This window comes from Spinacia oleracea, chromosome 3 (genome assembly GCF_020520425.1).
Source record: "Spinacia oleracea cultivar Varoflay chromosome 3, BTI_SOV_V1, whole genome shotgun sequence".
In the NCBI taxonomy this organism is placed as follows: Eukaryota; Viridiplantae; Streptophyta; class Magnoliopsida; order Caryophyllales; family Amaranthaceae; genus Spinacia; species Spinacia oleracea.
In genome coordinates, this window is record NC_079489.1 from 61091288 (window position 1) to 61163376 (window position 72089).

The following is a 72089-nucleotide window of genomic DNA, read 5'->3' on the forward strand; positions in this document are numbered from 1 at the left end:
TGTTTATGCTATTGTACGGGATGTCTAGCATACTTTAAGCCAAGTAGTTGTGCCGCGGAGCATTATTTATTCTACCGCCGTGTAGAATATGTTTGTGAAGTTTATGTGAATTGAACTAAGGACTATCCGTGCCTTGTGCACACCCCGCTTGTTAACTGGCAATGTCGGTTATCTCAATAGCATATTAAGAAGGAACAATGGGAGTAATATCACTTGAGTCCTATGTTTGATCACAAGTCCTAAAGGATTAAAATGAAGTGTCATTGTTTGGTTGCTTATATGTTATGTCTTGTTGTTGTGTCTTGAATTCACCTTGTGCATAAAATATTAGTTAACGTAAAGTGCAACCCGAATGAGCTTCAAAACTCTTGGAACGTATATACCTTGAGTATGAACAATGGGGGGAGTCTTGCCGGAAAACTTGTACTCCTTGAATGATACAAGACGTTGTTTCATTCTTTCTTTTATGTTTTTGTGCATTGGAATTCCATCGGTATGGCCCGACTGTCGGTAGGAGCCCGACCTTTACTTATTTTGGTGTATGGTCGGCTTCCATCACCTTTTCCTTTCCTTTTATAGATATTTTCTTTTACCCGTTCGAAGCTAATTCTTATTAATCTGTGAGTCGAGAGTCGTGTCAAGCGTCGAGTCTTGTCTCCATGATTACTTGTTTAAAATGGATTTTGCATGTGGATCATTATATTGTTGAGTGAAGCATGTTAGACTAGGATTTCATTCTAGCTTGTTCGTACTCAACTTTCACTGACTTCGTGCTTCATGTTTCTTTCGATCACGACCTTTGCCTTAATGACCCTATGATGATCCATCATTGCATTTGCGTTGTTGGGGAGTAGATTTTAATAAACAGGTTTGTAGAGATAACTTGCGGGAGAAGTTATTATGGAATTGAGTTTGAGAGATTATTTCCTCTTCCGTATTTATAAACTCTACATTTATTTTCTAGTTATGACTACAATATTTATTTAAACATTAGTTAATGGATTTCTAAACTATTTAATATTTGGTTTTTGGGCCTTAATGGTTCCAAGTTGTTAAACGACCATTAACTATTTATTATGTTTGAAAGTTAGTTAAATTCCGCTGCGTAATTCTGGTAAATAGCCTTAGCCGTTATCACGTTGGCGGTAATATCTTGGTAATTCCTTTGTTTTAAGTTGGAAAATATTTTATAAAAAGTAAGGAATTATTAGTGTGTTACAATTAAAGTTGAGCTTCAATGAATATAAGTTAACTTTAATGAATAAAAGTTGTACTTTAAAGTTGTCGAACTTCTTATTAAAAACCCAAAAGAGCAGTTTGCATATGACCAACTACGACTTTGGTCATTACCCTCGTATTGTTTAGAATTGTTTTCAAAAGAAGAAAAAAATCCACTTAAACTCTCATAAGTGACCCGAGTTGTGGTTAACTTCCCTCTATACCGTACATGGTTGTGCAAACTATGATACTACTTCTTACTTAAAATCTTTAACTATATATTCTTAATCGTTACATTTCATTTAATTCCTAGAGCTGTGACCATGGTTATTTCATTTAAAATTATTTACTTTTAATCAAAAACAACTTAAACACTAACCTATGACTCGTTTGATTTGAAATATCTTTTTAATTTTTTAATTTTTCAATTTGATTATTATAATTGAAGAAAACAAAAAGATTGAAAGTTTGGCAATTCCCTAATTACCTTTGGTCATTACCATAACACAAAATCTAGCCAACTAAGCCATTGGTTATTACCACATATTGAAAATGAATAAAAACTTGAAAATGAACACACGGTGAGCTAAATGAACAAATATGAAAATGTATCAAACTTGAAAATGAATAAACGATGAGCTTCAATGAATAAAAGTTGATCTTTGAATATTTAAAATTGAAGCTTAAATGAGTAAACGTAGAGTTTAAATGAATAATAGTTGATCTTAAATGAATAAAAGTCGTGCTTAAACTAATACAATTTGAGAAACAAATAAAAGTAATCTTAAATGAATACAAGTTGTGCTTAAAAGAATACAAGTTGAGCTTAACTGAATTAAAGTTGAGCTTCAATGAATATAATTAACTTTTTTTTTTTTGGCAAGCAAGTAAGAGATTTTTATTAATTACTCCAAGCAACCATACAAACTGTCAAGGAGGCAGCAGCCAACCTTTGAACCAAGAGCTAAGAACACCTAGCTAAAACAACCCCAACAAAAGATTACAAAGAGTGAAACCAATCTCTATCCCTAGTACTAACTTTAGCACTAATGATATTCTGAATTCTGCACTTCACATCAGCCTTGATTCTCAAAACCACCTGAGCAACTGAGGGGACCTGTTGAAGCCACACACTTGCATTTCTTGCCTTCCAGATATGGTAGATCAAACTGGCAACCACAGCATAAGCCACTTTCCTTTTGAAATCACCCTTGGAACATCTTTGGACTTTTCTGAGAAAAGACATGAGGCCAAGAGAGCAGCCATGTATCCTAACCCAGGAAGAAACCATCTCCCTGCAGTTGGTACTAAAAAAACACTCAAAGAATAGGTGATCCCTGGTCTCTAGAGCATTTCCACAAATTGGACACAAATTATCAGCACCAATACCAAACTGAAACAGTCTTGTCTTAGTTTTCAGTTTGTCATGCATAGCTAGCCATAGAATGAATCTATGCTTAGGAATGGAAAGTCTGTTCCAAATGTAGGTGGACCAATTGACTTTAACACCCCCCTCAATGAGCTTGGTATACATGCCCTTAATTGAGTAACCAGGAGCAGAGAGCCACTGAGTAGAGAGTCTTAAGTTGCACCAGTGTTTAACCTGACAGATGTATTTCACCACCCAACTTGCTGTAGTGGAGGGGGTGAAATTAGACCACTCTTTCCTTTTAACATACACAGCATGCACCCATCTAACCCATAAATTATCTTGTTTTTTAGCCACAGCCCAAGCAAGTTTTCCCACAGCAGCTTGATTCCACAACAGAAGATTCCTAAACCCTAAACCACCATGAGATTTAGGCCAACAGAGTTTATCCCATGCCACTGCCCCAGGTCTACTATCATCATATGAGCCATACCAAAGGTAGGATCTGCAAATGGCATTTATCTTTTTCAGCACTGCTTTAGGGAAGATAAACATTTGTGCCCAATAAACACAAATGCTCATAAGAACTGAGTTAATCAACTGAATTCTGCCAGCAAAAGAGATGTGTCTAGAACTCCAGATTTTGATTCTTACAGTCATTTTCTCCACAAGGGCCTCACAATCACAGCTTTTAAGCTTCCCAGTGCTAATAGGAACACCTAGGTATTTGAAAGGGAGAGTGCCAAACTTAAAACCAGACATCTGACTAATCTCTTCTTTGTTTTCCTGACTGATCCCACAGCAGTAAATAGAGGATTTGGAAGCATTAACCTGTAAGCCAGTAGTGCTAGAGAAGTGTTTAAACCCTTCAAGCATAACAGAAACAACTTTTGGATCACCTCTGCAGAACATCAGCAACTAATCAACAAAGCATAAGTGGTTCAAAGCCAGTAATTTGCATCTAGAGTGGAACCTGAAATGTGGATGTTCACCCACAGTTTTCATTGTTCTAGAAAAATACTCCATACAAAGGGTGAAGAGAAGAGGGGAGAGAGGGTCACCCTATCTCAAACCCCTAGTTGGTTGAATCATCTCTGTTGGAACACCATTAATCAGAATTGAGTATTGTGTGGTGGTGAGACAGGTCATGACTAGGTTGATGAAGTGAACAGGAAAGCCCAAATTGATTATGACTTCTTCCAAGAAACTCCACTCCACAGTGTCATAGGCTTTCTGCAGATCAAGTTTCATCAAACAACAAGGAACATGCTGACTGTTTCTATACATTTTTACAATGTCTTGGCACACTAGAACATTGTGCAGAATTGACCTACCAGCCACAAAAGCACCCTGATTCTGGGAGATGATATCTGGTAGTACAGAATTCAACCTTTCACACATCAGCTTGGAGATACATTTATAAATAGTAGAGCAGCAAGCAATTGGTCTGAAATCCCCCACTGAAGCAGGAACTTTGATTTTAGGAACAAGAGTGATGGAGGTGACATTCACTTCCCTTAGGATTTTGCCAGATGAGAAAAAAATCAGTGATGGCCCTGTGAACATCAACTTTGATGGTGCCCCAAGCTTCCTTGAAAAAATGACTGTTAAAACCATCCATTCCAGGTGCTTTAGAACTAGGAATGTCATCTAGAACTCTCTTAACATCCTCAATAGTGAATGAACAATTCAATTTTCTCCTGTGCTCATCAGTCAACCTAGGTCCCCTATCCATGATGGAATTTAGAACAGGTGTCCTATTCTCAGTGTTGGAACAGAAAAGGGATTTATAGAACTGAACAAAAGCATCTTGTACCCCACTAGCAGTTTGAATCCACTTACCAGAGCTGTCATGGATGGAGTGGATTCTATTATGTTTTCTCCTCTGTCTGATACTTTGGTGAAAAGCTTTGGTGTTCTCATCACCATTCTGAAGCCAGTGAACTTTAGCAGTTTGTTTTAGGTAGGAAAGGTAATTATCTTTAGCTTTCCTATATTCAGCAGCAATAGTTTTCTCATCTGCAGCAAGAGAATGGTTCCCAGGGTTAGCATGAAGAACATTTTGGGCCTCAATCAATAACTTATGGCATCTGTGGTGTTCAGTTTCCACATCACTATATCCCTCCCTATTAAGGCCCTTAAGATCAGCCTTAATCCATTTTAGTTTCTGTAACACTCTATACATGGGGCAACCATAGACATACTTTCCCCAATTTGTGTCCACTATGGCATTGAATCTAGGGGAGGAGGTCCACATATTGAAAAATCTAAAAGGTCTTTTCTGTGGAGAGTTTTCATAACAGTTGAGAACCATAGGACAATGGTCAAAATCACCTTCAGGTAGGAAGGTTGCTTCAGCTAGTTCAAATCTGTCTCCCCATTTAGTGTTAGCCAACACTCTATCAATTCTGGAAAACACTCTATCTGCACCATCTTGTTTATTGTTCCAAGTATAGAATCTTCCCATTGTTTTGACTTCATGCAGCTGACAGTAGTGCATACAGCTTCTCATAGGCTATATTTCAGACATTCTAACTGAAGAGCCAATTCTATCATCAAGATCCATGAGGGCATTGAAATCCCCCATAATGATCCATGCCTCACTGCACTTATCAGCAAGAACTTTAAGAGAATCCCATAGAGGCTCTCTGGTGGCTTTGTCATGCAGACCATAGACAAAAGTACAGTGGAAACCAGTACTAGTTCCTCTAGGTGTAACAAAACAATGGATAAATTGAGTGTGCACCAACACAATATCAACCACAAAAGCATCAGGATCCCAAGCAATAACTATCCTTCCATTTTGATGGCAACTGAGATTGGTAGAGAAACACCAGGTAGGACACACATTGAGATACATATCTCCCATTCTAGGGGCTACCACCCTAGTTTCAAGAAGACTGAACAATTTGATGTGATGAGCAGCAATGAATCTCCTCACCTCCCCTTGTTTATCTCTTCTGTTCAGTCCTCTAACATTCCAGCAAAGTAAACTATCCATTGGGAGAAGGGGAAGTCACCCCCTGCCCTAACAGACCTCCCACCTGTTCCACACCTTGCAGCTCATCATCATTGTCATCATCATTAAGTAGCATGAAGGAGTTTCCAGTGTGTACTGGTTTCAACTGACTGCACCTATGTCTACTAAAGCCAGTAGCAAGACTAAACCCTTCTGCATCTACCTCAGGAGCATTGGTTGTCTCCTTGCCTGTAGGGACAGTAATGGGAACCAAAGGAGCTGCTTGCTGCACTTTAGGAACCCACTGCTTCTTCCCTTTATTGATTTGTTTATGGCATTTCTCCTGTGTGTGTCCCATACCCTTGCAAATAGAGCATGAGATGGGGAGCCAATCATACTCCACCTGCTGGTCTACTACCTTGCCTTTTTCATCTAGAAATTGAATCACATCTGGAAATTGTTGATCCACTTTCACTTCCACCAACACCTTAGCAAACATCAGTTTGTCCCTATTTTGGGTTGCCTGGTCAACTTTGATCATAGTACCAATCACACCAGCAATTTTAATCAAGCTTTTATCACCCCAATATTTAACATCCAACCCATGTAGTTTAATCCAGATAGGAACCAATTTCACAGGGTCCTTGTTAAAATTGTTGTCAGGTGTCCATGGTTTCACAATCACAGGTTTGGAATCGAAAAACTGAGCACTACCCTTTAGCACCTTCTGGCAGTTCTCCATTGTAGTAAAACGAATCAAGAAAACCCCCTTCCCAACCATTGCTACCTTGTCTATCCCCAATTTTCCCCAAATTCGATTCACAAACCCAGACATCACATTTTGGGGGGAATTAGCACCTAAGATGTAGCAGATAATCGAAGATTGCCAAAAAGCAACTTCATCCACAATATCCTCATCATCAATCTTGATCAAATCAGGTTTCAGATTGTCATTCACATTAGTTCTAGGTAATTGTGTTTCAGAATTGATCAAAGTTGCTCTGTTTTCTGAGAAACCCCCATTCCCGCCATTTTGCGATTGAAAATGAGAGGAGAGGGTCTTACCAGCACTGAGACCATTAATCCACGCATTGAACTCGGTTCGCACTTGAGATTGATGCTGCAAGTCTCTCATAGCTGTTGTTGGTGACAGAATTTGGCCTTCCATCAAAGCTTCAATATCTGGGTTTTGCATCGAGTTTTCGGAGATGGTGTCAAGGTCCTCTAATGGAGTACTAGGGGATCCTTTGGCCGTCGCACGAGTAATCGGCTTCACCACCGTAACATTCGCTGAGTTTTTCTCTCCATTGTTGGGCTTGCTTGCCTGCTTTCGAGGTCTTCCCATGGTGTCGAAGAGGTCGCCTCTTCGAAACCTCTCAGCCGCAAGTTTTTTTGTAAAAAGCACATTTGTATTAACTTTAAATGAATAAAAGTTGTACTTTAAATTTGTCGAACTTCTTACTAAAAACACGCAAAAGAGAAGTTTGCATATGACCAACTACGACTTTGGTCATTGCCCTCATGGACTTTTCTGGGTCTATTGTTCAAAATTGTAGTTATAAGATCAATTTTTTTTGTTCAAATTCAAAGTTTGTGTTGTTGAATGTATTTCTTTGTTCAAATTCAAAATAGGAGTGGTTGAATGAATTTATTTAAGCTTGTCTTTGCAAATTCAATCTGGATTTATTCCAATCTGTTAAAGTTCTTGGCCATTTTCAAGGTTTTTATTGATTCTACTCGTGGTGGTCGCTGCTCGTGGTGGCTGCTGGTTGTGGTTGCATATGGAACCTTATTAATTTTTTTTTAATTTTGTTATTAGTTTTAGTTTCCTTTGGGATTCAAATGATATCATGTATGTTTTTGTAAATCAAAGTTGAAATATCATATATGGACATTACCAACACAACTCAATCTGTTTTACATTTTGAGTTTGAGCTCGAACTTAAATCGAGCTAGTTAAAATACATGACCCATAAATTACTTTTATATATATATATATATATATATATATATATATATATACATATATATATATATATATATACATATATATATATATATATATATACATATATATATATATATATATATACATATATATATATATATATATACATATATATATATATATATATATATATATATATATATATATTTTAATTCAATATTTTTCAAAATAAATATTAAAAACTATTGCTAAATTTTTAATAAGTAACAAAAAATTAATTTCAATTAGAAGATATTGAATAATACTAATCTAGTTTTAAAATTATAACATCAACGAGTGATTATGGAAAATTTCCGATAACAAAAATAAAATTAGAAGCCAACTTAAATTAAAATGTTAGATTTTTTTAAAAGTAACATTTGTACGTTGCTGAAACTTCACGTAATAGGTTGAGCTTAAATGAATAAACATTGAGCTTTAATGAATATAAGTTGAGCTTAAATGAATCAGGTTGAGCTTAAATGAACATAAATTGAGCTTAAATGAACAAAAGTTGAGCTTAAATGAATATACTTTAAGCCTAAACAAACAAAAGTTGAACTTCAATTAATATACGTTGAGCCTAATGAAAATAAATTGATCTTAAATGAATATAAATTTAACTGAAATGAGTATAAGTTGAAATTTAATGAATAAAGTATGAGCTTAAATGAATACTCCGTATAAGTTAAGCTTAAATGAACATAAGTTAAGGTTGAAGGAATATAAGTTGAGCTTAATTGGACAAAAAATGAGCTTAAATGAATAAAAGTTGAGCTTAAATAAATATGCATTAAGCTTAAATCTCTTTTTTATTTTTTAATTTGATTATTATAATAGAAGAAAACAAAAACATCGAAAGTTTGGTAATTCACAAATTACCCTTGGTCATTACCAGAACACAAAAATAAAGTTTGCATCTAGCCAACTAAGCTATTGGTCATTACCACGCATTGAAAATGAATAAACGGTGAGCTAAATGAATAAAAATGAAAATGTGTAAAACTTGAAAATGAATAAACGGTGAGTTTCAATGAATAAAAGTTAGGCCTATATAAAGTAATACATCAAAATTTCAATGAATACAAGTTGTGTTTAAATTAATAAAAGTTGAGCTTAATTGAATTAAAGCTAGGCTTAATTGAATATAAGTTAATTTTAAATGAATAAAAGTTGTACTTAAAAGTTGTCGAACTTCTTACTAGAACGCAAAAGAGCAGTATGCATATGACCAACTACGAATTTGGTCATTACTAGAACTCTCATATCGTTTAAAGTTGTTTTAAAAAGAAGAAAAAATCCAACTTAAACTCTCATATGTGTCCCGAGTTGTGGTTATCTTCCCCCTATGTCGTACATGGTTGTGCAAACTATGATACCACTTCTTACTTAAAATCTTTAATTTTATATTCTTTATCGTTACATTTCATTTAATTCCTAGATTTGTGACCAGGTTATTTCTTTTAAAAATATTCATTTTTAATCAAAAACAACTTGAACACTAACATATGATTCGTGTGATTTTAAATCTCTTTTTCATTTTTTAACTTGATTATTATAATGAACAATTTTTTTTATTAATAACATGTTAAACAATATGTGGTAATGATCACTAGCATAGTTGGCTAGATGCAAACTTTATTTTTGTGTTCTAGTAATGACCAAAGGCAATTTGGTAATTATCAAACCTTCGATCTTTTATTCATTTAAGTTTTACTTATATATATTTTAAACTCAACTTTTATTTATTTAAGCTCACCGTTTATTCATTTTCAAGTTTTACACATTTTAATTTTAATTTAATCATTAAGTTCACTTTTTTCTTTTCTTTTTCCTCTTTTCTCACCTATTTAATACGACTTTTAATTATTTTTCTCAATTTTTAATCATTTTTTATTCTAGAGATTAAATTGTTAATTATAGTACTTTTAGGCATTTTAATTCTTAATTTACTAAATATTGATTTCTTTTATTTTCTACGTACTATATATTAAATATGTTAAACAATACACGGTAATGACCAATGGCGTAGTTGGCTAGATGCAAACTTTTTTTTTTTGTATTTATATTCTAGTAATGACCAAATGGCGTAGTGGGCTAGATGCAAACTTTATTTTTGTGTTCTAGTAATGGCCAATGGCATAGTTGGCTAGATGCAAACTTTATTTTTGTGTTCTAGTAATGACCAATGGCGTAATTGACTAGATGCAAACTGTATTTTTTTGTTCTGGGAATGACCAAAGGTAATTCGAAAATTACCAAGCCTTCAATCTTTTCACTTACTTCAATTATAATAATCAAATTAAAAAATAAATACCTACTATGCTCCCCACGTGGTATTCCATATGAGTTAGTGTTTAAGTTTTGTTTGAATAAAAATAAAAATCTTAATGTTGATCCTGGGAGCTTTTCGATGTTAGCAAAAGCAGTTGCACCAAAAGGGTGTATATAGAGATGACTAGAAGGATCTATTACTATCATTGTAATAGCTGTTGTTTTCTTCCTATTAGAGATTCAAAGTTAACAACTTTTTTTTTAAAAAACCTCACCGCACTGATGTATTTCTCAGTGTTTTCCTTACCAAGATTAGTTGAAAAGATTCATATTTGTGAACCATAGCTCTAATACCATGATGATTATGCTGATTTCATTCAAGGTTTAAGAACAAAATAAACAGCTAATCACAATTCTTTTCAACTAGATTTTGCTCTCAATTTCTGAATGAGTTTTGAGGTGTAGTACATTGCTTATATAGTGGTGCCCCTTAAGGGTTGCATATCCACCATTTTGCAGTAGGAAAAGACAGCTAATCTTTAGTGCAACTTCGTAGAAATTTCCTAGGAAAAAGACAAAATAACATAGTACTACACAAATGAATAAATCTGGGATCATGTGACTGCTTTGTCACTGATTCTTTGCTGCAGTTTGCTTGCCTATTGGGCTGCATTTCCAAGGATGGGCTTTATGCCTTCTATACACCTTGGTTGCGCCATTCTGATATTTCAACAAATAATATACTCCTAAATTATACATTTAAATCATAAGAAACTACACATATAATAGTATACTCTTAAACAGAAAATGAAATACACAAATCATTCATGTTTAAGTTTTATCATTTTTAGTTGTTTGGTATAGCCTAGAAAAGAAATCCCTTGTATCAAAATCCCTTTCTTATCGTTCGTTTGGTATAACTAAGAATATGAATCCCTTAGCATGGAAACGGAAACGGATACGGGAAAACTGGAATTCTCAAACGATAGGATATGGTCATATGGGGAAACAGTTTTTTAATAATAAAAAAAAGGAATTTAATTAGAAAATATGGTAAGACAATGAAGTAATTAATTAGATAATTTAATAGTTTCCAAAAGCTAGTAGTTTCATTTGAGAATCACGTTTTCAAAATCACAATAGGATAACCATAACATCATCACTCTAACCATAACAACATCAATCTAATCATAACATTATCAATCTACTACAAGATCAATCTGACAACACAATAATTATATTAGATACAAAGTGATAGACTATAAAACTAATCTTGGGACTTCAACCATCAGCTAAAGCTTTTGGTTGAGTTGGTCCTTTGACATGGTATCAGAGCTAGCGTGACACAAAGGTTACGAGTTCAAATCTCTTCCAACCCTCCTTTCAAAGTGGACTACTTAGCGTTGGATATGAGGAGGCTATGTTGCATCCACACTTCAAAACCCAAAGAGTTCTCATATAAGGGGCCGTAATAGAGTATAAAACTAAACTTTGGCTTCAACCATCAGCTTAAACTTTTGGTTGAGTTGGTCTTTTGACACTTAGTAGTTTCAAAGGCTAGTAGTCTCAAAAGGATAATAGTAGTAGTTTCATTTGAGAAAAGCACATCGACTTAGATCTGATTGTTCCTGGTAATTGCAGTTTAGCAGAAATTGGATTCAAGTTCTGGGTCGTCAAGAGAAACACCGACAAACTATAGATAAGCTGAATAAATCGAACCAAATGACCATATTTACAAAGCAGAAATTATTATCTAGTATAAATAGCTAAATTTCGGTTGGGCATTTTGTCGAACACTTGGTGTGCAAGCTCAAAACACCTAAAACTCCAAACACAAAGCCTTTACTAATTAAACCATTGACACAAATCTCTAATATCGGCCACTGGTCATTCAATACAATATCAAAGAATCAAACATTTAAATGATGTAAAAAAAAAAAATCAAAAAGTTAAAAACCCAAAAAATCAAAAAGTTGAAAACCCAATTTCGTACTGATACACTCATATTTTATATAGTTTTTACCCCCGTCCCGTATGCACTTTCCATCTCATTTGAGCTCTTCAGAGCCTATTTTAGTGCTAATGTGTGTTGTGTAGTGTTTGTTAGTTGCAGTGCTGTTTTTGATGATAATTGATCTTTGGAGGCCTGTTTCTTATCACTCTTGGATGACTACACGGATCCCGGAGCATTGCGGGATGATCTAGCTAGCTTCAAAGGGGCCACGAGCGTCAAACTTGGCCCAAGGGAGTTGGGCATGGGCCTCAAGTTCAAACTCAAGGCAAATGCGTCAAACTGAGCTCAAAACCTGTGGCCCCGGTTTTCGGAAACCGGCAGGTTTTGAGAATTGAAGGAAACTTCTCTTAGGTGCGAAACCGGCAGGTTTGGAGAAACCTGTGGCCCCGGTTTTCGCTACCTGATACTTTTGGAATGCCTGACTGGGCCGAAAACCGGCCGGTTTCTGGAAACCGGGGTGCCCGGTTTTCGGTCCCATTGCGTCTTCTTTTGCTTAGTTACTCCGTAGGATTAAGGGGAGGCTTATATATATATTTAATGTTTTTAGTACGTGTTTTCTCTCCGAACTTCGTATTATTATTTTGCTTAGCTTAAAACTTTGATTTTTATTCTCCAAACACTCAGCTTTTAATTAATTAAAGATTCAAACTTTCAGTTCATCGTTCGTTCTTCGTTTTAGGTATTACTTTATTTCTTATTTTATTATTCAATTTGAATCATGTTTTTATTTAATATGTTTATTTGGTTTAACTTAAATATGTATGAGTAGTTGATTTTTTAGGGTTTTTGGAATCCATGAACGAATGTGAAGGGATGATTAATTGTTGTTGATTGTTGGTTTAGCTGTTAATTCCTATTGATTGCCCTTATTTACTTTGCAATTATATTTGCGCAGGTTTGATTGTATTAGTTTCGCAATATCAAATTAAGATTCGAGAAATGCAATTTGATGTTTAGGCTTGTGTCAATAGGTAGAATTGGGATTAATACGTAGCGAAAGCCCGTTAATTCTAAGCCTATGATTAGTATCGATTCGAGAGAGCATGCTAGTCTAATTAACTGTTTTATTGATTATTGTTGATTGTTGTCATCCTGGAATATTGCTCATTTGTGAACCTATGCCCTAGACCTTTTGATATCTGATTATACCCTATTTTAATGTCCTAGTTTCATTATACAAATCAACCTATATTCTTGTTTCCCAATAGTCTAGAATTGCCGATTAATAGTAGAAAGAACATTGTTTCCATGTGGATACGATCCTTGCTTCCCTTGCTATATTTTTAGTTGGTGAACGTTAGGTTTATCTTTGATAGGAGTGGGATTTAGCCTGTCAAATTTTGGCGCCGTTGCCGGGGAAACGGTTTTATTTTCCGTTATTAATTGTTTTTCTAGATTATTGTTTGTTACTTCTCAAGGGACTCCCGTTCCTTGAGATCGGATCTCACGACTGTTTTCTAGTTTTTGCTTGTTTATGCCCAGGACTGTCCATACCAGCGATCTGACTTCGTTCGATCCTGAACCTGAACGGACCTTTCGTAGACGGCGTAGATTCGTTAAACAGTTGAGAGACTATTCTGACTCTGAATCCGACTATCTGATTAGCAATCTATTCCATACAGATTCAGAGATGGGTGACCAAGCACCACCACCGCCACCCCCCACTTGTGCCAAGGCTTACAGACTATTCTAAACCAAGTCTGTCTATGCTTCCCAAAGCAATCATGCCTTCCATTGCGGTCGAGAATTTCAAGATCGAACCCCAGCTGATAAACATGATCGAGAGACACCAATTCGGTGGGGAAAAGGGTGAAGATCCTAATCTCCATATTCAGTCTTTCATTCAGTATTGTGCCACCATCAAGCAGAAGAATTTAACACCGGAGCAGACTATGGAGATACTCTTTCCATTTTCATTGAGTGGGAAGGAAAAGCTATGGATTAATAGTCTCAACCGCGCAGCTATGAAAATCACCGATTGGAATTCTTTGGCCCTTGCATTCTATGTTAAATATTTCCCACCTGAGAAGACAACTCGTCTAAGGGGCCAGATATTAGGTATCTCTCAACAAGCAGATGAGAGTTTGTTCGAGGTTTGGGAAAGATTCAAAGACTTGCAAAGAGAATGCCCACACCATGGTTTGGATGACTGGTTCCTGGTTCAACAGTTCTATAATGGTCTGGGTAATGAGTCTAGGTGTCTTTTGGATTCAGCTGCCAGTGGGAGATTTATGCAACTGGAGGTGCCTAGAGCTTTAGAGGTGATTGAGGAGATGGCCATCCATAGTGCCCAATATGGGAATCCTAGAGGTTTTACCAATCGTGGTGTTAAGCATGAGATGAACTCTATTGAACAGCTTACTGCTCAGCTAACTGCCCTACATCACAAGCTGGATAATATGCAAAACGCATCTTCCCAAGCCACCCAACAAGCTAGTGTCGCCGCAATGAGTGCTCAGTTGGCCAATGTCTGTAATAGTTGTGGGATGCAAGGTCATTATGCACCGGAATGTAGGAGCTCTATTGAACAATGCAATGCATTCCAGGCCTACAAGCAGAACAATCCGTACTCCAACTCATACAATGAGGGGTATAAAAACAACCCCCTATTATCATATAGGAGTACCAATGTTCAGAACCCCCACCAGATTCAACACCCTCCACCACCACAACAACCTTACCAACCACCACCACAGCAACCCTACCAACCGCGGAGTAACTACAACCCACAGCCTAGTGGACCACCTGGTTTTCCACCACAACCTCAACCCACACAACCTGATCCCATGCTCGTAGAGATGAGGAATATGATGTTGGAATTGCATAGATCTCTGAGCGAAAAGGATGCCAAAATCGATGCCCTCACTGCTCATAACAAGGTCATGGATAAACAGTTGGCACAAATGGCTACTGCTCTTGTAGAGAGACCCAAAGGTCAACTCCCTTCACAGCCTGTGACCAGAGAGTCTGTAAATGCTGTCACTTTGCGGAGTGGATATGAGTATGATGGGCCACCTATGACTATAGAGGAAGGGGTTGAAGTATCTGTTAGTGGTGCTGTGCCAAGAGAAAGTGAGAAGGTGGTCAAGGATAAGGAAGCTGACACAAGGGTTGAAAAGAAAGTTGAGATACAAGTTCCACCTATCAAACTTCCCTCCCCTCATCGTCAGCTAAAGAATAAGCTAGACAAGCAGTTTGGTAAGTTCTTAGAAGTGGTAAAGAATCTGCAGGTAACGGTCCCTTTCACTGAATTAATTACTCAAGTACATGCATATGCTAAATACATGAAAGACATCTTGACTAGGAAGAGAGCATTTAGTGAGGTGGAGACTGTTGCATTTACTGAAGAGTGCAGTGCCTTACTACAAAATAAGTCTCCACCCAAGTTGAAGGACCCCGGGAGTTTCTCTATCCCGTGTAATATTGGCAACCTTTTTATTGACAAAGCCTTATGTGATTTAGGTGCCAGTGTTAGTGTCATGCCCCTGTCTGTATGTACTAAGTTGAACATGGGTGATTTAAAAGTTACCAACATAACTCTGCAAATGGCTGATAGATCTGTAAAATACCCCCTAGGTGTTTTAGAAGATGTGCCTGTTAGAGTAGGTAAATTTTTTATTCCTGTTGATTTTGTTGTTTTAGACATGGAAGAGGATAGGCAAATTCCTATTATTTTAGGTCGACCCTTCCTACACACTGCGGGGGCAATTATAGATGTCAAGAATGGCAAACTGACTTTAAATGTGGGGGATGACAAAGTCACTTTCAATTTAACCCAAGTTGCTAGAAGCCCGATGGTAGAAGAGTCATGTTTTGGAGTCAATGTTTCTAATGATTATTTTAATACTGAATTGACTCATACTAACTCTAATAACTCCTCGGAGGAAGCGCATGTTTCAAATTGTTTTGCAGGTGGAGGTGACCGGAGTGTGAACCCCTTAACATGGGTTCGAAAGAAGTCACGGGTTGATGATGCTGCGACCCAAAAGGCCGAAAGTTCTGTAAACGGTGGGCACCGTATTCATGATCGGGGTCGTGGTCTGTCACTCCCCGTACCACATAGCTCATCCAAGGCAATCGATGTGACACCAGATGGCACCATCTTTGGTGCCCCCATTCGATGAGCTGTCGTGGCTCTCATCCCTTTCCTGTCGATTGTCTGCGCATAAACGGAGATTGCGTAATGGGGACATTGCATCAATCTAATAGGGGATGAGTATTTCATTATCCATTTATTGCTTTCTGTATTATACTTTTTGATTTCATTTTTTCGTGTGTTTTTAGTTTAGATTTCATAGCTTTAGAGAGGTGAGGAGAGTGGAATTTTACCACTTGGTCGTTTGAGTAATGTACAGGTTTTTATACCAAGTGTAAGCAACTTGAAGGATTATGGACGTTATAGAAGGCGAGGAAAACCGGCCGGTTCGTGGAAACCTGCCGGTCACGAGCTTAGCATCATATTCATGCCTTAGAAATTTATTGAGTTCCTTGGTCGTAAGGAAAATTTTTTAGCGAAAACCGGCCGGTTTCATCAAAACATGCCGGTTCCATATGCAACCAAGAAATCAGCGTCCAAGGAAAATGTTGAAGGAAAGTAAGGGGAAATTCGCGAAAACCGGGGAGGCAAGTTTCCACAAACCGGCCGGTTTCGCATGCAACAAGAAAAATTGCAAGAACCGAAAACCGGCAGGTTTGTGAGAACCTGGGCGCCCGGTTTTCGGAATCATGGGTAAGCCAAATCAGAGAAATCGCGAAAACCTGGGGGCCAAGTTCGTGGAAACCGGCCGGTTTCGCGCATGTCAGGGAGCTTTTAATTTCGCAAAAACCGGCAGGTTTGGGGAAACCGGCCGATTTTCGGGAAAAATGCCGAAACAGAATAACCAGCAGCAGCAGTTTCCACGGGCTCTCATACACCAATCTCACCTTCTTCCCCAAATATTTTCCCCCAAACTCCATTAAACCTCAAAACCCTAACTCTTCAAATCCTCATACCACCTTCATTACTCCACCAAATTGCAAGTTTCTTACATCAAAATCATCCTCATCCTTCCCTCTTTCATCTCTTAGTATCAATTCCTTGTTTTTCACTCAGATTCTTGAAAGAGGGATTTCACCCAAAAAGCTTGAAAATCCATCAATGGCACCAACTAAAAGGTCAAGAGCAGAGGCAAGTACGAGTAGGGTACCTTCACCACCCCCCGAAGTGCAGCTTGAGCAAGACACAACTTACCCGGATGTGGTGTTCGAGTCCTACGATCAACAACGCCGGTTTAAGCTACTCAAAGAGTCAATTATGGGGCTGATTTGACCGGCTTGAGAGTCACTTCGAGAGCCGGTTTGATCATTTTGAGAGCCAACTGGCGAGTCGATTTGCCCATGATGGTGGGCAAGGGAGTTCTGGTGCGGGTCCGAGTGGTGGACAGGTGGGTGGCGATGATAATGGTGATGATTCCATACCCCTTTGAGCCAATGAGGACATTGTCCGATTTAGCTTGGGGGGGTATTTGCTTCTTGTACATATTGGTATGTTTTCCCTTCTTCTTTTCTATTATTGTTTGTGTGTGTGTGTTTATTTGCTTCTTTAGGATAATTTTTGTTTGGAAAAAAAAATACAAAATTACGTGTTGATCAATGAGATTTAGACAATTAATTCCCTGTGCCCCTTTGGTTCGAAATTGTATTTTGATGATTCAAGCTGATAAGACAGGTGAGCATATTGGATTGACTGTTTGATGTATGAACTACAGTTGTATTGACTCTTGTCAAAGGTCAACTTTGTCCCACTTTTCATATGTATAATCCTGGATTGTGGTTAGCTGTGAGGTCTTGAGCCTTGATTTTTCAGAGTGCTTAATTCCTGGTGTTGCATTGATCTGAGTTTTTGGTTTTCGACTATTAGTGTGCTTAACACACTTGCACTTTGCGCATGATGAAAGGCCATTCCTTAGGAAGCTTTCAGACGATCTTAGATACATCTGTTCCTGCTTTTTCTTTCCCATGTTTAGCCTTGGCCGTTTTCTTCATTTAACTCCACAAAATAGCCCTTATTACCCCCGTTGGTTACTTATCCCGAGTCTAGCTTGGGGGAGCTATCATTTGTTAGTATCGGTTTATTTTGTTGAAATGGTTGGCTTTAAAGGCCTATGTTACTCAAGGTTGTGTTTCCATGTACTCGGGAAGTTAGCAAAGTTTGTACATATCTAGTTGGTTATTTTCGTCGTTATATACAAACAAAAACAAAAACAAAAACAAAAAAAGAAAAAAAATAATATAGAGAAAAAGAAAAAAAAAAGAAAAAAGAAAAAAAAAAGAACAAAAATATGTCATTTATTTTGTAGTATTAGAAAAGCAAGGAAAAGGGTAGAAGTTGGTTCATACTATGAAATATATTGGTTACTTCCTCCCTTATGGTTATGTTTTGGTTATTGATGAGTTAGTTTTCGGAGATGATTTCTTTGGTATCATTGGTTGTTTTTGCTCCCCAAGTTAGACTTTATTACTCACATATCCAGAATATTCCTTACCCCTTGTTTATACCCGGCCAACGTTACAAGCCTATATAAAGACCTTTTTGATCATCGTGCAATGTGTGTATAACAATAGGTTGAAAATAGTCGTTTATCAAGGGCCAAAGAGCATATGCGCATTTCGAGTCGACTCCGGTGTAGGTTGAGTGTTTAGGAGAACCTTCAAACACACTAGTGTTGTGAGTTGGGAGGGGCTACTACTCATTCGGTAGTATGCATGCTCATAATGGGAAGGTGAGTGAACGGGCCACAATTGGTTCGCTTAGCCCGCCACATAACGAGAGGAGTGATTCACTTGGTGAGGCCCGATCTTGATTTTATACGTATGTCTTGTGAGCCTTGCTTGAGCTTTGTATTGGTTTGATGTGTGACTGTGGGGATTAGAGATTTTGGTCATGATAATTGCTTGCCTTGATTTGACTCTTGTTTTATCACCAACCTTTTTGCATAGATTTTGGGGTGAGTTAATCGTTTATGTCTCATTGATGCTTTTTTCTTAGGGACAAGCAAAGGTTTTAGCTTGGGGGAGTTTGATACACTCATATTTTATATAGTTTTTACCCCCGTCCCGTATGCACTTTCCATCTCATTTGAGCTCTTCGGAGCCTATTTTAGTGCTAATGTATGTTGTGTAGTGTCTGTTAGTTGCAGTGCTGTTTTTGATGATAATTGATCTTTGGAGGCCTGTTTCTTATCACTCTTGGATGACTACACGGATCCCGGAGCATTGCGGGATGATCTAGCTAGCTTCAAAGGGGCCACGAGCGTCAAACTTGGCCCAAGGGAGTTGGGCATGGGCCTCAAGTTCAAACTCAAGGCAAATGCGTCAAACTGAGCTCAAAACCTGTGGCCCCGGTTTTCGGAAACCGGCAGGTTTTGAGAATTGAAGGAAACTTCTCTTAGGTGCGAAACCGGAAGGTTTGGAGAAACCTGTGGCCCCGGTTTTCGCTACCTGATACTTTTGGAATGCCTGACTGGGCCGAAAACCGGCCGGTTTCTGGAAACCGGGGTGCCCGGTTTTCGGTCCCATTGCGTCTTCTTTTGCTTAGTTACTCCGTAGGATTAAGGGGAGGCTTATATATATATATTTAATGTTTTTAGTACGTGTTTTCTCTCCGAACTTCGTATTATTATTTTGCTTAGCTTAAAACTTTGATTTTTATTCTCCAAACACTCAGCTTTTAATTAATTAAAGATTCAAACTTTCAGTTCATCGTTCGTTCTTCGTTTTAGGTATTACTTTATTCCTTATTTTATTATTCAATTTGAATCATGTTTTTATTTAATATGTTTATTTGGTTTAACTTAAATATGTATGAGTAGTTGATTTTCTAGGGTTTTGGGAATCCATGAACGAATGTGAAGGGATGATTAATTGTTGTTGATTGTTGGTTTAGCTGTTAATTCCTATTGATTGCCCTTATTTACTTTGCAATTATATTTGCGCAGGTTTGATTGTATTAGTTTCGCAATATCAAATTAAGATTCGAGAAATGCAATTTGATGTTTAGGCTTGTGTCAATAGGTAGAATTGGGATTAATACGTAGCGAAAGCCCGTTAATTCTAAGCCTATGATTAGTATCGATTCGAGAGAGCATGCTAGTCTAATTAACTGTTTTATTGATTATTGTTGATTGTTGTCATCCTGGAATATTGCTCATTTGTGAACCTATGCCCTAGACCTTTTGATATCTGATTATACCCTATTTTATTATCGTCCTAGTTTCATTATACAAATCAACCTATATTCTTGTTTCCCAATAGTCTAGAATTGCCGATTAATAGTAGAAAGAACATTATTTCCCTGTGGATACGATCCTTGCTTCCCTTGCTATATTTTTAGTTGGGGAACGTTAGGTTTATCTTTGATAGGAGTGCGATTTAGCCTGTCACGTACTCCCTCTGTCCCTTAATACTCGCACCGATTTGACCGATGCGGAGTTAAATACACTTGAATTGACTTATAAGTTGGATTTTTGATACTTTGAATACATCACTATTAATGACATTGATTGCTACAACTTTCTCTCTCTAAATTTTATACAACTTTCTCTCTCTAAAACCCATTAATGTTACTTAAGAATCGGAGGAAATATTATGAAAGGAATATTCATGTTTTGTAGGTAACGTGATTGAAGGCTCGTTGTACAAGACTCTATGTGAAACCGAATACCTCCTCGTCATCAACTCTTGGAAAAACTCCCACAAAAATATCAGCTCCCACTCAGCGAATGGTAAGTGAAGGGTAAACATGTATCAAACTGAAATTTAAATTAATGACATGAGAGTTTTTTACCTATTTGTTGGGTTATCTCTACCCATTTATTGGGTTTTATCTCTCTCCTTGTGAGAGTTGAGGCTATGTTTTTAATTTCGCAGGAAAATTTGATTTATTGATGAAGATTTGTGTGGTGTTACAACGGATGTTAGTTCTACGTCTACAACCAATTAAATCAAATTCAATTCAATCCCAAAACTAAAACAAATCGAAAGACCCCCTCGTTGGTGGTTGTATCAAACAGCGATGTGAAGGGGGTATTCATCATTGTCAGATCTCATCCACAACGATCGTGGTTTTACCGAATTAGAATTTTGTTTGATCCAAGTTGTTTTGTATTTGTTAGTTTTGATTTATATTGTAGATGTCGTATGACAATTTTATTAATGAACTAATTTTGCCTCAAAAAAAAAGGTAAAATATCTCATCAATTCATTACCACCATAATAAGAAAATGATGCTAACTTTAGTTATTAACTAATACATGTAATCAATGTAGTTGTGATTCGAATAACAATACCGGTAGCCACTCTATTGAGTCGCCCTTGATTTTTAGCTCTCGACTTTTTTTTTTTTTGAAGTGTGCAGTGGCTGGACATGTCTAGGGTGATACTCCTATTAAGTATCACCATTGCAAATCAATTCTAGCCCTTCATTTTTTTTTATTTCTCCTTTTTACTTTTTGTCTTAAATGCTTTTTCTTTTCTTTTATATTTTTATTTATTAACTTAAAATTAATTTTATTATTTTTGAAATCTTTTAAAAATATTTTGTACCAAAAATAAGAAAATCCTATTTCTTTCATAATAATTATTCTTTTGACTGTGTGGACAAAAAAAACTGATTAAAGTTATCAAAACTAAATTCTTGAAAATTATCAAATCCTTCTTATTTCTATTAAAAAAATTATCATCTATTTCAGAAATTATTCAAGCATATTAATTGGTGAAAAAATCTGAAAATTATATTTTAAAAAATAAATTCTTTCCCAGCAGCGAGTGAGCGAGGAAATGAAGATCGCATAATCTATAAGCTCCTAATTGAACGACAACCTTGGCATCTCCCGCACGATTGAGAAAATCAAAAGAAAACACCGACACAATCGAGAGAGCGAGGAAGGAGGGAGAGAGTTCGTGGGTGTTGGTGGTGTTAGGCGGTGTTGGGGGTTGCGCAGCGAGGAGAGAGATCGCGTCTGAGGTTAGATGGTTGGCGGGGCGGAGATCACGGAGGCAGCGACGGAGGTTGGAAATTGGATCGGAGTCTGGGCAGCGGGGGGATGCACAACGAGGAGATCCGAAATCGCGGAGGCAGAGAGGAGGGCGTAGGGGCGGAGTTTGTGAGTTTATTGTGTGGAGTTGCGTTAATTGCCGGTGGTGGAAGGCTATGGTGGTGGAGGTTGGTGGTGGTGGAGGAAAATCAGAAGTTTGTTGGATAGATGATGGTGAGTGTGGTGTAGTTTAATTGAAGGGGGTGGTGAAGTTTAACCCACACATTTGAGGCACTAGAGTATTACTATTCCTTCTTAGTTGTTACATTTTGTTCTCCCACAATCTAAAGAATAAATCAAGCATGTTAAATCTACTGATAAATTATACTTTGTATTTAGGTTCTATTAATGCAAAATATACTTATTAATAAAACTTAAGTATGCATGTGATTCAATATTCTAAAAAATGAAACATTGTGATAATATAAGTACAAGTAATACTTTTAAAAAGAATAATTGAATAATAAACGAGCTTGTGCTTGAGTAAGTATAATTATTATTGAACATAAATAAATCATCTTGTTCATGATAAGAAATAAACAAGCTCGTTCAATATAACATAAACAAATGAGTTATTAATCAACTTATATGAACGATTGAAGCTCGTTTATTAAACAAGCTCCAAAAACAGTTCGGTCTATTTCAAATGAACTTAACAAGCATAAACGAGAGTTACAAGTTGTTTATTGAATATCTTCGTTCATTTACACCCTAGGTGTGTTATATTCATTCATTTGACTTATCAAAACTTATTTCTTTTGTTTTCTATATATATATATATATATATATATATATATATATATATATATATATATATATATATAGGGAAGAGATCATGTGAAAATACATCCTTATGTGAGTATACTAGTATATATGAGAATGAATCTAATCCGTAGGATTAGATTCAATCTAATGGCTAGGATTAATTTGAGCAAACCCATCCACCTTCCCCATTAAGCCACGTCTCTATCAATAAACCCCACCACTTTCTCTCTCTAAAACCTTTCCTCTTCTTTCTCTCTCCCGTTCAAGACTCCTGTTCTCCCTCCTCTCGCAGAAACCTCAGCGATTTTCTCTCTCCTCTCGCGAAAACCACCATCGCAGCTCCGATTTTCTCTCTCCGTTCAAGACTCTCTGTTCGCCGCCGGTGTATTGAAGATTTAAGGTAAATTCGAGTTCAATTGTTATACATTTCTTCTCTCCTTCTACAATTTTTTCAAATTTTAACCTAATTTTTTCAATTGAAGATGACTGGAGTACAAAAACAATACGAACGACGAAGGTAAGCGAATTTGTAACCTAATTTCGAACTTCGTTCGTTGTATATACATTAATTGAAGATATTTTTTATTGAATTTTGATTTTCAGCAAACACAAACATGACAAACAAGCAACAAATCCAGACAATACTGAAGAGTAAGAATTCAGTGCTTTAATTGTAGAGAAATTTATTTATTAATTCCGTAATTTTTGTAATTTTTTCGTAATTTTTCGAAATTATTTTTGTAATTATTTATTCTGCTAATATTTGTATGTTTCTAGCGATTTTGAGAATTTTTATGAACTTTTATGAATTTTCAGAATTTTTTAAAAGAATTTAATTTGTGATTTTTTGAATTATTTTCAGAATTGATAGTTTTAAGATATTTTCGACATTAATTGATATTTTTGTTTTGAAATTTTAAACAGAGGAAATAAGAATGAACGCGCCAAAGAAACGGAGCCAATTGTCCCGTCATCACTTTTGAACGACATCATGAGCGATTTAGAGTAATACTTTATACTCTCAATACTTTAGAACATCATAAATCACTATGTAGAACATCATAGATCACTTTGTAGAACATCATAATTGCATATGTTCTAAATATAAGTGCACATGTTCTGGATTTGAAAGCTAGCTGGTGAAATTAATTATATGTTGTGTTATCTGCCGTTTGACAGTTTTACTAGATGCCATTATCTCTTTCCATCTATTAGTTTTGGTGTTTGAGTTTCCCTGATGGTTTGTTCCTGTGTTGTTGTTAACTTTTTATGTGTCAGTTACGTTGTTAATATTTAAAATGTATCCATAGTGCAGATGATTTCTTGTAGTACTTCTTTTGGTGATAACTTTGTAAAGTTTGAACCCTATTTCCAAGATTTCTCTGCAAAGTTAACAATGTTTGATGAAGTTGCTGGTGTGACTAGCATAAAATTTACTTTCATCTTATGAAACAAAACGCGTGTCGATTCAACCAAGCTTGAGGCATGTATGGTGTCTTAGTTTAAACTTTATTGTCTGGCGGCATGTTCTAATAAGAATTATGACTTTTAAATGTGACGATCAGAAAACGCCAACCTTGGATAGTAGTTGGATATGTTCATGCATCTGTGTTTGACCTTTGGGCACTTCAATCTAAACCAATTACTTGTATTGAACCAAAGTACTATCCAGTTCCTTATCTCTAGTCCAAGTAACATCAAACTTTAATTTGGATTGCCTTTGCTGTATTACCTGATTAGCCATTTGTAGTAACTTTTAGCATACTGTAAATTCAGAACTTAGGTTAGTCACTTTCTGCCGCATGCAAGATTAGTTGTGTAGCAAGATTACTTTTGTGCTTGATGTTTCATGTGGATTTCTAATCAGTTTGATGCTTGTAGAGTATTTTGAAACTGTGACAAGACATGGGATCGATTTGGCATGATGGTTATGTACTTAAATATCATTTTCATGTTTGGTGGAATTCAAATGCTGCAAGAGAATATAATAAATAGCTTATTTGGTTGCAAAAAGACCAGTGATAATGTCGTTCACTGTTGTGTGAAACCGCTACCTTCAGAAGAGTAACATGGCTTAAGTTTGTTTCTAAGTTTAGCTGACTTAAAGTCTTTTTTGTCATGCACATTTTCTTGAGAATTACAACATTTTCTCTGCACAAGTGAAGTTACATTATTCCTAATTGTTACCGCTACCTTCAACATTGAATGGAAATTGCTAATCTTCCATTTTGGGTGTTACTGTGTTAGATATATGATTAGGTTTCATTCTAAAGCCTTCCATATCTACAGAACATATAGTTTAGCTTCTTAGAACACGTAGCATAATTGATTAGAACATATAGAACAATTTACAGAACATATAGGTTCACTTATTAGAACATATAAATTAAATTGTTAAAATATTTATACCTATTTAAAAAAGAACTAATTTTGTTTCATGTGTTGCAGGGAACCCGAAGATCACACCAATCAAGAAACTGAAGTTAAAATCAATGAAGAAAGCATTGATAATGGAAACCAAGAACAAGAGCCTGATCTCACTAAAGGACGGGAAGAGACTGTCAGGTTTAAGACAAAACATAATATTTCAAATAGAAAACTAGTAGATTAATTAGACTTGAAATCACCAACATGTATGTTAGAATGTATCTGATTTCTGCCCCAAGATTAGTATTCATGTGTATCAATATGCAACAAGTTGGGACCTACTAAACTTTTCTATGTTTCTATATATAATTTGTACCATACCTATTCCCAAAATGGTTTTTAAGATTCTAATAATAGTTATAATCTGTGTTGCTGTTATGATGTTCCTATATTGTTGTTTTGGTTTTTAGTTCTATGACTTAAGTAGTTTGCAAGGTTTAATCCAAAATAAAATCTTTCTAATCTATCTAAACATCACCTCTCATTGTGCTAGAACATATAGCTTAATTGCTTAGAACATGTAGCTTAACTGATTAGAACATATAGATTCACTTGTTAGAACATATAAATTCAATTGTTAGAACATATAAACATATTTATAACATTAAGTTAATTTGTTTCATGTGTTGCAGGGAAACCGAAACTCAAACCAATGCAGAAACTGAACCTATCATCAATGAAGAAACCAATGCCAATGTAAACAAAGAACAAGAGGAAGTGAATCAGAAGAATGACAAAAGAAGGAAACATATTGCAAAAAGGAAACAAGGGAATGAAATTGTTGTTAGAGATGTCAAGAAGCACAAGTCTGCAGTTGTTGTGCACTCGAGATCAAAAGACTGTGTAGAAGTGGATAACAAATCAAAACCGGTGGAGAAGAAAAAGGCTAGACTTTTGGTCCAAAGAATACCACCAAATTGGTTCATGGCACTTATTCCTAAAATTCCGAGACAACACAGAGCTGCCATTAGGAAAATAGGCTTTGGTGCCTTCCTTGATTTAGATATTGGTGCCCATAAGTCTGCGTTTTCTGCTGAACTTGTAACAAGCTTAGACGCCAACAGAGTTAATTTGGTGATGGATAACAAAGAAGAAATAGATATTCAGTTGAAAGACATACACCTTGTGTACGGGCTTCCAATAGGAGGAAGGAAAATAGTGGAACCGAAGAAGGAAGAAGATGAAGAATGGGTTTCATTTCTGAGAACATGGAGGGGATTCTTTAACATGGAAAGTGGAAGTCCATACCTGTCAAAAGTATTAGATAGGTTGAATGAGTTATGTGAAAAAGACTTGTGTGATGAATTTTTATGGCATTTCGTGGTGTGTGTAGTGAATACTTGTATATGCTCAACATCAAGACCGGAAGTGGCATACAAGTTTCTGTATAGCTGCATGGACATACAGAAAATTCATGAATTAGACTGGTGCCATTACACTTTTGTAAATATGAAGATAGCTGCTGAAAAATGGAAAGGAGGAAATGCTTATTTCACTGGACCATTGCCTTTCTTACTGGTATGTACACTGCCCATAACATATAGTTTAAAAGTATAGAACAATTATGTTAACTGGTTAGAACACATACTTAAATGTTTAGAACATATTCTTTTTCTGCTTAGAATATATATCTTAAGTTGCAGAACATATTCCTCAATAGGTTAGAACATGTTAAATAATTTTGTTAGAACATATTGATTAAGTTGTTAGAACATATTGATAAAGTTGTTAGAACATATAATTTTAATTGGTAGAATATCAATCTACAATGAAACATTTACTTAATTGAAATAGCCTATGAATTTGCTAGTTTGATCTTAAAGTCTTAAACTTGCTTGATTATTACAGATTAGGATTAAAAGTTGCCCTTCTTTGTTTTGAAAGTCGCTCTGCTTTTAGCAAAGAGTTTTGTCATTGCGTATGTCTTAATTACTTGAAGCAAAATATTTATAAATATTCAAACTCTATACAGATTACATATTTTGACCGGTTGCAAAGGGAGAAGATTGTGCAACCAAGAGAGTTCCCTCTCCTTTCAGTCTGGAACAGTGAGAGGATAGAAGAAAGAATGAAGATTGAAAACAAGAGGGGCTTTGGAAAGGGGGTTGTGCTCAAAAGAATAGCTTATGAAGGATTACTAGAAGAACAAGTTGAAGAACACATATACCAGAAAGATCCTGACTTGCAAGCAGGCTCATCAACTTCATCCTACAACATTATGGTAAGTAACTGGAAACATAGAATTTAAATACTTACCATGCAAGTTAGTACACATGGTTAGAATATTCAGAACATATTACTTAACTAGTTAGAACATATTGTTTGGTGATTCCAACATAATTGTTTTACCATAGAACAAGATAGTCTCTGGTTATGATTCTAGAATGCATTGCCGTCTATGAGATTTTGTATTTTCCATTTTTCTCACCCTTGATTGATGGTAATTGGTAATTTAGAACATATACAGTAACATGTTAGAACATATGAAGTAATTAATAGAACATTTGGATTAAATACTTACAACATATTACTTAACTAGTTAGAACATATACAATAACAGATTAGAACATGTAGGTTTAATTATTAGAACAATTAGATGAAATACTTAGAACAAAGTGTATTGGTTGTTGGAACTTATATTAAATGAATTCAAAAAATAGTTTTAGCACAGTTCCGAACATTGAATACATTCCTTAGAACATATTATAGAATATTTAGAACAAATAGACTTAATTCTTAGAACATATATCTAATTGATGAATCTGTTTTACTTGAATGAAGGGCTTTCTGGACAAATTTGGGGATTTGGCTAAGGCACTGGCTTCAAATATCAACGAGATGTATGTTATGGTAGATAAAGCATCTGACCTTTTCAAAGAAGGCGATACAGCAGAGGAACTGAAAAGGCTGGTCGATAATATTTGGAGCAAGTACACAAATAAGCCAACTGAGCCAATTCTGCCCGAAGCACAAGAAAAAGTCAAGAGTCCTTCAGTTCTTAGCCAAGACAAACAAATGTTTGATGAACCTGGATTCATTGAGGAATTGGACGTGGTAATGGCTAAGGCATGGGAAGATTACCAAGAGAGAATAGGTATGAGTAAGAAATTTGTCAAGCCACGTCCAACAAAAAAGAAAAAGAAGGCAAGAGATGAATCTGATATATTAGGCTTCAAATTGTTGACCCAAAGCCAAACCGATGAAGAAGAAGAGCAACCCCTCCCATTTGCTACAACAACGACACACATCTTTGTTCCAGAATCAGAATCACCAGTGATCCTTAGGGATATTCCATCTTCATCTGCATTAAAGCCAACAGAAGTGATTTCTCTCGACAGTGCTGAATCGTTTGAAAATATGGATTTGGATTTGGACTTGGATCTGGCACTTGGAGTTCAAAAATCCTTGGAAAATGCAGCAAACAATGTCAAAAGCCAAGAACAAACAGACACAGAAAATGCAACAAACAAGCCAAGTTCGGGTAAAGATGATGACCCTAAGGAAAGAGCGTCTGATGTTGTTCCAACAGAGGCTACTTTGGGTAACAATGATCAGCAAATGGGAACAGAAACTACTAAAACACCAACTGGTTTAGATATTGATGGAAAGCAAGCTGGTTCGCCAAAATATGAGGAGCCAAAACAGAAAATAGATGAGCAGGAAGGGTAATTACACATAATTTATTGTAATTCCTATTTTGGAAAAACCGTGAAACAATGAAATAATTGTATTTTGGTATTTTGATGGATTAGAACAATTATTATTTTCAGAATTGTTTAAAGACTCGAATGCTTAATGTTTTTTAGAACACAAAGTGTTATGATTTAGAACTTTGATTTTATGTACAGGGGAAATGATGAAAGTAGAAAGAGTCAAAGATGCATTGAGAAGCTCCCGCAATATTTAAGATCGCCTTTCATGGTCAAACATGATGCAGCGTTCAAGAGAGTAGATGTTGCTAAAAGAAGGATGGCTGATTATGCATTTGCTGAAGGACCAATTGAGTAAGTTATAAATTTTCACTTTCATTATTAAGATTTTATATATTATTTGAATTCAGAAGTTTATCTTTGTGAATTCAGAACTTTATATGTGTGAAGTCAGAACTTTATCTTTGTGAATTCAGAACATTTACCTAGTTGAATTAGAACAATTACTATGTTAAGTCAGAACATTGACATTTTGTGCATTCCATAGTTTTTGAATTCAGAACTTTATCTTTGTGAATTCAGAACTTTATCTTTGTGAATTCAGAACATTTACCTAGTTGAATTTTAACAATTACTAAGTTAAGTCAGAACATTGACATTTTGTGCATTCCATAGTTTTTGAATTCAGAACTTTATCTTTGTGAATTCAGAACTTTATCTTTGTGAATTCAGAACATTTACCTAGTTGAATTAGAACAATTACTAAGTTAAGTCAGAACATTGACATTTTGTGCATTCCATAGTTTTTGAATTCAGAACTTTATCTTTGTGAATTCAGAACTTTATCTTTAGGAATTCAGAACATTTACCTAGTTGAATTAGAACAATTACTAAGTTAAGTCAGAACATTCACATTTTGTGCAATCCATAGTTTTTGAATTCAGAACTTTATCTTTGTGAATTCAAAACATTTACCTAGTTGAATTAGAAAAATTACTTTCCTGATTTAGAACATCTAACTTTTAATTTTATTTCTCAAAAATTGATATAATATTTGTGTTTTTGTTGAATGAAGTGAGCTTTTGTACAACGATAAGCTAAACAAAATCACAAGAGAAGAAATGAAAAGTCTTGCGGGCGAAAATCATATGCTCAACAATATAGCTGATGCATGGGCATACCTTTTAAATGTTGAAAACAGAAGGCGAGGTGTAGGAACAGAAAGTAGATTTTTCTTCAGCACAAAGCCATATGTAAGTTAATACATATAAAATGATGTCTAAATTAAAATTCGAGTAGCACTTTTTTTTGACAAATATTTAAACATTTTCAGGACATCTTATGCAAAGATAAGTACTTTCTTTCGAGTATCAAGTTCAATGAAAGATATCCTGCTTTGTTTAAAAGAATGGATGAAGAACTAGCACATGCTAAAGTAACAAGCTTGCAAAGAGTTCAATTGGTATGATTCTAATTATGTGTGACTTGTTGACGTAATATTATACTACTTTCACAAACAGCAACATAACTCTAAACATTAAATTTTCAGGTGTTTTTTCCGATAGTTAATGGTGGTCATTACTATCTATTGTGCATTAACTTCATGAATGGCAGTTTGGACGTGATTGACAACCAATGCATTACACCCCCTATGACGTATTTGGGAAAATACAAGAATGAACCAAGAAATATGGTACGCTTTCTATCTAAATCTGTGTTAAAGTGATGACATAGATTTTAACTAACTAATTATTGTCAGAACAAAATTTTCCAAATTCAGAACATATAGAAAGAATATTTAGAACATTGTGCTACAAATACAGAACATATTCCTAAACTTCAGAAAAAATAATGTTTCTCACTTTGACAATTTCACAGTTGAAAGGCTTCGCAGAATATTATTTTGCAAGACACAATGGAGGAAACAAAAGTTCTGTAACTGATTTCAAAACAAGAAACCTGAATATGAAATGGAAAAGCAACGCCAATTATGATGATTGTGGAGTGTTTTTGCTGAAGCACATGGAAACTTATTATGGAGAGAGTGCAAAGGAATGGAATCCGGGACTGGAAAAAGACAACGTAAGTGTCTAAAATTTAAATTTAATGATAAGCCTCATGAGTTTAGAACATTGGAATACACTCAAAACATATACTTGGTTATACAGAACATGTTCCTTAACTAGTTAGAACATATACTTGTTGATACAGAACATGTTCAACTTGTTAGAACATATACCGTAACAGGTTAGAACATGTAGAATTAATTATTAGAACAATTAGATGAAATGCTTAGAACAAAGTGTATTGATTGTTAGAACTTATATTAAATGAGTTCAGAAAATATTTAGAACATATTGTTGAATTTGTTAGAACATATAGGGTTAGTTATTAGAACAATTGGATTAAATGCTTAAAACAAAGTGTATTTAACATCTATTTTTTTGTTCTAACCTTCAAATTGATGTCATTGCAGTTTGAGCAAATGAAGAGATTGAGAGTTGAATATTGTGGAAAGTTATTGGCGCACAAAGAGAATGATGAACATCATACAATGATTTCAAAATCAAGAACATGGGCACTAGAAAACAAAATTTGAGGAAATTGTAATAGCTAGTTGTAGATCAATGCTAGAAACATGTAGCTTACATGTAGCATCAAATTTCGTACTTGTTATAAATAGGTTTTGTTGAAGATGTAGCTTAAATGCTTAGAATTTTTGGCTTTCTTGTTAGAACATATTTCTGAAGTGGTTAGAACATTTATGTGAATTTCTTGTTAGTATTATAAATACTATGAGTATTAGCATAATTAGTTGAAAAATGTGAGAATTAGCATTATCAAAATTTAGTATTATTGATATTTAGTATTGTCAAACTAAATATTCAATGCAATGACTTTGTTTCATAATTTGTTGTTATCCTTGATTTAATTAATGCAAATAGAAACAAGTCTATTAAACAAATAAAATATATTCCAATAATTTGTAATCATTTCTTGTTGAACGTGATTCGGAACAAATACTATGTTATTTCAAAACGTATGGTAAGTTGACTTAGAGCATTTACATTTTGTGCACTAACTTTTAACTTTTTTAAGAACTAAGAACTTTTTAAATTAAGAACTTTGTCTCTTTGAATTCAGAACATTTACTTAGTTGAATTAGAACAATTACTTTACTTACTCATAACATCGAACTTTTAACTTTATTTCTTAAAATTTGGTTTAGTGTTTGTATTGTAGATGAATGAAGTGAACTTTTGTACAACGATAAGCTAAAATGAGAAGTCATGCGGGCGAAAATAATAATATCAACAATATGCATGGGGATACCTTTTAATTGTTGAAAATAATAGTTAAGCAAAAGGAACATAAAGTATATTTTTCAGAGCCATGAAAAAACTATATAGATATACATTGTTCATGGAAAATATGACAATGTCCAAAAACGTAACACAAAAAAAAAACTATAAAAAAATAACACTTCAAAAAGTGAGAGGATCTATGTGGCGATGGTGAATGATGAAATTGTGTATTCTTTGGCGAGAAGCTTTTAATGACAATTCTGAAAAAAAAAAAACAAAACAAATTGTGTCAAGGGAACTAAATAATGAATAAAAAGCATCATTGAAATTAAAACATTATAATTCTATAGTTTAGAACATTATGTATATTGTGTAGAACATAGTGCACAGTTTCCTGGAACATGCAGTTTTAAGTGTAGTACATGATATAGATTGGTTAGAACAATATGAATATTGTGTAGAACAGAATGCAGAATTCCCTAAAACATATAGTGATAAGTTTAGAACATCATGTATATTAATTAGAATATATGATAATTTATTCAGAACATCAAGGTAATAGAATTTTTTACATCCAAACCATGTTATAAAAACTTATAACTTACAATTTTCTTTCACTTTATGTGGGCAATTCCGGATATCATGGTAACCAAGCTCTCCACAACCTCTACATAACCTTTTCTTCTTTTGGCTTTGCTCAATTGCCTTTTCCTTGTCACCTTTCAATCGTTTGTCACTACCTGTACCTGGAACATGAACCCCCGTGCCTTTGTTCTTTGAAATTTTAGGCGGCTTAACCACAATTTCAGTAGGAAGGGTAGCTCCAATCAGTAGCTCGATGTCTGTTGCTTTGCTAGGAGAACCATTGTTTTCATGATTGTTAGAACTCTTCTTAGCTTCCAAGTTTAACCTTAAACCTTTTAAATTCTTCACAAGATCAGTAAGATCTTCTTCATTACCCTGAGCCAAACTCACACATGTGTGAATTTCTGACCATAACTCATTTAACATTCTTTTACAATCAACAAAGTTAACACATGCCTCCAAGATATTTCCTTCTAAATCAAAAATTGGCGTTTTAGTTGCCAAACTAGTCCACCTATTTAGCACATAAGCATCAGGAATATACTCAATCATCTTTGCCTTCCACACCCAAATCATGTGCCTACAAGGAATCCCTAACCTCTCAAACATCTTGCACATACATTTACTATCTAGGTTAGCCGGGTTAAAACTAACATCAAACTTTCTTATTCTACATCCTTCTCTAATGGTAAAGATTTCAAACCCATTTTCTTTCTTGTACTCCTCAAGTCCACAGTGAAAGCAACCAATCTCGAGCTCCTCTTGAAAATCATAAAAGACTGAAACAGTGTAGATTTTAGAAGCATGTTTCTCTAATGCAAAGGAAGTCTTACATTCTGGATGCTTGTGTTTAGAATCATTGTCAAATTGACCTTGAGTATGTCTTTGAGCATCCAATGCACTCTCAAATCTCATGTAAAACTCTACTAGAGTGAGATGGGGATTGGTAAACTTTGTATAAAAATTGTTCTCACTCTCTGACCTTGATGTAGTCCTCATGATACCACATAGAAACGAATCTCTAAAGTATGCTGGGATCCACATTTGACGCTTCTCATACAACTGCTTCAACCACTCATGGTCTTGAAGCTTGAACTCAGCAAGAACCTTTCCCCATTTCTCTTCAAATTCTGTTGGCTCAATCTCTTCACTCCAAACACATTTGCAAATTTTATTAAGAAACAGGGTATCTTGCGTAATCTGACGGCCGACTTTCTCAGGCATTTTTTTCATTATATGCCACATACAAAACCTATGCTCAGCGGTCTGAAACACTTTAGGAATAGCTATTTTCATTGCCGGATCTTCATCCGTAATCAAACAAGCTGGCTCATTACCTCCCATTGCCTTGAGGAAAGTTCTAAAAACCCACTCAAAAGACACGATGTCCTCATGGGCTATTAAAGCAGCACCAAAAGTAACACACTTCTTGTGGTGATCAACTCCAGTAAATGGGCCAAATATCATATTATACCTAAAAACAAATTTCAGAACATTCAGTATAATGTTTAGAACATATGAATAGTTATATAGAACATGCTGAATAATATTTAGAACATATGTACAGTTATTAGAACAAGATAACCATGCATTCAGAACTTGATGAGTAATGTTTAAAACATGCAGATTTTAACTTAGAACATCATGAATATTATGTAGAACAAAATTTAGATGAATTCAGAACATGACAAGAAATTACCTATTTGTTTGAAATGTGGTGTCAAAAGAAACCATATCACCAAAGAGTGCATAATTCTTTCTACATATTGGATCTGCCCAAAAAGCTTTACAAAGTTGCTCGTCTTCATCCACCTCATAGTCAAAGAAAAATGCACTCCATAACAACTTCTTGTTCTGAAAGTTATTCACAAACATTTGGGCATCCGATCCTTCAATGTAAGCCTTCAAATCTCTATGAAAATTTTTGAAATCTTGCTTGGATGCACCAACGTTATCATACGATCCAACTAACTCCTTCATCAATCTAAAAGTCTTAACCGGACCAATGTTCACCTTCGAATTATCAATAATCATCTTCTTATGAAGAATATTCATTTTCCTACCCGCTTTCTGAAATTTTAGACAACCCGGGGTGTAAAGAGCATGAACATGTGGCTCTCGGAATTCAGTCACCACATAAAAACCTTCATTTTTATACTTCATAACCATCCGAGCCTTGCAACCAACACGAGTAACTAGCCTTCTTCGAGGTATAGGTACTTTATCTTCATTACCTTCCCCTTTTTTAACATTTGGCATGCCTCCAACCTTAACTATTGCTTTTTCTTTGAAACCAGCCTTGTTGCATAAACAATACTGAAAAGCAATAACGTCTAGTGCCTTCCTTTTTGTAGCAGTAGATTTCCTCATCACAAAACCAGCAGCTTTTGAATATGCTTTATAAAATGAAATACCCTCTTCGACACTCATAAATTTCATCCCTACAACAGGTTTTAACTCATCAGAACAACATGGAATCCATTCTCTCGTTCCCCCTGGACTTAATATAGGAATTACTTCAGGAGTAACAGCCACATTTGAATTAGAACAACTTGCATATTGTTCATTATCCACAACAGAATCTAGAAAAAAATAACAAAAAAATAATTCAGAACATGTATAAAGTTTACATAGAACATTGGGTTAAAAGTGGAGAACAATGTAAGAATAATTCAGAACATCAGAAAGAATGAGACAGGAAAATAGAGAACTATACAAAATCCTAGAAGCAAGTATTACTCAAAACATTTTAAACGACTATGCCGAAGATATAATGCAATCATTCACATCATCAAAAATAATTTACAACTTGGAGTTCATTAGAGGTGATCATTATTCACAACATGATCAAAAAACGAATTTAAAAACAATTCAGAACGTGTATAATATGTACATAGAACATTGGGTTACAAATTCAGAACATTTATAGCGATTATTCAGAACGTTAACAAATTAGACACAATAATAAGAAAACTCACTTGATTCCGTCAATGATGAGGACGAACTATGATGAAATTCTGATGCCATTGCTCGAAAGAATACTGATCTGTAAATCAAAAACATGAAACACATACATGATTGAATACAAATTTGAACACATAAATTAAAAACAAAATTCAAAGGAACAAATAGATAATCAAAAATCTAAAATATATAACAAATACAAATCAAAAATCAAAATAAAAAACAAATCAGAAAATAAAAAACAAAACAAAAACAACTCACCAAATATGAGTGCAATTCGGCAATTCAAATTATAAAAGAAGCTCACGAAATTCAGCAAATAAACAATTCGATAATCAACAATTAATAATTTCAATTCAATACTAATAGAATTGGAATCGATAATCAAAACTAGGTCAGAAATTGGAAAATTATCAAGCAAAATACACAAATCAAAATTGCGAAAATTGATAAAAAAATACCTTGAAATAATCAAGTAGATGAATGTATTCGAGAATTGAATTGAATTCTGAAGCGAATTTGGAGACGAATTGGACCTTGATTAAGGTGCTCTAATGGCGGCAGCAACATCAAAGAGAAAGGCGAGAAAACAGAGAGAGAAAGCAGAGATTAGAGAGAGAAACTAATTACGTGAAAACTGAATTTTATGGGCTGATTATACTTAAAAGAATTTACCAAATTGCCATTAATAATCCTTCATTTCAGGCTGTTAGATTAGAGATGATTCAAGGGTTAAGATCTATTCTCACATAGGATGTGTTCTCACATAAAGGAGGTGTTCTCATATGAGCCCTCCTCTATATATATATATATATATATATATATATATATATATATATATATATATCTTTAACAATATGTTCTTAATCTTTAATTATATGTTCTTAATCGTTACATTTGATTTGATTCCTAGAGGTGTGACCATTGACATTTCTTTTAAAAATATATATTTTTAATAAAAAATAACTTAAACACTAACATATCACTCTGTGTCATTCGAAATCTCCTTTACATTTTTTAATTTGATTATTATAATTGAAGAAAATGAAAAGATCCAAAGGTTGGTTATTCCCAAATATCCTTATGTTCATTAGCTTTACAAAAAAAAAAAAGTTTGCATCTAGCCAACTACGTCATTGGTCATTACCACATATTGAAAATGAATAAAAACATGAAAATGAATAAACGATGAGCTGAATGAATAAAAATTAAAATGAATAAAACTTGGAAATGAATAAACGGTGAGCTTCGAGGAATAAAAATTGAGTTTTAAATATATAAAAGTGAAGCTTAAATATTTAATTATATATTCTTAATCGTTACATTTGATTTATTTCCTAGAGGTGTGACCATGAGAATTTCTTTTATAAAAAATTATTTTTAATCAAAAACAACTTAAACACTAGCATATGAATTGTGTGATTCGAAATCTCCTTTAAATTTTTTAATTTGATTATTATAAGGGAAGAAAACGAAAAGATCCAAAGGATGGTTATTCCCAAATAACCTTTTGTTCATTACCATAAAAAAAGTTTGCATCTAGCCAACTACGTCATTGGTCATTACCACATAATGAAAATGAATAAATCTTTAAAATGAATAAACGGTGAGCTAGATGAATAAAAATTAAAATGAATAAAACATGAAAATGAATAAATGGTGAGCTTCGGTGAATAATAGTTGAGTTTTAAATATATAAAAGTGAAGCTTAAATCTTTAATTATATGTTTTTAATCGTTACATTTCATTTAATTCCTAGAGGTGTTGTGAGGGGGTCGAAAAAGCGCGAGGCTAATGCGTGACCTCGTCCCTCGTGGGTGTGACGATTCTTTTTATTCAATCAAGTGTAATTGGATTTCCTGTGAGTATACACCCAATTGACTAGTAATATAGGAGTCGCCATTCAGTTTTTAACGACAATGAGAAAAACTGACAAAACCCGGTTATCGTGACATAAAGGGAGTGCAATTATGTTTGACCACGACGGCCGTAGGTTCCCTTGTGATCCTTGGTGTGGGGATCTCTCAATATACACCCGCAAGGTAGAGATTGAGGGTTCGGGGGACTGTAACTACCGAGAGGAGTACTTCGCTCGTCGATAACTCCAGAGGCAGGATATCCTTACTAGCTCAGCATAAATAATTGAAGGGACATGCGTTGACTATTAAACTAATCTGAATTGATTTTAGCAATATGCAACATATAATACTAATTCGATCGTGATTATCAAATTTAAATAGCATTAAGGGACCTAGCATGATAATCCGATTTCCCAAAAATATTATATTTGTTAGGCGTGATAGAACAATCAGATTAGGTTAGTTTAACAGTTCATAAAAAGGGCGAGGAAAGCAGTTAAATCATCGAAAAGGGACACATTACGACGCACCCTTGAGAGGTGTGTCACGGTTCTCAGAAAACTAACCACTTTGACTTTGCTATTTCTCCTTTTTATTTAACGAATCTCAATTATGGGATAGGATACGTTCTGTTCGATTTATGGATCGATTGCGACAGAACGCGTGAACAGTTTTGCAGCGAGAGGCTTAGGCTAAGGGTTGGAGTCAACACTCAGAATATAATTGTGTGTTGTTGTGTGTTCTTTCACGTCGAATTTAGGGGCCTATTTATAGGGAAGAGTTCGTGGAAAGATAGAATTGCAGAGTTCTAATCCACAAAGAATTAGGAAAAAAACACGTACCCAGGTATTTTCAGCGCCCAGGCCTGGGCACCGAAGATTTCGGCGCCCAGAGCCAGGCGTTGAAAATAGGGTCTGGGCAGTTTTCTTTAGTCAGATTCGGATTCCTGAAATCCGTAGAGTTTGAGATTAATTCGAGTCTTTTAGCGCGTATAAGTTTTATGACGGAATGCGTTTGGGCCCGTTACGAAATCTAGGCTCGTTAGGATTTTAATTAATACGTAACTCTTATTTCTGAATCATATTAGGAATAGGATTCTCGCAGTTTTCTATCTCATTTAGGATTTATGTTGGAATGCAACACCTAATTCTGACAGGTTTCTATCTTTTATGATTTGCCACTTTTAGAAGCTACCTTTTACGGCAATTACTATTTTTAGCAGGTTTCCATAAATAGCAGGTTTCGGGTGAAATGAAATGGGGAATCGAGATTCGTTTATTTTATAGGAGATGCGTTGTCAAGTGGAGTTTTACGTTTTCATCATCGAACCTTTCCCTTGCGGGAATGGGGACAAAAGTAGGTGTCTACAGTTAGCCCCCACTTTGACTGGGCCTTGGAGTAAGACGATGGTCAAAGTATTAGACAGAGTGCGTCACACAAGCCATGGTGTATATGACCTGTTTTGCGAGGGTCTCACGAGCCTCCGAGTGATAACATTTGACTTAAGGGTCATCACTTGAAGTGTCGACATACCCCTCACGTGTCATTGGGATTTGTCAACTGATAGTATAGAAACTTCCTCACTTTGTCATTGGAAGGATCTAAAGGTGCGTAGAAACTCCCTCACTTTGTCATTGGGAGTAGCTACAGAGTTTTTCGAAATCAAAGCTATAAAGTGTAATTGGGCCTAGCCAAGCCCAATCACGAGGTAAAAAATGTTTTTAAAGATACTCATTTTCAGGGCTAGCTAAACGAGAAAACCCCCTTGTTTTTATAGGACGTAAAACGAAGGAAAATCCAGCACCCTTGTTTTTATAGGACGTAAAACGAAGGAAAATCCATCAAAAGTTATCGCTGCAGCGACTAAGGACCTGCGCGGTTAGTGACACAGACCCCGCCAGCTGAAGATGGCGAGCTTGTCTGCTGAGGGTGGACGCCCCGTCCGATAGAAGTGGACGAATCTGTTTTGATGTTTTGAAAATAAGGACCTACGCGGTTTGTGACGTAGACCCCGCCGGCTGAAGATGGCAAACCTGTCCGCTAAGGGTGGACACCCCGTCCGATAGAAGTGGACGAATCTGTTTTTGAAATTTTGAAAATAAGGACCTACGCGGTTTATGACATAGACCCCGCCGGCTGAAGATGGCGAACCTTGTCCGCTAAGGGTGGACACCCCGTCCGATAGAAGTGGACGAATCTATTTTGAAATTATTTTGCTTTTTTGAAAATAAGGACCTACGTGGTTTGCGCCGTAGACTTCGCCGGCTGAAGATGGCGAGCCTATTTTAAATTTGAAAACTTTATTTTTGTCGAAAACTGAGGACCTGCGCGGCTAGTGACGCAGACCCCGCCCGCTGAGGGTGGGCGAGCCCTGTCCGCTGAGGGTGGACGTCCCTGAATTCGTTTTCTTTTCGATTTGGGAACTCGCGCGGTTGGTGACGTGATCTTGCCGACTGAAGATGGGCAAGTTCCTATTTCTTTGGTTCTTTGTGATTTCTTTTGAGAATTTCTTTTTATTTATTCTTGTAGGAGCGAATTCTTCCGAGGGATGCTCGGGTTTAGTTGCAACCTGAATGTGGGTTGACAATGTGTTTAGATGGACCATAGTCTCGTGGTCATCACCTTTTCATGGTTTTGAGCTAGTCTTTTCGGCTCAATTTGGCCATTACCTGGGGTCCTTGATTAGGGGACTATGCATAAGTATCAACGGCGACCTTTGTCTTGAGGTCGTAAACTGGTTTTATTTTTTGAGACATCCAAACACGGGACTTCGTACATCGTAGTCTGGGAATATTATTTTAACTTTGCATACTCTCTTTTGAAATATATATTTTCTTTCGAGCCACCAAGCACTCGTGCTTGGCGGTCAGTTCTTGTCAAAGAGGTTCTTTGGGGATACGCATTTTGTAATGTACTTGATCGTGTTTGGAATTGTGCTCGTAAGTGCGAGCGATCTTTGTAGTGGTGTGCTACTCTTAACAAAGCCGTGAGGTGCGACTTTCAGTAAAGAAATAGGCAACTTTCAAGTCAAATGAATATGGCAGGGCCCTATAGAAGTCAGAAAGGGTCTGGGATCATTTTCGGCGCCCAAGCCTGGGCGTTAAAGATTTCGGCGCCCAGCGCTGGGCGCTGAAAATAATTCTTAGCGAGCTTTCTTGATGACACAGTTGGCCTCTTGTTCGTTCGTTCTTTTTCCTGGAAGTTCTATGTATTCTCTTTTCTTTTGTTTTTTTTCTTTGTTTTTAGAACGTGATGATTTTCTTGAGAGGCCGTAGCCGATTGGTGGACTACGGTGCTTGTCGCTTTGGGGCGATTATTTTAAGGAACTGTTGCTCTTAAGGTGTACAGTTATTGCAATAGTCGGGCGAGTCTATATGGCCCGAGGAACATACCTTGAGGTGTAAGACTTTGATCGCTCTTATATTTTTTGAACGTGTTCGTGAATGATGATATGTATGTGCGAACGAGCGTTCATAGAATGGTCGTTGTGTGCGGTCCATTAATCAGTTTGCTTGAATCATTATTTTTATTTTTTTTTGAGCAATGACTGATTTTGAATAGTTTGCTTAGAAGCTTGATAGGGGTCAGGTCCATTCATGAAGTGGGCTCAAACATCGTGCCCTTTCGATTGTTCAAACATTTGCTTCGAGATTTTTTATTTTGTTATGGTTGTTTCGTAGCTTGGAGCCCCCAAGTATGCATGTTGGGATGCTTCCTTTTGGCGTACAATTTTGTAGGTTCTTTCGAGAAAGATGCCTTGGGGTTTCGCTCGTGTAGGTGCGAGCTATCCCTTCCGTGGTAGGTAATGTTTTGCTACCTTTAATCCTTAATGTAGAAGTCGTGTGGCTTGCATTTGGGCGATAAGTAGTCTTTGCCTCTTACTCTTGGTCGTGCTTGCATTAGTGCAATGTGCCTTACCCTTTTTTAGACTTGTACTGTGGGATTATGGTGCAACGCAGGCTTGTGTGGCCTAACAGCGTGTCTTAGAACATTCCTCCAAGTGTTGGGATATCATTATTTGGAGTACTTCATCGTGCTGAATCGTTCAGGTGCTCGAACAAGTGTAGCACCTTCTGCGTGGGTTTGCACGGCTTATTACTTCGTTCGATGCGATGATTCATAGGTGTTTCTTTCTTATTTTTGTATCTGGGCAAAACTTGGCTAGCAGAAAGATTCAGCGCCCAGGCTGGGGCGTTAAAGATATCGGCGCCCAGCTCTGGGCGTTGAAAATGATTTCTGGGCAGAACTTTGACAGTATATTTTTTTTCTTTCGCTTTTTCTTTGGAACGATGTAGACTGTGTAACGGGCGCTTTATAGGGCGAGCGTTATGTGCAGTGGGTTGATCGGAGTTTTGGTGACTCGCGATTTTCAGTTACCCTTGTTAGTGGGGTGACTTTATATATTCTAAGTAGTGCTTTAAAATTTAGGAGGGGTTGTAGCCATTCTAAGGTTCGTTTTGCACGATTAAAGCTTAGGATTGAGCCCTTATGACATATGTATAGCATTAGCGTCGAGAATTTGCGATAAAATCGTCATTTCGAGCATTTTTAGAGTGTTTTTCTCAAGCCCCCAATTGTAGCTACGGGATTGGCTTGGTGCTATAATGCTTTGCATACGTTTTTATGCATTCATGGTGACACGGATCATGAATAGTTTGAACCAGACTCGTTTAGTGCGAGGTACGTTCGAGTAGTGATTTTGCTACTTTTCCTGTAAATGTCGTATTGTGCGACATTGCCATGGTCAAGGTAGTCACATGTTGAAGTGTGCCTTGACCAAAATCTAGGTGCCTTTCTTTACCCATAATCATATTTAGAAATCTTTTTGACTCACTTGCAACATCAAGATAAGCACATACTTAGCTTAAACCAACGACACTTTACTATTGTTCGAAAAAAGTCTTTGAAAATTATTTGAAAATTATTTAAAATCCGAGTCCTACTGTGTACAATCCGAGGTGTCCTACGTAGGTTGACTTATAGAAGGGTTCGTACAGGATTACATGAATGAATCAAAATACTGTTACGATTTTTGGAATGCTGTCTAAGGATTTGTTGGAAGCCAGGGTGCAGGCGTCAAGATATACTTGTGCCCGTTCGGCATATGCTTTAGGCTTTTTAGGGCCGTCTTTTCCAGAATTGCGGGAATATAAACCGTTTTCAAATTGACTTAGATTTACTTGGTGTATGTCTGTACAAAAGGTCAAGGTATACTTAGTTCTTTCCCTAGCTCTTCCATTTCAATTTTTTAGCCCCTAGTTGCTATTATGTCTTCCTATTAATGATGCTTTTAGATTTCGATTTTAGATGCCCGTGTCATATGTTTGAGTAGGGTGAGCCTTGGTTAAGTGCCAAGTCCTATTGACAATGTCTGATTTTTCACAGGAGATTCGCAAGCATTTGAATTACCATGAACGGGTGGCCTGAGTTCGAATGAACGATGGGGCGATGCCGTAGAACAATCCTCTTTATTGCAAGCTTACTGCCTTTACTACTTGTTGGCGATCATGCCTGTGTCTAGTGGTGAAAGAAGGTCTTTAAGCGAACGACTATGTCTAGTGGTGAAAGAAAGTCTTTAAGTGCGTTAGTTCGCTTTTAGGGAGGGTCAAGTCGAGTACTTTAGAGGTCATGGACGCTTGCGCTAGCCCCCATTCAATTGAGGCAGAGCGATCTTTTTAGTCTTGGCTAAGTGCCTAGGAGTGTGAGTGCTCCTTCTGGCAAGGGTACGTGCCCTTATTATTTTTCGATGTGTGCTCGTTTTGGCATCTTGATGGTTTGGATTCTTCCTTTGACTCAAATTTTTCTTTCGACTTGGGTTGCAAATAATTAAATTTCAGTAAGGGACTTCTATTTTCATATTCTTGTTTTTCTATAGGCTTTAATATTTTTGCAAATTGGTTGGACCGAATCATGGATTGCCTACGTATCCGCCTTAAATAGATTTAATTTGGAATCAGGTCTTGCGTAGTTCTTAGCCTAGAAAATGGTTTCTTAGAATGCCGAATTCGATAAGTATGTTCTGAGGTGAAAACATATTATTTGAAACGGTGGAATAAATGAAGTTTATTATTATTTTAATCTACTGCTTTGCCGTAAGCCAAAAATTTGTTTTATATATTTGTTTGAGTACATGTATTTTTTGGTGGTACGTATGTCTGAATACGTGTTGTACCCCCCAAGTGTTCGTTATTGTCCCGTGTATGTGCGGATAAAATGACGAGCACTTCTGGACAAATTTTAGCAAGCAGAGAGATTCAGCGCCCAGGCTGGGGCGCTAAAGATTTTGGCGCCCAGCTGTGGGCGCTGAAAATTATTTCTGGGCGGATCTTTTTTGGTGCGCTAAATGCTTCTTTTCTTATTTTTGTGCGCTTTGCAAAGTTTCCTTTTTTATTATTCACATTTTTTTTTGTGCACTTTTCATTTGTCTTCCTTTTTTTTTACTCGTGACTCAAGACGGTTTAAAAAATGGGTTGAATGAGATAGGATAATTTGTATGGGTATTGGTCAAGCATGCGGATCACATCTACTAGGACTCACAATTTGCAGCCTCAGGCTAGTGTCACGAGTTTACCTCAATCAAGGCCAATGAGTAGCATAGGGACGGCTCAAGGGTATATCAACAGGATGTATCCAAACAAGTTATATGGTCATTATGCTAATGGTGGCGTAAGAATGGGTTTGGGCTTTGGAAATAACGGGTATGACGCACGTGTCAATGGCCGTGCGTGGTTTGCAGTTGATAACAATTTCAGGAACAAGAGTCGAGGTAATGGTTTCTTGGGTTATGGCAATGATAACATGGATGGGTTAAATGAGCTGAACAGGGGCCCCAGAGCGAAGGCATCTAAGAACATAAGGATTGGAAAGGGTAGACATCGCAGAATTTTATGTAATTTTTGTGGCATGATTTGGATTAGTTGACTCAATTCTTTTCCTTTGTTTACTTGGGTAAATTTCGCACTTTGGGAGGTACGGGCTAAGTACTTCATGGCTCGCTCTTTTCGCTCTCCCTTTTCTCTTTCTCTTAGAGTATTTCATGGCTATTTTCGCTCCCCCTTTTCTCTTTCTCTTTTTTTCTTTTTGCTTGGGATTTCTCCCCCAATTTTTTTTATTTGGGCTAAGAGGTAGATGGTTGTGGTCTTTGAGTCACGAGGCGAGACTGAGTGAGCCTCGTTTGGTATGCCTATAGTGGACCTGTGATTTCAGTAGGCCTAGGGTGGACCTTTAGCTTTAGTAGGCCTAGGGTGGACCTTTTAAATTGTCTTACTTTGCAAGCGTATTTAATCGTTTCTTAAAATGTGTAAATAGCGTAGATTCAAAATGTTATTTTTACCTTATTGAATTTTAACGAAAGAATTATATCGAAAGTAATTTTTTTGCTTCTTTTCAGATTCCCGTTTTCGGGATTTAATTGGAAGTTGTGATTTAGACTCAAACTTTCATTAATCTTTCTGATTATAACCCGTGTATGAATACAAGGAGGTGGCCTAGACTCAAAATAATGACATGGCGTAAGCCTATAATACTTGACCAAGCGACTCTCAGACTTAGGCTAATTGGACCATAACTTTCGTTGGTTGACACTTTAGATTTTAACCCTTGGGTGTTCATTTGTCACGCGTCATTTTGCTTAATGTTGGCAAGGTAGTTAATTGGGGAGATCGAACTTTTATTTTTGCAAGACTAGAACCATTAGTGCGGCTTCTCTCTTAGTGTGTATTGCTTTACCCCAATGGTAGCCTTATGGTATGCCGATTTGGGTATTTTCATGGTTGGTCATGTTGCATTCATGGAAAATCTTTTAGTCCGTGCTTAGTAGTATTTCAAGGAGCGAATGACTCGAGAGGACTATGATAGTCGTGACCCAATGTGATTATAAGCCTTGAGGCCATTAATTTTTGCTAACAGTATTGACACCTTAGGTTCACTTTGGGGGTTGTGCGACTATGGGGGAATGATTTTCAGAATGTGACTGTTTCCATTTTGCAAATACTATAATATATTCTTTTTATTGGTGAGAGAGAGTATCAAGGCCGTATATTCTTAGCAAGGGATGACAATTACATATGGGTGCTTATTGATTTAAATGTTAGGAAGGGAGACTCAATATGGTTTAACCTTTTAACTTGCAGAACGACACTAAGCATTAAGACCGATTCTATGGATAAGACAACTGAGACTTAGGATTTAGATTGTACTTTGGCATAGCCTAGTCTAGACTCGGATTTATTTTATTTTCTATTTGAACATTTATTTTTTTCTTGAAGACTTTATTCGAACATTTATTTTTTTGAATACTTCGCCCATGTGACATTCATAATTATTAGCATGTTCGGTTTTTGTGCCGAGCATTGTTGTCGTAGGAGGCCTAACAACGACACAAAGAGTTATTAATTTTTTGCAAGTCGCTTTTGAAATCGAGTGCTTTTCTTACGCCCTCGTAGCAATTCTTTTTATGAACATTTTTTTGTGCTACGTATTTTCCTTTCGCGCGGGCACCGAGGCTGCTGCGCCTGACCAGAATGCCAAGCAGCAACTTCAGCGCCCAGCGAGGGGCGTGAGAAGTTCTGGCGCCCAGCCAGGGGCGTTGAAACTGCGTCCCTGGCTGGTTCTCGTTTTCTGTCTTCTGTTTATGCGACTTCGATTTGCGTGCTTGCCTAATAACGTCCTTTACGCGTAACGGCGTTTGTGGGATTCGTTACAGGCCATCCCGAGCGTCGCTTTTTTTGTGGCGATCATTCGGGTTTGCGGAACACGTGTTTCGGTATAACTCTTTGGCAAATTAGTCTATGAATGTTTGGGCAGTTTTTAAGGTTGTTGGTTTTCTAAGATAGTTTGTCACACACAATCACATATTTCGCTACACATAACTACATTACAAACATGGATTTGAAAATTAAATATGCCACGTAGTTTATGATAGGCTTCTATGGGTATTTTATTTGCGCCTGGCTTGGTACCGCTTCTATCGTAGATCCAACACATGCCCCGGTCGAGGTAGTGTCTTCAACAGACGAATTTCGCTCAAGAGGCCAACCCGCAAGTGCAAGCCAAGGGGGCATGCAGGCGAGAGAGACCTAATGAGCGAGCGATTGGGTTCGGGATAGGTGTACTACCTGCACAAGTACCGAGTGGGCAACATGCGCGGCGTATGCACCCCCCTATTGGCGAAAAAAGGTATCCTTAGTCCCAACTCCCGAGGGAGCCGAGATTCGTTATGCGGTTCTGCCCGTTCACATTAATATGCTGATTTTCAGGTCGTCCCAACTTGATGGGGAAATAAACGCGGGGTAGGATCGTTTCACCCTTCGGCTATTTTGATTACCTACAAGCACGAGTATTTCCTTCACTATCCCCAGTGGAGTCGCCACTGTGAGGGGGTCGAAAAGCGAGGCTAATGCGTGACCTCGTCCCTCGTGGGTGTGACGATTCTTTTTATTCAATCAAGTGTAATTGGATTTCCTGTGAGTATACACCCAATTGACTAGTAATATAGGAGTCTCCATTCAGTTTTTTACGACAATGAGAAAAACTGACAAAACCCGGTTATCGTGACATAAAGGGAGTGCAATTATGTTTGACCACGACGGCCGTAGGTTCCCTTGTGATCCCTGGTGTGGGGATCTCTCAATATACACCCGCAAGGTAGAGATTGAGGGTTCGAGGGACTGTAACTACCGAGAGGAGTACTTCGCTCGTCGATAACTCCAGAGGCAGGATATCCTTACTAGCTCAGCATAAATAATTGAAGGGACATGCGTTGACTATTAAACTAATCTGAATTGATTTTAGCAATATGCAACATATAATACTAATTCGATCGTGATTATCTGATTTAAATAGCATTAAGGGACCTAGCATGATAATCCGATTTCCCAAAAATATTATATTTGTTAGGCGTGATAGAACAATCAGATTAGGTTAGTTTAACAGTTCATAAAAAGGGCGAGGAAAGCAGTTAAATCATCGAAAAGGGACACATTACGCCGCACCCTTGAGAGGTGCGTCACGGTTCTCAGAAAACTAACCACTTTGACTTTGCTATTTCTCCTTTTTATTTAACGAATCTCAAATATGGGACATGAAACGTTCTGTTCGATTTATGGATCGATTGCGACAGAACGCGTGAACAGTTTCGCAGCGAGAGGCTTAGGCTAAGGGTTGGAGTCAACACTCAGAATATAATTGTGTGTTGTTTTGTGTTCTTTCACGTCGAATTTAGGGGCCTATTTATAGGGAAGAGTTCGTGGAAAGATAGAATTGCAGAGTTCTAATCCACAAAGAATTAGGAAAAAAACACGTACCCAGGTATTTTCAGCGCCCAGGCCTGGGCGCCGAAGATTTCGGCGCCCAGAGCCAGGCGTTGAAAATAGGGTCTGGGAAGTTTTCTTTAGTCAGATTCGGATTCCTGAAATCCGTAGAGTTTGAGATTAATTCGAGTCTTTTAGCGCGTATCAATTTTATGACGGAATGCGTCTGGGCTCGTTACGAACTCTAGGCTCGTTAGGATTTTAATTAATACGTAACTCTTATTTCTGAATCATATTAGGAATAGGATTCTCGCAGTTTTCTATCTCATTTAGGATTTATGTTGGAATGCAACACCTAATTCTGACAGGTTTCTATCTTTTATGATTTGCCACTTTTAGAAGGTACCTTTTACGGCAGTTACTATTTTTAGCAGGTTTCCATAAATAGCAGGTTTCGGGTGAAATGAAATGGGGAATCGAGATTCGTTTATTTTATAGGAGATGCGTTGTCAAGTGGAGTTTTACGTTTTCATCATCGAACCTTTCCCTTGCGGGAATGGGGACAAAAGTAGGTGTCTACAGGTGTGACCATGGGTGTTTCTTTTAAAAATATTTATTTTTAATCCATAACAACATAACATTAACATAAGACTTTGTGTGATTTAAAATCTCCTTTACATTTTCTAATTTAATTATTATAATGGAAAAAAACGAAAAGATCCAAAGGTTGGTAGTTTCCAAATAACCTTTTGTTAATTACCAGAACAAAAAGTTAAAGTTTGCATCTATCCAACTACTTCATTGGTCATTACCACGTATTGAAAATGAATAAAAACTTGAAAATAAATAAACGGTGAGCTGGGTGAATAAAAATTAAAACGTATAAAACTTGATAATTAATAAACGGTGAGCTTCGATGAATAAAAGTTGAGTTTTAAATATATAAAAGTGAAGATTAAATCTTTAACTATATGCTCTTAATCGTTACATTTCCTTTGATTCCTAAAGGTGTGACCATGGACATTTTTTTAAAAATATTTATTTTTAATCAAAAACAACTTAAACACTAATATATGACTTTGTGTCATTTGAAATCTCCTTTACATTTTTGAATTTGATTATTATAATGGAAGAAAATGAAAAGATCCAAATGTTGGTTATTCCCAAATAACTTTTTGTTCATTACCATTACAAAAAAAATAAAGTTTGTATCTAGCCAACTACATCATTGGTCATTACCACATATTGCAAAATGAATAAAAACTTGAAAATGAATAAATGGTGAGCTGAATGAATAAAAATTAAAACATATAAAACTTGAAAATGAATAAACAGTGAGCTTTGATGAATAAAAGTTGAGTTTAAAACATATAAAAGTGAAGCTTAAATCTTTAACTATATGTTCTTAATCGTTACATTTGATTTGATTCCTAGAGGTGTGACTATGGGTATTTCTTTTAAAAATATTTACTTTTAATAAAAAAAAACAACTTAAACACTAACATAAGACTTTGTGTGATTTGAAATCTCCTGTAAATTTTCTAATTTGATTATTATAATGGAAGAAAACGAAAAGATCCAAAGGTTGTATTTCGCAAATAACCTTTTGTTAATTACCAGAACAAAAAATTAAAGTTTGCATCTATCCAACTACTTCATTGGTCAATACCACGTATTGAAAATGAATAAAAACTTAAAAATAAGTAATCGGTGAGATGGGTGAATAAAAATTAAAACGTATAAAACTTGATAATTAATAAACGGTGATCTTCGATGAATAAAAGTTGAGTTTTAAATATATAAAAGTGAAGCTTAAATCTTTAACTATATGCTCTTAATCGTTATATTTCATTTGATTCCTAAAGGTGTGACCATGGGTATTCAATTCCAAGATCTATGACCATGGTTATTTATTTTTAAAAATATTTATTTTTAATCGAACACGACTTAACACTAACCTATGACTCGTGTGGTTTGAATTCTCTTTTTCATTTTTTAATGTGATTATTATAATTGAAAAAAACTAAGGATCGAAAGTTTGGTAATTCAGAAATTACCTTTGGTCATTATCATATCACAACAATATAGTTTGCATCTAGCAAACTACGCTATTGATTATTACCACACTTTATTTTGGGTAATTAACTATATTTTTGGAAAATGACCAAATTTTATTTTGGGTAATGACCAAGCATTATGTTGAGAATTACCAAACATTATTTTGGATACTTAACTGTATTTTTGGGTAATGACCAAACTTTATTGTGGGTAATGACCAAACTTTATTGTGGGTATTACCAAACATTATTTTGGATAATTAACTGTATTTTGGACGATGACCAAACTTTATTTTGGGTAATGACCAAACTTTATTTTGGGAATTACCAAACATTATTTTGGGTAATTAACTGTATTTTTTAGTAATGACCAAACTTTATTTTAGGTAATGACCAAACATTATTTTGGGTATTACCAAACTTTATTTTGGGAATTACCAAACTTTATTTTTTGAATTACCAAACATTACTATGGGTAATTAACTGTATTTTTGGGTAATGACCAAACTTTATTTTGGGTATACAAATTTTATTTTTGGTAATTAATTGTATTTTTGTGTTCAGATAATGACCAAAGGTAACTTGGAAATTACCAAAGTTTCGATCTATTAGTTTCATCAATTATAATAATCAAATTACCAAACTTTTGAGTTTTTATCTTTCTTCAATTATAATAATCACATTAAAAAATACCTATGGTCACACGTTTAGGAATCAAATAAAATGTAACGATTAAGACCATATAGTTACAGATTTAAGCTTCACTTTATATATTTAAAACTCAACTTTTATTCATCGAAACTCACCGTTTATTAATTTCAAGTTTTATATGTTTAATTTTTTATTCATTTAGCTCACCGCTTATTTAATTTCAAGTTTTTGTTCATTTTCAATATGTGGTAATTACCAATGACGTAGTTGGCTAGATGCAAACTGTAATTTTTTTTCTTGTAATTAACAAAAGGTTATTTGGGAATTACCCCCCTTTGGATCTTTTCGTTTTCTTCCATTATAATAATCAAATTATAAAATGTTAAGGAGATTTCAAATCACACAAAGTCATATGTTAGTGTTTTTTTTTTGTTTTTGATAATCTTTGTTTGTATTATTATTATCAAGTTTAACCAAGATTACATATTACTTACATGATTCATGCTTATGAAAGCATCTTGATTAAACGAAATTATGAGAGAAAGATTACACCCATGCTACAAACTCGTCATGCCTCGTGAGACCTTTCTTTGCCAATGAGTCAGCCACCACGTTTGTTTCCCGGCCCTTGTATACGATCTCAACACCCTGACCATTCTTCATTGAGTGCCTGATGAAGTTGATGATATAGCCCAGGTTCCATGGGCTGTTTTTCTATGCATTACACCAACGCACAACATTAGCCGAGTCCGATTCTACAATGATTTTGTCAAATTGTATACGCTCAATGCCTTGTGATATCTTTATTGCTCTAAAAATAGCATATGTCTCTGTGTGATTGATCACCATGAAGGGTATGGGGCTGGAGAAGAGGCACATGAATTCACCCAAGTGGTTTCTAAGTATACCTCCAATGGCTGATTTAGCTTCGTCAATTTTTAAAGACGCATCCACATTCCATTTATATTCGTCTAGAGGGGGAGGAGCCTGTGAAGGGGTCGAAAAAGCACGAGGCTAATGCGTGACCTCGTCCCTCGTGGGCGTGACGTCGTCAGATCAAGTGTAATTGGATTTCCTGTGAGTTTACACCCAATTGACTAGTAATATAGGAGTCGCCATTCAGTTTTTAACGACAATGAGAAAAACTGACAAAACCCGGTTATCGTGACATAAAGGGAGTGCAATTATGTTCGACCACGACGGCCATAGGTTCCCTTGTGATCCCTGGTGTGGGGATCGCTCAACGTACACCCGCAGGGCAGAGATTGAGAGTTCGGGGGATTGTAGCTACCGAGAGGAGTGCTCATCCATAATACTCCAGAGGCAGGTTATCCTTACTAGCTCAGCATAAATAATTGAAGGGACATGCGTTAAACTATTAAACTATTCTGAATTGATTTTAGCAATATGCAACACATAATACTAAATCGATCGTGATTATCTTGTTTAGATTGATTTAAGGTACCTAGCATGATAATTCAATTGTCCAAGGTATTATCTTATTAGGCGTGATAGATCAATCAAGTTAATAGTTTGACAATTTTATAAAAGGGTGATGAAAGCTATTAAATCATACGAGGGACACATTACAAAGCACCCTTGAGAGGTGCGTTGTGGTTCTCAGAAAACTAACCACTTGGCTTTGCTATTTCTCCTTTTATTTAACGAATCTCGGGCTTCTAAGCAATGTTCCAGTATTTAGACTTAATTCATCAAGCTACAAGGGGCAAGATGCGTTCTGTTCGACTTTTGGGTCGATTGCGACAGAACGCTGGATCAATTTCGCAGCGTGAGGCTTAGGCTTAAGGCTAGAGTCAATACTCAGGTTATGGAATTGTGTGTCTTGTTCACGTCGGTTTTGAGGTTGTATTTATAGGGAAAGAGTTTGTAGAAAGATAGATTTTAAGATACGAATCCAAAAAGAATCTGGAAATAAAACGGCCCCAGGCATTTTCAGCGCCCAGGGCTGGGCGCCAAAGATTCCGGCGCCCAGGGCTGGGCGTTGAAAATGTGATCTGGGCCGAGTTCTTGTCAGATTTGGACTCTTTAAAACACAGAGCTTTTGAGATTTATTCGAGTCTTTTAGTGCGTATTAACTTATGACGGAATGCGTCTGAGCCCGTTACGAACTCTAGGTTCGTTAGGAATTTAGTTCATACGTGACTCTTATTTTCGAATTATACCAGGAATGCAAATTCTATCTCCTTTAGGATTTATGTTGGAGTGCAACACCCATTTCTGACAGGTTTCTATCTTTTATGACTTTACCACTTTTAACAACTACCTTTTACGACAGTTACTATTCTTAGCAGGTTTCCATAAATAGCAGTTTTGGCTGAAATGAAAAGGGTGATTGAGATTCGTTATTTTATAGGAGATGCGTTGCCAGTGGAGATTTATGTTCCCATCATCGAAACTTCCCTTTCGGGAATGGGGACAAAAGTAGGTGTCTATAGTTAGCCCCCACTTTGACTGAGTCTTGAGATGAGACGATGGTCAAAGTACTAGACGGAGTGCGTCATACAAGCCATGGCGTAGGTGACCTGTTTTGCGAGGGTCTCACGAGCCCCCGAGTGATAACATTTGACTTAAGGGTCATCACTTGAAGTGTTAACACATTCCTCACGTGTCATTGGAATTTGTTAACTGATAGCATAGAAACTCCCTCACTTTGTCATTGGAAGTATCTAAGATGTTTTCGAAACCAAAGCTATAAAGTGTAACTAGGCCTGGCCAAGCCCAATCACGAGGTAAAACATTTTAAAGATTCTCATTTTCAGGGTTAGCTAAACGAGAAAACCCCCTTATTTTTTATAGGACGTAAAACGAAGGAAAATCCAACACATCGCTCTTTTTTGGAAAAGCAGAAAAACAATCCTTTTATTTTTGGAAAAGGGAAACCATCCTTTGATTTTTGGAAAAGGGAAACCATCCTTTGATTTTTGGAAAAGGGAAACCATCTTTTGATTTTTGGAAAAAGATAAACCATCTTTTGATTTTTGGAAAAAGATAAACCATCTTTTGATTTTTGGAAAAAGATAAACCATCTTTTGATTTTTGGAAAAAGATAAACCATCATTTGATTTTTGGAAAAGGATAAACCGGGAAAAGTTATTGCTGCAATGACTATGGACCTGCGCGGTTAGTGGCGCAGACCCCGCCCGCTGAAGGTGGGCGAGCCTGTCCGCTAAGGGTGGATGCCCCGTCCGATAGAAGTGGACGAATCTGTTTTGATGTTTTGAAAATAAGGACCTACGCGGTTTGTGACGTAGACCCCGCCGGCTGAAGATGGCGAGCCTGTTTTTGTTTTTGAAGAATTTACTTTCTTTTCATTTTCGAAAACTGAGGACCTGCGCGGTTAGTGACGCATACCCCGCCGGCTGAAGATGGCGAGCCTGTTTTTGTTTTTTGAGGAATTTATTTTCTTTCGAGGGATGCTCGGATTTAGTTGCAACCTGATGTGGGTTGATAATGTGCTTAGACGGACCATTGTCTCGTGGTCATCATCTTTCATGGTTTTGAGCTAGTCTTTACGGCTCAATTTTGCCACTACTTGGGTCCTTGATTAGGGGACTATGTATAAGTATCAACGGCGACCTTTGTCTTGAGGTCGTAATCTGGTTTTATCTTTTGAGATTATCCAAACACGGGACTTCGTACAGCGTAGTCTGGGAATATTGTTTTAACTTTGCATACTCTCTTTTGAAATATATACTTTTTTCGAGCCCCCAAGCACTCATGCCTGACGGTCAGTTCTTGTCAAAGAGGTTCTTTGGGGATACGCATTTTGTAATGTCCTTGATCGTGTTTGGGATCGTGCTCGTAACTGCGAGCGATCTTTGTAGTGGTGTGCTACTCTTAACAAAGCCGTGAGGTGCGACTTTCAGTAAAGAAATCGGTAATTTTCGAGTCGAATGGATACGGCAGGGCCCTATAGAAGTCAGGGCCTCTTTTGGGCCTGGGCTCATTTTCGGTGCCCAGGCCTGGGCGTTGTAATAATTCACGCCCAGGTGGGGCGTTGAAAATGTTGTTTGGGCTGGTCTTTTGTGAAGGAAATAATGCCCTTGGTCCAAGTATGCATTCTATGTTAAGTCTAATAAATGCGGTTCAGTATTAATTAACAAGTTAATAATTCAGTGAGATCAAGTGAGCTGAATGCCTAGCTAGAGGCCGCTTCAGTTCAAGTGGAATTAATGATATTAATCCACAGCTTACTCTTGACTGAACCCGTAGGGTCACACAAATAGTACGTAAACGGATCAAGTATTTAATGGCATTAGATACTCCATCTACGGATATTCGGATCGACGGATCTTGGTTTCAGTGGGAGCTGAGATCGTCACAGGCAAGAAATGAATACTCCGGAAACGATGATATTGCCGGAAACGGAAATATGGATCGTATCGGAAATATAAATATTATCCAAGTCGTAGATGTTGCCGGAAACGGAAACATGGTACGTATCGGAAAATATTATCGGAAATGGAAATATTACCAGAATCGGAAATATTGCCGGAAACGGAAATATTGTCAGAATCGGAAATATTATCGGAATCGGAAAATAATTCCGGAAACGGAAATATTAAATATTTGTTCGAAACGGAAATTGATTCCGGAATCGGAAATATTAAATATTGTTCGTATCGGAAATGAATTCCGGAACCGGGAATTTAATCGGAATCGTATCGTACGAATTAGCATCGGACGAGGCCTGCCGGACGAAGGCCCAGCACGAAGTCGGGCCATCGCCCAGCAAGCCAAACGCGCGCCACAAGCCCAGCCAAGGCAGCGCCCAGGCCTACCGCAAGGCAGGCCCAGCGCGCGCCAAGGCCACGGCTGCGTGGGCCTCGCTGCGTGGGCTGCTGCTCGCACGCACGCGCATGGGCGGCCCTTGTGGCTGCCGTGTGTGTGTGAGTTTGTGTTCATGCATGATTCCTAAAACTATTAGAATCAGTATATGATTAAATTCCTATTCCTAAAAGGATAAATTAATTAATTAGAGTTCTTGTAGGATTCTAAGTTTAATTAATTCGTATCCTACTAGGATTCCAATTCCCTTTCCATAACTCTATAAATACGTGCCTAGGGTCACATATTTTCATAGATTAATTCAAGTATTCAAAGTGAGTTTTGAGAGAAAAATTCAGCCACATTCCTTGCTCAATAGTGCCGAAAATTCTAGTACCTTAAGGGCGATTCTAGTTGGTCAATCTTAAGGCGGATCCGGACGTGTTGTGGACTATCTACGGAGGGACGACACTTGGAGTCCTAAAGACTTGTTCTTGTTCGGTTCGGGCGCAGCTAGGGAAGGCACGCAACAAAGAGTATGCATCTAAATTATGCTATATGATTATGTGTAAATAATATGTATTCCTGGCTTAATGGTTGTTTCCGCATGATTTATGTATTATCATATGTATCATAACCTAACAGTGGTATCACGAGCCTCTTATTATTTTCATAATCTAAATTGCATGAACATGGTTAAATATTACAAATTTGCAAGAATTAAAAGGGGTGATTAATTTTCGTAATTGTTAATTAATTGCAAATTGCGTTTATTTAATTATACGTACGCAGTTTTTCGGCAGTTTCTTCGTTACTCATCCAAATCGAGTGATTGTGTCAATTCCGCATGTAAAAGGCATTCTAAAATTTTGACAAAAATACTATTTTTCTTCCGAACCCAGAATTCACAAATTCGAAGCCTAACTATGACTTTTCGAAGGTTTTAGTTTTTCGAATGCAAAATTTCCTAAATTTAAGATGTTAAATTAAATATTTGCGATTCTTGTTGATAAATCTTGAATTTTTGATTGACCTACTGTATATGTTTAACAAGTTTGAATGCCTAGCCTTGTTAATTATGCAATCTAATTTGTAATTATGATTAATTTGTTGAAAATTAGAATAATTTAGAATTAATTTGATTTTCATAATTAATTATAATTTAATTAGATACATATGATTAAAAACCACCATAAAAATTGTAAATTTATGATAAATTTTAAATTTTTATGACCTAGACTTGAATCCATGTTAATTGGAAATCAATTGAATAATAAATTTTCGATTTTTCGCCCTAAAATTATGAAATTAATATTATTTATTAATTTGTCATTAATTTTAAATATAAATTTTTTTAATTTTATGCGATTCGTTCATATAACTTGCACGCACAAAGCAATGGACGCTACATGTTACCCTTAAGGGGTGTTGTATAGTGCGGGCATGTGACGACGAGCAAGGGAGCTCGTCGCCCATGCGGCACGAATGCAATGAGCAAGGCCATGGTGCACGAGCACAAGGCAGCAGCCCTGCCTTGTGTCGTGGGCTATGAGCAATGGACGAATGGGCATGGGCGAAGGCAAGGCACGGCAGTCGCGTGTGGGCAGCAAGCGAGCTGCGCCACAGCGCGCACTGCCTCGCGCAAAGCGTGCGGAGCCTCGCGCGCAGCGAGCGCAAGCTCGCGTGCCACGAGTGCTCCACCCAGCGTCGATGCCTCGCATAGCGAGTGATGGCTCGCAGCATCGAGCGCTGGCAAGCGCGCGCAGCGAGCACTGGCGAGCGCGCTCAGCGAGCGCAGGCGAGCGAACGCAGCGAGCGATGGCTCGCGTGCATCGAGCGCTGGCGCGCGCGCAGCGAGCACCAGCTCGCGTGAGGCCTTGCGAAGGAAAGCAGCAGCAGCTATGCGACGCAGCGCATGGGCTGCGCGCACATGGCCAGCGATGGCTGTGTGCGTGTGGCCCATGGGCGTGCGATGCGTAAGGTTGTTGCGTTGCGATTAGATCGTTTTGAAATTTTAATTTGAAATTTTCAGTTTACGTAATTTTAATTAATTTTAAAATTAATAATTTAAATTATTTTCTTGGATTTTAATTTTGAATATTGTAATTATAATAAATTTTATTTATTCTAATTATTTTACTAAAATTAAAATCATGAATTAATTTAAATACGACTGAAATTAAATTAAACTTTTTGGATTCAATTATAAATTTATATGAGCTTTAAATTTTAATTAAATTTGTATGTTTCCGGTTAGACTAGAAATACATTTTTATGTTTAAAATTAGTAAAGCATATGAATTTATTGGTTTGAGTGGGAGCCCTTTTAGTCATAAACTCTTGATTAGGTCTACAAATCCTTAAGGTTAAAACAACTTGATTAGAATTAATAAGGACTGAATAATTGGTAGATTATTGGTGCCCTTGATTAATTGCTGCAAATGTTTATGTGATGCATAATGTGTTTTACTAACCAGCTATGTGGGCCATTCATGATAATGAATGGGTGAATGGTATATATTGTATATGTACTGTTTTGCAGGTTATGAAGTGACTAGTATGGCCCAAATAGGATAGAAAATATGGTCTGCGTACCATTAATTTGAATGTAATTGGTCTAAAGTACCAAAGTTGTTTTTCAATTCAAATATGGTCTGCGTACCATCAAATAGTTGTAATTAGTTATAGCTTATCCTATTTGAAGAAAATGGTGCCTCCCACGGAGATTTTCAAGACGGGCTTTGAAGTCAAAGCTTCAAGATGAAGTCGGGCCATACTAGATCACATTTATCTTATGCATGTTTTAAGTTATTTATTGCTTTTAAATATGTCTTAAAATGCATGAGATCAAAAGCTTGATTATGTTGCATGATTAAGGATTTTAGTTCACTTAAAATCTAACCAACATAGTAAGAGCCTTAAGTTCCAAACTTAAAAAAAATTGAGTTATAAGGTGCCATGCCAAAATATACACTTGCTTGGATATCCTTTACATCAATCTAGTAATAGTTTTCGCTCAGCGAGGTGTTACTTATTGGTCCTAAAGGGGCAAGGTACACAAATAATTGTGAGTACATGTTAGTTTTGGTGAAACTCAACGATATAAGTAAGGAGTCCTTTTATGTCGTGGCAAAATCGATAGGTTTACCTAATAAGTTCTTAGACGTACCTATCAACCAAGAATAGTTTCTAGACTATTAGCAAAAGGCTTTTGCTTACCTAAAATGTTTTAGAATTGAGTCGACAAACTGTGCTTAATTCTTCAATGGTTTTAGGGTCTTGGAATCATTTTATTCACACCTGCCGGAACACATAATTCGAATAAAATGCTAATGACTTGTTGAAATTGCATGATTGCTTTAATTTTCAAGTTATTACTCATGATAAATGTTTAGACTTTGCATGCTTCAATGTATGTTTTAATTATTGTTTATAATTAAATATCTTGCACTGCAATAAATCCTTTTAGAAAGTAACAGTAAATTTCTTCGATTGGTAGTGAATCCAAGAACGATTCACGGAAATGAGAGAAAATCAGCAATTTAAAATGTACGTTTCTTTTAGCGACTTTTATGGTTGTTTTCGAATATCAAAATCGAATGGCAAACCAATTGGTGCTTGTGAATTCAAAATACACTGTAGTTTTGAGATCATAAAGCATTGAGCTTAAACGCTCAGCTTTACCAATGGTTAACAACCTAAACATCCTTGTCCATTTAATTCTCGAATGAGTCTAGTCCCTAGACATTCGAATAGATCGATGCTTAGAGAACTTTAGAAGCTTCTGGTAAGATCATCTAGTTGAAGCAAAATATTCAACATAAATTAAAATGGTAAAAACCTTGTTGGTGACATTGGACATGTCTAACAAATTATAAAAGTCAACACTAAAGAAATCGATTCTTAAGACTATAAGAAAGGGTACAAGAAATAGGAAAACGAGGAACAAATGAAAGGAATTTACGATTCCGTTTCTACCTATAAGTTTATGTTTAAAGAGAAGTGACCTAGCAATCAAACTTCCTTGGTATCATATACCGCTTGAGGTTCTTACTTCGGTAATAACTCAAACAATGGAAGCTAGGCTACACTAATGACCTACAAGTGGGAAATGAAGCATGGCAATGCTACATTAGTTGTAGGGTCATCTAGTTTGTTTTAAGTCCTTTCAAAGGCTGGAACTTAATGGCTATTTTGTTCCATAATCAACATACCTAAATTTCTGTTTTCAAACACAGAAAGACTCACATTCAAGAAAAACAAAAACAATGTTTGTTTGTTTATTTGAAAGAAATGGTCAATTACAGGTTGAGTCAATATGCTTGATTAAAACAAACAACTCTTTAAAGAACTTTACTAGGTTCAAATCAACCCCTTGATTTGAGTTCCACTAATCTTTGGCATTGTTGCTTAGACCATATCAACAAGTTAACATTCAAAAGCTCTATTTTAATGGACTTTTAAAAGTTGGTTGATTTCTAGATCAACTTAAGACAAGGTAGTCTTACTTGTTGAAAGTAACAAAGAATATGAACTATTGTTAGAACGCCTAGACGATAGAGTTCAAAGCTAAAGAAAGGTTTTATGACTTTATTATTTCACATGGATTTGAGTGAATATAGTTTTATTTACTCAAATGTGATATAAGTTGAATCTGTTTGGCTAGTTCAAAGATTCGAAGTATAAAATCCACTTGGAAAGAAATCATAAAGATCTAGGTTAGATCATGTTGATGATTACTTGAGACCAAATATGATCATCAATGATTGTGTGGTGTAATTTCACAATCTAGGTACATAAGATATGGCATATCTTAGTTGGAATAATCGAAGTCAATTAGTACTTGATTCGATTAATGATGAATCATAAAAACTTTTCCTATAATTTCTAAAACAAAATGCTCAACTACCACCAAACTAAACCAAATTCGTCAAAGCTATTGAAAAGTAATTTCAGAATAACTTTTCATAAAATATATCTAGAGAGTTGCAAAACTCAGTGGGAGCTTAGTGTTTGTCATTCGACAAACTAAGGCCCAAGTATAGATATATGTTTCATTGTGATTTATTCAAATGAGACACAAGGGTATTGTTTCTACCACAAATTTTTGAGAACATAATGTTTGTTTGCTCGAAATAATGTCCTTTTGGAGATTCGTTTCCAAAATGACAAGTGGGAGAAAATAGACCTCGAAAGTCTTCGAGGCGAACAACAAACATAAACGGACATTCCGGAGGCTTTTCGAAGTGCTTCAGAAAATCCGAACTTTTTCTGTAAGGACTTTACAAGTGGCTTTAAAGAATAGACATCTCTTAGAAGACTTTACAAGTGCTTCAAGGAGAACAGAATATTCAAAGGACTTTTAAGTGGCTATTGATATTCTATTGTTTGATGTTCTATACCCTTGTAGGCATAGAGTTCAAGTCACTGAAACTATGAGATTCTTCTATTAGATAGTGAAGAAACATGGAATTCAGGTCACTGAAACTATGCAATTCTTCTATTAGATAGTGAAGAAACCTACAACTTGCAGTCAAACTATTATCATGTAGATTAATGAGTTTGTGACCTGTAAGAAAGCTATGACGAAACCCAGATTCCCTAAAATGGTTAGAGGCCATATATAGACTCAAATGTTTTAAATGGTTAGAGGCCATAAAACATACTCAATGTTTTGATGACAAAATTGAAATTTTGTTGATTTGCAAGAATAGTTTCACACCTATTGGTTGCAAGTTTGTTTTAAAGGATAAAAACCATCAAACATTGAATTGTGTTCACACACAAAGCTAGATTAGTTGCTAAAAGTTACAAGCAAATTCACGGTGTGGATTGTGTTGAAACCTCATGCATAATCGTAATGCTCAAGTCTATAATTCAAGCAATGATTGCATATTGGTACATATAGCAATTGGATGACAAAACGTATTCCTCAATCAAATGTTGGAAGAAACTATGTACATGGTATGTCATAGGATTTGTGGATCCAAATAAATGCTTGAAAAGGAAAGCTAGCTTATAAAATCTAAGTGCAGATTTAAGCAAGCAATTGGGAATTTTAACTATATTTTAGCGAAGCTAATAAGTATTTTAGTTTTATAAAATTTACATGATTCTTATAGATATATAAGAAGTTTAGTGGGAGTACATAAAACTTAATTGGTCCTATGTGTATCACACACATATCTCTCTGTTGTAAAATAACATTCAAATGCTAATGACTTAGATTTGAGATTATTCATCAATAATGGACCATGGCGAAACTTAGTACATACTGGGTATTAAGATCTATTTACAAAGATCTTATGATATTGTTTTGGATTAAGTAATGGCATTTACTAAATCAAACACGAAAGTCTCCATTGGAGATATTCGACCCATGTGAATAAATCTAAGTAAAGGATGTTTGAACTATGTATAAGCATTTACTAAGTTAAACATCAAAGAGTCTAAATGAGATTCTTAACCTATATTATATGTCAAAGAATTTAGCTAAATTTAGTATCTACTGAAACTAGATAAGCTAAAGTTACATGAATAGAATTCAATTGGGAATTATTCTGCAAAAGAATTTATCATGTATGATATAATATGAGGATCGCCAAAAACGTATCGTATGACTTTAGGCATGACGAACATATACCAATCTCTATTGATCTAAGTAAAGATCAACTAGATTGAGATCAAGAAAAACTTATGGTACTTAAAAAGGGTACATAGGAATAGTTCTTGATTCAAGGAAATAAAGATATGTTAAATATTGATGCTACACGCATAAACACTGGCAAAGGATCAAGCAAGATTCCCTTGGAGTTAACCATTAATAAGGACGAGCTATGGAGCATCGTGTTTTGAAATGGCAACATGGGTTGGAGACCATGAGTTGTTGCGTGGGAAATTAAAATATTAATTTCTATGTTCTAAGATACAGCTGGAAAGTCTTCCACATGTCTGTGAACTGCTTGGATAAGTAAATCCAAACAAAGCATCACTAGCAACCTAAACAGTTGAAGTAAAAGTACTTATTGCCTAAGAAGCAATAAAACAGAGTTGTTTATATTAATGAGTTCTTCATTGAACTTGGGTGGATCACATGTCTGCTAACTTGATGGCTCTTCATTGTAAAATGCGTAGAACCACTATCGAAGTAAGAAAGACTAGATCACATAATAAACAAACTCAAAAGATCTTATCATCCTATCTCGAATATCATTCGATGAAAAAGATATTAAGATTGGCAAAGCATGATAACTAAACCTATGCAACAAGTGAGAAGCAACACTCACGTTGTAGCACTGGAAATCAAGCATAGCTTTGAATTCCATGAACTGTTTTAAAGATGGGTTTGAGGCCCATGGTTGTAAAACAATGGGGTTGAACATTTATCATATATGAAATGTATTTTCATATTCCATTTAATCTTGGTTTAGTATTAAATGATGAGTCCCTTCAATTTGACGATATATTTAAGATAGACTGTCAGGACCAGTCCTGTGACTAAGAAATGTCTATCAAGTGAACTTGAATGTCAAAGGATGAAAATGGTCCCTAGTCGGAGTTTTCTATAAAATTGGACGCATAGAAAACGTTAGACGGTTAGAATGCAAGATGACTAGTAGTTCTGTTTCTTGAACTATGTGGACATGGCAATGTCATAATCATTTGCATAGATACTTACTTTGGGAAGACTAGTATCGGACAAGACCTATGAAACTTTACTGTAAGAGATGAAAGTCTGTCATAAGTAAATTTCATTAAATTATTAGACACTAAATCCTCAATACCTGAGTGATTTGAGATTACTTGTTTGAGAACTGGTTGCTTTGACGTTGACCAACCGTCACACCGTAAAAGGAGGCTATAAAGGCAACGCTCAGGTAATCACCTATCAAACGAAGTCTAATCTCAAGATCGCAAGATTGGGATTGTCCTCCCATAAATCGGGATGAGATGCTTAAAAGTTGTACAAGGCCACTCGGAGAGCTGGAAACTGTGAAATGCATGGCCGTGCTCGGATGAATCATAGGCTATGATTATCTGTTTATTTGATCAGTTGAACTCTGAAACCGAGGAACACCTCTGGACATAATAAGGATGACAACTCTTACCTTATGTTCAAGAGAAAGCATCGAGCGACAAAGGAATTAGGAAATGCACACTTGTCCCTAAGGACAAGTGGGAGACTGAAGGAAATAATGCCCTTGGTCCAAGTATGCATTCTATGTTAAGTCTAATAAATGCGGTTCAGTATTAATTATCAAGTGAGCTGAATGCCTAGCTAGAGGCCGCTTCAGTTCAAGTGGAATTAATGATATTAATCCACAGCTTACTCTTGACTGAACCCGTAGGGTCACACAAATAGTACGTAAACGGATCAAGTATTTAATGGCATTAGATACTCCATCTATGGATATTCGGAATCGACGGATCTTGGTTTCAGTGGGAGCTGAGATCGTCACAGGCAAGAAATGAATACTCCGGAAACGATGATATTGCCGGAAACGGAAATATGGATCGTATCGGAAATATAAATATTATCCAAGTCGTAGATGTTTCCGGAAACGGAAACATGGTACGTATCAGAAAATATTATCGGAAATGGAAATATTACCAGAATCGGAAATATTGCCGGAAACGGAAATATTGTCAGAATCGAAAATATTATCGGAATCGGAAAATAATTCCGGAACCGGAAATATTAAATATTTGTTCGAAACGGAAAATGATTCCGGAATCGGAAATATTAAATATTGTTCGTATCGGAAATGAATTCCGGAACCGGGAATTTAATCGGAATCGTATCGTACGAATTAGCATCGGACGAGGCCTGCCGGACGAAGGCCCAGCACGAAGTCGGGCCATCGCCCAGCAAGCCAAACGCGCACCACAAGCCCAGCCAAGGCAGCGCCCAGGCCTACCGCAAGGCAGGCCCAGCGCGCGCCAAGGCCACGGCTGCGTGGGCCTCGCTGCGTGGGCTGCTGCTCGCACGCACGCGCATGGGCAGCCCTTGTGGCTGCCGTGTGTGTGTGAGTTTGTGTTCATGCATGATTCCTAAAACTATTAGAATTAGTATATGATTAAATTCCTATTCCTAAAAGGATAAATTAATTAATTAGAGTTCTTGTAGGATTCTAAGTTTATTTAATTCGTATCCTACTAGGATTCCAATTCCCTTTCCATAACTCTATAAATACGTGCCTAGGGTCACATATTTTCATAGATTAATTAAAGTATTCAAAGTGAGTTTTGAGAGAAAAATTCAGCCACATTCCTTGCTCAATAGTGCCGAAAATTCTAGTACCTTAAGGGCGATTCTAGTTGGTCAATCTTAAGGCGGATCCGGACGTGCTGTGGACTATCTACGTAGGGACGACACTTGGAGTCCTAAAGACTTGTTCTTGTTCGGTTCGGGCGCAGCTAGGGAAGGCACGCAACAAAGAGTATGCATCTAAATTATGCTATATGATTATGTGTAAATAATATGTATTCCTGGCTTAATGGTTGTTTCCGCATGATTTATGTATTATCATATGTATCATAACCTAACATTTTGATGACACAGTTGGCCTCTTGTTCGTTCGTTTATTTCACTTGGAAATTCTACGTATTCTTTTCTCTTTTGTTTTTCTTTATTTTTGGAACCTAGAATTTTATTGGAGATCACAATGAGTTGAGTGATCGTGATGATTTCTCGAGAAGCCGTAGCCGATTGGTGGACTATGGTGTTTGTCTCTTTGGGGCGATTATTTAAAGGAACTGTCGTTCTTAAGGCGTTGATATAGTTGGGCGAGTCTATATGGCCCGAGGAACATACCTTGAGGCGTAAGACTTTAATCGCTCTTGTTATTTTGAACGTATATATTTTTTCTTTTGAACGCGTTCATGAATGTTCGATACTTAGGATGATACGTATGTGCGAACGAGCGTTCATAGAATGGCCGTTGCGTGCGGTCCATTAATCAGTTCGCTTGAATCATCATTTTTTTGAGCAATGACTGATGTTGAATAGTTTGCTTAGAAGCTTGATAGGGTTCAGGCCCATTCATGAAGTGGGCTCAAGCATCGTGCCCTTTTGATCGTTCAAATTTTCTTTGAGACTTTTTTTTTATTTTGCTATGGTCGTTTCGTAGCTTGGAGCCCCCAAGTATGCATGTTGGGATGCTTCCTTTTGGCGTACGATTTTTGTAGGCTCTTTCGAGAAAGATGCCTTGGGGTTTCGCTCGTGTAGGTGCGAGCTATCCCTTCCGTGGTAGGTAATGTTGTGCTACCTTTAATCCTTAATGTAGAAGTCGTGTGGCCTTCATTTTGAATTTGGGCGATAGGTAGTCTTTGCCTCATACTCTTGGTCGTGCCCGCATTAGTGCAATATGCCTTACTCTTCTTTTTTTTTTTTTTTTTAGACTTGTACCGTGGGATGGTTGAACTTATGGTGCGACGTAGGCATGTGTGGCTTAGAACATTCCCGGATATCATTATTATTTTTTGCTTTGGAGTACTTCATCACGCCTCGTTCAGGTGCTCGAACAAGTGTAGCACCTTCTGTGTGGGTGTGCACGGCTTATTACTTCGTTCGATGCGAGGATTCATAGATGTTTTTTTTTTATCCTTGATTTTTCTCTCGCTTTTGCTTTGGAACGACGTAGACTATGTAACGGGCGCTTGTGGGGCGAGCATTATGTGTAGTAGTTTGGTGGGAGTTTTGGTGACTCGCGATTTTCAGTTACCCTTGTTAGTGGGGTGACTTTATATATTCTAAGTAGCGCTTAGAATTTGGGAGGGGTTGTAGTCATTCTAAGGTTCGTTTTCCACGATCAAATCTTAGGATTGTGCCCCTATGACGTGTGTATAGCATTAACGTCGAGAATTTGCGATAAAATCGTCATTTCGAGCATTTTTAGAGTGTTTTTCTCAAGCCCCCAATTGTAGCTACGGGATTGGCTTGGTGCTATAATGCTTGGCATACGTTTTTATGCATTCATGGTGACATGAATCATGAATAGTTTGAACCAGACTCGTTTAGTGAGAGGTACATTCGAGTAGTGATTTGCTACTTCTTTTGTAAATGTCGTATTGTGCAACATTGCCATGGTCAAGGTAGTCACATGTTGAAGTGTGCCTTGACCAGAAGCTAGGTGCCTTTCTTTACCTATAATCATATTTAGAAATCTTTTGACTCACTTGCAACATCGAGATAAATGCATACTTAGCTTAAACCAACGACACTTTATTATTTTCGAAGAAATCTTTGAAAATTATTTGAAATCCGAGTCCTACTGTGTACAATCCGAGGTGTCCTAAGTAAGTTGACTTATAGAAGGGTTCGTACATGATTACATGAGTGAATCAAATACTGTTACGATTTTCGGAATGTTATCTAAGGATTTGCTGGAAGCCAGGGTGCAGGCGTCAAGATATTACTTGTGCCCGTGTGGCACATGCTTTAGGCTTTTAGGGCCATCATTTCCAGAATTGCGGGAATACAAACCGCTTTCAATATTGACTTAGATTTACTTGGTGTATGTCTGCACAAAAGGTCAAGGTATACTTAGTTCTTTCCCTAGCTCTTTTGTAATCCCCCGTAAATTTATAAATTTTATTAATATATGTTAATGTATATTATTTATATTTAAATAGAATTTATGAATTTTAGTAATAAATATATAATTAACGTATATTTATTTTATTTTAAGTACGTTTTAAATATTTAACGATTTTTGAAATTCATTATATTTATATATTTAATGCATATTTAATTTTATTTAAATATATTCTAAATATTTTAACGTTTGTGCAATCAAGAATTATTTTAGAATTTTATGTTGAAAAGAATTTGAATTAGGAAAACTCGTTGAATTCGGAAAAACAATCCTATTCGGTTTGACTAAAACACTCAAATCCTAAAACTAAATCCTAATGCTAGCCCAATTGGGTAAAGCCCAAATAATATGACCCAAAACATGTTACTCCTTTCCTCTCTTCCAATATTACGTAAAAACAAATCAACAAAACTTTTATCCCTATTCACGTGAACCACAAAACCCTCTCAAGCCTCCTTGTTGCTACTGTTCAGCCGCCACCCTGAACCCTCGCCGGCGACCACCGCCGTCCGCCCGCGCCGCTAGTAAGCCAATCCCTCCTTCTTCTTCATCGTTCTTTCTTTCTTTTCCTTTCGTAGTTCTCACCATTGCTTCCCTCCCCTCTGTTCGTTTCTGATTCGCGCAGCAACCCTCTCGTCGTCGCCGCAACAACCGCCTCCGTCGCTGCAACCCTGACCGCCGGTAGTCTCTCTTTCCTTCTCCTTCGTCCATTCTCTTTATTTTTCGTCCCTTTCACTTTGTCTCACTCGTTGCTCGGTGTTTGTTCGAACCAGAACCGACAGCCTGTGCGACCCAGCCTCGCCGCAAGCCACCAGCTGCCGCCACGACAACAACCCAGCCAGCCGCCGCTGCCGCGTCGTGCACCGCCCAGCCTCTTCTCTCCTCTTTAGTTTGGTTGATTTTCTTAAACCCTAAGTTATTTAAATGTTTTAATTAAGTTTATTAATTTAATTTATGTTTCTTGAATTAAATTTATGATTTTTATGATTAAGTTATGAAATTTCAGATTATATGTTGTTGAAACTAATTTAATTATTTTCAGATTTATTAACTACGTTTAATTTAGGGTCTTAATGAAGTTTTATTAATTTAATTCATGCTCCTTGAATATAAATTATAAGTTATCATGATTAAATTATATTTTCAGATTATATATTATGTTTAAATAATAAATTTAATTTTCAGTTTATGTAATTGAATTGAAATAAGGAATTTAATTATTAAAGCATGGATTTTTAAGGTTTTAATATTCTAAAATCATAATAGAATGACTATATATTATTAAAGCTATTATTTTTATGATTTTAAGAACGTTGATTATGTTTTGTGGACGTTTGAAATTATTTTATATTGCTGGAAATTTTAAAAGGATGTTTTATTGGAATTTAGAACGATTTGGGATCATTAGTTTAATAGTTATTATGCTTGGAGGATACTTAGTTAAGTTTCGATATTGGGGATGGTTCAAAATATGTTTAGGATGTATTTAGAGTACTTTAGTATTGCTGTAAATTGTTGGATATTGAGTGGGGAATTTTATTGGTTGTTTTTAGGCGGAGAATTCTTTGTAGGCGACTTTTGAATTCGTTAAAGTGGCCTATCAGTTTGTTTACACAAGGTACGTACATACCTGTGTGCTTGGAATGTGTGTTATCTGTTGAATCATGTTGAAAGTTGTTGATGAACTTGGTTACGTTGAAATTTACATGTTTAATGTTGTTGGATGAACGTGTTGAACATGGATTGTAGTATGAGAATTATAACATGTTAGTATGGATTATTGATGCAAGCATGTCAGTTGGGAACTTTATTGTATATATATATTGATTCAGATCGATTGATCGTTGTTCCCTTTTAGCTTTTCACTACTTTATGAGGGCCGAGGACCTTGTTTAGTAAGTTGAAACCTTGTACCCATATAGAGGGGTTGATCAGTATTAAAGGAAAGGTTGGATTTAATTGGAATGAGTCTTGATTGATACCTTTGTGATCACTTGCTTAATTCCAAGATAAAAATAGTTGTGCATAAATGTTGATTTTATGACTTATGTGATTGTTAAGTCATAACAGAGTTTAATTTGTAAATCATGTAAAGTGAAACTGAGTAGCAATAGCTTTAGACTGTGCACGTCTAAAGTGACGGACAATCAGGAGTTGGGGTCATGGGTAGCCTATGGCTTTTTCTGGGGCCGGATTGATCACCGGTTCTATTTTATTCAAAAGTCCCTCGATATCGCAGGTCATTGGGGTTTACGGAGTCGCGCCCGTACCTCGTCTTCCTTAGTGAAGAAGAAGAAGTTTCTAGTAGCAACTCGGTCCATTGACTATTTCAATTAAAATAATGTTATTGTTATAAAAGTCTAGTCCAGTCTAACCTAGTCTAGTCAAGTGTGGTATTCAAATTAATATGTGTTGTTTTCCCTTATCGTTTATTAGTATCATGTTAAGATTGTTTTTGTTTTAGTATGTAGTACTCAGCTTTGCTGATTACGTGCTTTTGCTTGTGCATGTTGATCATGGCTATGCCTTATTGATTCTGTGATGACCCAATCTTTGGTGAGCAGTCTCTAAGGATCAATAAGCATTATTCTATTTTATATTTTATTTATGTCATTATTCTATGTTATAATTTTATTATATTATCGTCCTTTAACTTTGTTATTTAAATTATTACAATGCTTTAGTTTATGAGAGATGGGTAGTATAAGAAGGGCATATAAGATAGAATTATTTGTGCATTAGTAGCTAGCCAAGGCTAGCATAAGAAATTGATTGTTATGTACGTGCGTGTGCTAATTGTTTAAGTGTTGCATTTAAATGTGCATAAAGAATTGTTTGCTTCCACCAAACTTATTGCGTTATTGAACTTTGTTTATGATTTGATTGGAAAATTGTTAGTAAGACTCGAAATTGTTTATTTCAGGAATAAAATGTTTCTTTCCAAGTACACCAACATAGGATCCTTCGAGAAACTTGATATAGAAACCCCTGATATTTATGTGAAGAAAATTGTGTTTGGATGCGAATATCATGCTAAAGTTCTAGGGCAACCTATCTTAATGAGAAAGGATACCATAGCAGCCACTATTATTAATTGCTTACCTAACAAATTTCCATACCTAGAACTCAAGGAAAAGTTTAAAGACATGCATTCTGATAATGGAACTCCAAACTTGGCTAAGTATGAGACTTGGGATGGTAGATGGAAATATGACTCAGAAATTCTGACCACCATTATTGAGGCGGCAGAAAGTGGGTTTATAGACGGTAAAATCGCAGGGAGTCGTGTTGGAGATGCAGTTACAGAAGAACCTATGGGAGTAAGTGTAAATAATGACATAGAGGAAAATGATGTAGCTGTGGAGAATGTGAATGTAGGTGTTGAGGCAGAGAATCCTAACCCAGTGGCCCATGAGCCAACCATTGAGATTTCTAGTGATTCAGATGAAGAGCTCAAAAGTGAACAGGAGATAACAAGTGAGCCTAATCAAGATGAAGACATAAAAGAAGATGAAGACATAAAAGAAGATGAAGACTCTGAGGAAGAGTTCGATGATCTTGAGATCTAAAATTCACTCCGCAAGTTTTCAGGAGCAATGGATAGGCAAGAGGCCACAAATATTTTGAAGTCATAAATAGTTAATTAGCTCTTTTATGTTTTAAAGAATAAGTAGCAAAGCTACAACAGTTTAAGGTTAAAGTTTATTGAAGTTTGAAATGTTCTTTATTATTTTCAAGGATGTAATAAACCTCTATGGAGTTAGCAATAAAAGTTAAAGTTTTCAAGGAATTGTTCTTTATTCTATTTTGAGGATTCCATAATACCCCAACCTTTAGGTAACACGTCATGGATTAATTTTTCTATTGGTTGCATACTCAGTGTGAATTGTGGATCAATTTAATTGCCACAAAAATATTAAATGATTTGAGTACATAAAGGAAGTGAGGGCCAATCTAGACCCTCATGACCAATATGATTCAAAATGTAATGCCTTATGTGCAGTGTGTGAATGTCTTTCGTGAATTATTGAGGATGATTACTTTTCAATGATTATTGCATCTTGTAGACGATCGTTGCACCTTCGTAAACGATTGTCGTGCCTTCGTAAATGATGTGTATTAACGTGAACATTGTTGGTTGAGGCGATCTTTATGGTCAATTCAAGTATTAAATTGTATGGGATAACGTATAGGTGATGTTGCAAACCTAAAGTAGAGTATACTAATTGCAGGTCGTGTTCTAGAATGGCCAATAACAATGATCTAGCTGCTGCGATTCGCCTTTTGGCGGAAAAGCTAACCCAGGAGAGGACTGAGCGCCCTGATTCTGCAGGGGAAATGTTTGAAAGACTTTCTAAGGTTAAGCCACCGTATTTCAAGGGGAAAGAAGATCCAACATTCCTAGAAAACTGGATTAGGGAATTTGAGAAAATATTTGAGGCTGTGAGTTGCCCTGGGAGTATGAGAGTAAGTCAAGTTGTCCTTTACCTGAAAGATGAGGCCGGCCTTTGGTGGAAGGAAAATGGAACTAGACTAAGTGCTGCTGAGGGATTCAATTGGGATTCATTTATTGTTGCCTTGAGGGGGAAGTTCTATCCTCCTTTTATGAGAAAGCAGAAAGCGCAGGAGTTCATCAACCTTAGGATGGGGAATATGACTATTGCTGAATACTATAGCAAGTTTATAGCTTTGTCGAGGTTTGCACCTGAGGTTGTAGCGACTGAGGAGCTGAAAGCTTAAAGGTTCGAGCAAGGGCTGACTGATGAAATTCAACTGGGATTAGGTGGGGAAACTTTTACATCCTTAGACATAGTGTATGGGAGAGCTGCTCATATTTATGGTCTACAGTCTAGAAGGGACAAGAAAACTGTGGTAATTGGGGAAAAGAGAAAAGATTTTAATACTGGGGGAAACCAAGAGAGATTTAAAAGGAATAGAAACGGAAATGGGAATGGAAATGGAAATTTCCAAGAAGGAAACAATCAGGGGCACCACAATAACTCGAACCAATCTAAGAGAGTGCATCATTGCAAGATGTGCAGTAACAATCACCCTGGTAAGAACTGCAAAGGAGAATTAGTGACCTGCAACTATTGTCAGAAAAGGGGACATAGGGAGTATGAGTGCTTCACTAAGCACAGAAAGGAACAAAATGAAGGAAATAATGCCCTTGGTCCAAGTATGCATTCTATGTTAAGTCTAATAAATGCGGTTCAGTATTAATTAACAAGTTAATAATTCAGTGAGATCAAGTGAGCTGAATGCCTAGCTAGAGGCCGCTTCAGTTCAAGTGGAAT

General features: G+C 36.4%; 3 protein-coding genes, 1 long non-coding RNA gene and 1 other non-coding gene across 5 annotated transcripts; 2 read left to right on the forward strand and 3 right to left on the reverse strand.

Annotated features, from left to right (window-relative positions):
• Nucleotides 1-13857: 13857 nt before the first annotated feature.
• LOC130471012 (small nucleolar RNA R71) lies at nt 13858-13964 on the reverse strand. The gene has a single exon (XR_008931713.1). It is a non-coding gene; the product is annotated as a small nucleolar RNA R71 (small nucleolar RNA).
• Nucleotides 13965-22696: 8732 nt separating this feature from the next.
• On the forward strand, nt 22697-23654 carry LOC130469059 (uncharacterized). Its single transcript, XR_008929439.1, has 4 exons — nt 22697-23059; nt 23142-23176; nt 23263-23310; nt 23584-23654. It is a non-coding gene; the product is annotated as an uncharacterized lncRNA (long non-coding RNA).
• A 392-nt stretch (nt 23655-24046) lies between these two features.
• Nucleotides 24047-31414, forward strand: LOC130469060 (uncharacterized). The gene is made up of 10 exons (XM_056838062.1): nt 24047-25224; nt 25719-26604; nt 27059-27307; nt 27868-28751; nt 28935-29090; nt 29812-29989; nt 30070-30198; nt 30286-30429; nt 30615-30818; nt 31213-31414. Exons 1-10 carry the CDS (start codon nt 25097-25099, stop codon nt 31333-31335), a joined length of 3081 nt encoding a protein of 1026 aa, XP_056694040.1. The 5' UTR covers nt 24047-25096; the 3' UTR covers nt 31336-31414.
• Nucleotides 31415-31739: 325 nt separating this feature from the next.
• LOC130469061 (uncharacterized) lies at nt 31740-33185 on the reverse strand. Its single transcript, XM_056838063.1, has 2 exons — nt 32647-33185; nt 31740-32301 (listed from the first exon to the last, which is right to left on the reverse strand). Coding segments are annotated over exons 1-2 (534 nt in total). The 5' UTR covers nt 33179-33185; the 3' UTR covers nt 31740-32299.
• A 13-nt stretch (nt 33186-33198) lies between these two features.
• On the reverse strand, nt 33199-36345 carry LOC130469722 (protein FAR1-RELATED SEQUENCE 5-like). The gene is made up of 5 exons (XM_056839165.1): nt 36052-36345; nt 35605-35672; nt 34326-35208; nt 33301-34100; nt 33199-33206 (listed from the first exon to the last, which is right to left on the reverse strand). Exons 2-5 carry the CDS (start codon nt 35651-35653, stop codon nt 33199-33201), a joined length of 1740 nt encoding a protein of 579 aa, XP_056695143.1. The 5' UTR covers nt 35654-35672; nt 36052-36345.
• Nucleotides 36346-72089: the final 35744 nt, after the last annotated feature.

Bases quoted from the DNA above. Each gene is read 5' to 3' on its own strand.
- LOC130469060 (XM_056838062.1), top strand. From the start codon at position 25,097: ATGTGTTGCAGGGAACCCGAAGATCACACCAATCAAGAAACTGAAGTT. The intron at 29,091-29,811 runs GTAAGTTATAAA...TGTTGAATGAAG, and splicing joins TTTGCTGAAGGACCAATTGA to TGAGCTTTTGTACAACGATA. The intron at 30,430-30,614 runs GTACGCTTTCTA...ACAATTTCACAG, and splicing joins AGAATGAACCAAGAAATATG to TTGAAAGGCTTCGCAGAATA.
- LOC130469061 (XM_056838063.1), bottom strand. From the start codon at position 33,178: ATGATTGAGTATATTCCTGATGCTTATGTGCTAAATAGGTGGACTAGT.
- LOC130469722 (XM_056839165.1), bottom strand. From the start codon at position 35,653: ATGGCATCAGAATTTCATCATAGTTCGTCCTCATCATTGACGGAATCA. The intron at 35,209-35,604 runs GTGAGTTTTCTT...ATTTTTTTCTAG, and splicing joins CTCATCATTGACGGAATCAA to ATTCTGTTGTGGATAATGAA. The intron at 34,101-34,325 runs GTAATTTCTTGT...ATTTGTTTTTAG, and splicing joins ACCACATTTCAAACAAATAG to GTATAATATGATATTTGGCC.